The sequence below is a fragment of the Lichenostomus cassidix genome, chromosome 7, assembly GCF_008360975.1.
Source record: "Lichenostomus cassidix isolate B80296 chromosome 7, HeHo_3.0, whole genome shotgun sequence".
Taxonomy (NCBI): domain Eukaryota; kingdom Metazoa; phylum Chordata; class Aves; order Passeriformes; family Meliphagidae; genus Lichenostomus; species Lichenostomus cassidix.
In genome coordinates, this window is record NC_139488.1 from 16,506,591 (window position 1) to 16,557,134 (window position 50,544).

Sequence of the window (50,544 nt, forward strand, 5' to 3'; positions counted from 1 at the left end):
TCAAAAAATACTTGTTTCCAATACAACTCCTAATTGCTCTCTGAAGAAGGAAGTAAGATCTCTGTTCCTCTCTGCTGCACTTACACTTGTCCTTGCAGCATGCTACGGTAAAGAATAATCCCAGCTTTAAATAACCAGTGTAGTTTTATGCAGTGCTTTTTATCCTACCTTATCTTGAAGAACTTTGCAAAAGTGCTGTACAGTGCCCACCAAAACAATACACAAGAAATGAAACATACCATATTATTTTATGCAAGTTCAGAGAAACTCAGACAAAATGTATTTTACTGGAACTAATACTACTTTTGTAGAAGTACTTTATTGTTATGGCCTGATACTCTCAGATTAGTCTCAGAACAAGACTAGTTGATACACATACACAGAATTAAAGCTTCATGTGTGATTCAGAGCACATAGGAGCTAAACCCTTTTGCCATATAGGGTTATGCTACCTTTTTTATGAATCCAAAATGCTTTTAGCTCCTCCTGTGTAAAACAGGCATTTGCCATTACCCTACAGTGCCGCAGCATTTTTCATACATTAACTAAGGTGAATGTTTAGCACAACGGTGGCTTCAGGCACACGCCTCGCTCCTGCCCTAAGTGGGGGTGTGTTGAGAGATGCGGAATCTCGCCAGTACAGGACTTTGGAGCGCTGACGATTCCAAAAGTTAGCTGTTACAAGCGCATTAGGACTTGCCGCTGAGCGAAGCCTTGCAGTGGTTTAGCCTCTCCGTCTGCCTGCTGTCCTCGCCCGGCAGCACTGCCGGCCCTCCGGCAGATCCCACCGCAGAGGACGGGCCCCTCATCCCGAGCTCCCACCCGCCACAGCCGCACAGATCCCGCTCCGCCGTGCCGAGTGCCGCAGCGGCGCGGCGCTGCCCTGCCCTGCCCAGCCCTGCCCTGCCGTGTCCGGCCCAGCCCAGCCCAGCCCAGCCCTGCCCAGCCCTGCCCTGCCCTGCCCAGCCCAGCCCAGCCCAGCCCAGCCCTGCCCAGCGCGGTGCGCGGTGCTCCCGCGTTCCCGTCGGCGCGGGGAATGGCAGGGAATGGCCGCGCCTGGCCCCGCCCCGCGCCGCGTGCCGCCCCGCCCCGCCCCGCGGAGGTGTCAGCGCAGCTCTCGCGAGAGGTGACGGAAGCCCGCGGGGGACCCGGCCTTTAATGTGCGGTCCGGCCGCGTTCCGGGTGAGTTTGTAAACACGGCCCGGCCCGGCCCGGCGCGGCTCGGCGGCTCCTCCTCCCTCCGCGCTGCGGCAGCGCCGGGCGGGCGGGGACGCCGGGGGCGGCGGGGCGGGAGCGGCGCGGCGCGGCGGTAGGCGGGGGATGCCCGGGAGGCAGTAACATGGCGCCGCCGCTCGTCTCCGCGGCAGCCCCCTCCCCCAGCGCGGCCTGCGGCTCCCGCCGCCCCTAGAGCGGGGCGGGGCGGCCCGGCCGGCGCCGCGGACACCGGTGCCCGCCCGGAGGTAGGACTGGCGGGCGGCCCGGGGCGCGGGGCGGCCAGGCGAGGCGAGGGGGCGGGTGAAGGGGGCTGCAGCGCATCCGGCGGCAGGGTGCCCCGCGGGGCATCGCCGGGAGCTGCCCTGGGCCCGGCCCTCGGCGCGGAGGGCGGGAGGAGGGGGCAGCCAGGCCTCGCCTTTCCGCCTCCTGTCTGCTCCAAGGAGGCCTCCGTCTGCATCCATCTTCGTCTCGGGAAGGAGCACTGGGTCCGTGCCGGTGCCGGTGCCGGTGCGGAGGGTGCCGAGAAGGGTACGGGTGTGGGGCTGTTGGGCGGCGGGTGAGAACAGCTTTTCTGCACCAGAGGCAGGTGTTGGCCTGCCTAGGGTCTGGCCGTGGAGCTGAACCTCCTGGACCAGTTGCCTCATTGACTTTGCCTGTCACTGGGCATTATGCCTCTCGAGTTGTCTAATAAAAGGTCTCTGAAGCTTTCACGTGGGCAGACATGTCACAGGCCCTCAGTCAGTGATAGCTGCACGGTGCTTTAGGCACAAATGTTTTGTGCCACGATGCAACCTCGTGTTTGGAGTTGGGGGATCTGTGTGCTGCCATGTTGCTTCTGCAGTCTTATTCATTCTGCAGTCTTTCTGCATCCCTGTTCTTGGAGGGAGATCCATTCGTGTGGTTTTATCCCCTGTTTATGCACTCTATGTCTCTTATTTGCTTTTCGTTTAGTTGCTTTCTCCTAGAGATGTTTATCTTCCAGAAGTGATGCTGTCACCCGTTTCCTTGCACTGAAATAAGAAATTTGAATAAGATGAACATTCTGAATCATCCCCTTCTTACCAAATAGTGACCACAAACATAGCTAAGGTGTATTTTATTTACCACCTTTTAAAACAGTGGTTTTGGTTTTTTTTTGACATATTCTACTCATGGCAGTGAATGTCACATCCCCACCTCTTGCTGAGTGTTAAGCCAGATAAGAGTTCATGAAAACAAATGTTCTGAAGTTTGGGTCACAGACTGCTAGGTCTGTGTTAGATGCTGAATTCAGCACCAGCTGATAGGATGAGGACCAGTCCTGGTGGCTCTGGTCTTCCACAGGTGTTCTAGATGGCATTTCTTCAGCCTTCCACTGAAACAGGTTGTTGTCTATTAATGGACATCCAGTTGCAGACATAATTTCAGAGAATAAACTGTAGTCCAGATTGGCATTCACATGAATTAACTCTGATGTGTTTATAATTCTGCACTCCAGAATCAAAATCATCAAGTTGTCTTGTTAAAAAACAAAACAGTAATTTTGTCAGGGATTGGTATAATGCTTCAAAAGAATTGCACATAGTAAGAAACCCTAATGTTTTCGTAGAATGAAGCAGCTCTTTAAAAAATCCATTGGGATTTTATGTTTCAATACTGACATTGCATGCTAATGCTTAATCAAATAGTTGAGCTTTTGATCTTCTTCACAATATAGTTGATATTTCAATCCTGACTTGAATTCTAGAAATATGATTAAGTTTGGTATGTCTTTTTCCAGAAACTTCTAGACTATGCAGTATCTCATATAAGGTGCTTTCAGATCTTAAATTTCATCATACATACTTTTATTAATAATTTTGGTTTTCATGCTGCTTTTCTTTTGTGACCACATTGAACAACATGATCAATGATATTAGTTTGATTCTTGTTTCATTAAATTTTGAATGTGCCTAGTGCTAGAAATTCCTTTCAATATTGAATAGCTTTCAAGTTGTTCTGTATAACTGAGCTATATTTCTTTCACATATAATATGCAGTTTAAGGAGGCATTGGATATAGGCAGTGACAGAAATATTAGTATTTAATAATTACGCAATTTATTTTTTTTTTACATTTATGCTGTACTGTTTTCAGCTTTGTCCAGTGTCAGTTTTGGTTCAGCCTGTGAACTTTTCCACTAGTGTCCCTTCAGATAAGAGCTTCTCCTCAGCAATGCGTTCCAAGCAATACAGTATGTTTACTTTTCTAGGTAAATCAAATGGTCATTTAAATAAGTGCTTACAGGAAAGAAGAAGATTATTCTGTTTTAATGAGCAAGAGGAATCCTGTTGTGGGACAGTTGATATATTTAAAGATTTCTAAAATTAAATTCTTAATTAATGAATTTAATTTTAGACTTCAGGGATGCAAACTAAGAAAATGTAAAAAGGGAGTAACTTTTTGTTAAGCTTTTTTTTTCTAATTTGTTGAACTAGTGTAGAAAAATGAGATTGGATTTCTATGTTTGTTAGGTTCAACATGTTCAAACCTACATAAATGAGCTGGGGAAAGTAAGCCCTGATATTTCTGTAAGCAAACTGTGAAAAGATGGGAGGAATATTAAACTCTCTGCATTTATTTTCTGAGGTTCATTGACTTTTTACTTATCTACAAGAGCTGTATTCACACAGCCTGAATTTTTAGTAAGTTAAAGAAAGATCAGAGTGTCTTTGAAAAATACTTAAGCCAGAGGGTTGAATTAGAAGCCACCGTGTTCAGTCAACAGGAAGTGTTAGGCATGAGGACCTTTCTTTATGCCGTTAGTGCTCTCTGTTTACCAGAAATGTATCTTCTTGTGGAAGAAACCTCTCCCGCAGCTGAAGGAACTTAATTGCTTTGTTCCTGTGTATATCACTATCTGTCCAACTGGCTTAAAGTTCTTATCAGAATTTTAGTCAATCATCCTTACTTGTATCTTTTCTTCTTGTCCAGATGTGCTGCCCTTTATAGAATTTAGACAGATCATTGAAGGTATGGAATTTAGACATCAGATATAAGCAGTTAAATAACAGTATCAGCAAAAAGGGCCTAACATTTGACTTTTTAAAAGAAATAATTTGAACATTATTGAGCTAGCAGCACAGTGTGAAGAAGAAGCTCCTGTCTTCCTGTTAGTCAGCTGTTGCTATTTACAAACTTTAGATATTCTAGACTATGGCTTAAAGTTTTCTTGCAGAATCCACTAGGCTACTCCCTGGCAATCCCACTGTCATTATGAGGAGGAATGTTCTAATTTTTCAAGTTTTATTTCCTCCATTTCCGTCCTAGTTCAGTTTTATGTTTTAGGAATGCTATATTCAACAGTGTTACACAAATACTGTCAGATCACTTCTGAAAGTGCCCTGTAATGGTCAAGTACTAATTACACTGCTTTTGTTTCACCTTTCTTCTTTTGCTTTATAGGAAACAGAAAATAGAGCTGTTCCAGTCCCTCCAGGTAAGTAGACCAATGGGGTTTTTTTCCCTTTAAAAAACAAATTACTTTTCTTCACATTTATGTCACTTCTCGTTAAGTGGTGTATTCTACCCACTAACTTCTGATTTTTACTGAAATCACAACTTGCAAATCTACATGTATAGAAAATTGTGGAAATAAAGATAGATTCAAATGTGGGAAGTGATTAAAATTTATGATGTGAATGCTGTATGCAAGTATTGGAAGTATAAAGGTGCCATGTTCATTTTGATTTTTGTTGATATTTGTTTGGTTGCATGAGAAAGACATCTCCTAATTGTGAGGTGCTTAAATTTAGAAAACAAAAATAGCTACCTCCACCCCATCTAAAGAAGCAAGTAGTTAGAAGTCTTGTAAGGAGCTAAGCAAAACACTAAATTCAGCTCTTCAGGTAACCATTAAGAGAATGTTACTCTTTGCTGTGGCAAATATGTTCAGTTCACCTTACTTTGAATAGGTATGTACTTTAAGTAGAACTCTTAAAAGATGCTTAAACTAAAAAATTTGACTTGTTTCTTTTAAGCTTCCATTTCCTATTATAAAATGAAGCTTTGAAGTAAAGTGTTTTATTACCTACAGTAATTACATACTGTGATGAGATGAACAGAAAAGTTTAGTGGGAATTAATTCTCTATACAGTTTGGCTTTGTATCTTGCAGTAAAAGGGGGTACAATCCCAGATCCAATGTAATGAATAAAAGGAAATGTTGACTAGACATGATCGGTCTTGAGGAAATGCAAACATCCGTAGGAAAATACATTACTGGTACTGTAACTCTGTGATGTTTGGACTCAGAGGAGATTGGATACTGATGGACTGCTATAATTCTGAGTTGTCTCAATGGCCTGGTGCAGTTTTTGTCCAACTTTCATCTTTTTCAAACCAGAAAGTACAGATATTTCTTGAGCTGGAGCCACATGCAAGTGGTCAGTGTATCTGCAAGGCTTGGGTGTGCTCCTCATGCAAGCAGGAGGAGATAAATCAGCTGCTACTGTAGCTGCAGACTGACAGATTGTCCTCTGTGGACTGTCCAGTTTAAGAGGGTGACACACTTGTGAGAATATGCATCTCTTGTTGCATGTTGGCTAGAAGAATGGTCTTCTTCAAAAGTTATAAGGTTTTTATTGTTTGTGGGATTATGTGTGTTCGTAGTTGTCTTTGTGTTCAGTTCTGGCAATTTTCTTCCGTGCTGTTTGTGTCCGCCCTGATGTTGCAGGAGGGCAGTCTCTGTATTGCTACAATGCTTAAAATAAGTAATCACAGCATAAGAATGCACAGCCTGTGAGCAGCTCTGTGCATGGAGATCTTTTTGCACACCCTTTGTTTTCTACAGCTAAAGCAGAGGCTTTAGCTGCAAGTCTGGCGAGTCTTTACTAGGTATGTGTGAAGAATTATTTTTCTCAGCAAATTTGAAAAAGTTTTTGCAAGGACTATTGATCTGGATACATTTTAAACAGCTTCTTAGATGTTCAATAGAAAAATTTGGAAACAAGGTGTCAGTTCTGTTTTCCATGCTCTAGTATGTAGGTAATTAAAGAAAAAACAAGCATCTTTACCAGTAAAATAAACCAACAAGACATGGTTTAAGTCAGTGTATGAGTCTATTCTTTATAAAATTGTCTGCAGAGGCATTTTGGAAGCAAGCCTCAGACTATGTAGTAATAGTTTCCACAGAGTGTACCCAAGGTGTTTAATTAAAATCTTGTGGAAATATGCAGATAATTGTTGAAGCTATTTTTGTAGCACATTTAGATAAATATTAATGTGACAGTTTATAGACATTTTATTTTTTAAATAAGCACACTGCCCTAAATATAACTTACTTGCAAACTCATTTTTATTTCTCCATATTATATATTTTTTAAAGAGGGATAGATACTTACTTATTTATATAGGTTACTGTACTGTTTACATTCCAAACATTATAGAAGAGGCTTGCTGCATTTTAAATAGTGAATGTATTTTACTTTTGTGTTGAAAGTACAGAGCAAACACCAAAAAAGTGAGATTATTTTCTGATTTTAGTACTGAAGTTGATTATACTGCCAAGATTATTTCAAGTTTTTCCTGTGTTCAGCTCTGATCCTATTACTGAGTGACTGGAATTCTACCTACAGATTTCTTTATGCTACTGAAAGGAATATAGGCTTGGAAGCTCACAGAAGAAAGTTGCACTTCAGTGGACTGTAGTAAGAATCATTTCACTGAATGTTCCTGTTATCTGAAGAGATGAGTTAAGGCTGGAGTTTCAGATTCACATTGGATTCCTTCAGGAACCATCTTTTTTTCTATGGGACAAGGTGTTAGCTGTTGCCTAGGTAACAGTCCAGGGTGTCTATAATTCCCCTCTAGTGACAGGGTTATCAGTTTGTGTATTATATTTCTCATTTGGCTGGCTGAGTAACATTTTTGTCAAGATGGCATCTAAGTTGCTATTTTGGTTTTCAGGGGAAAGGTATTTTCTAAATTTTTCTTTCTTACTGTGATATTCTCACTTTGAGCAATCAGTCTCCAGCAGAGACTCTTTTGAAATTAGAGTGGCAATTACAAATGTTTTTTTCTGAAAATTTGCCTTCTCTGTGTTAGTTTTGTGATGCCTGTCAGACAACATGCAATCCAGAAGGAAAAGTGGAGGCAAAGGATGGGATTTGTGTGTATTTTGTAGGAGCAGCAGGTTTTTGACCATGGAGAATCTTCTAAAGGGTCAGAACATTCCCCAGGTTTGGATTGTCTGTTGTGGTTGTTCACCTCTGTTCCTAGCTATGATATCTTTATGGTATGCTTTGAATTTCAGAGTTATCTTGGATTGCTCAGAATTTCATGCAGTCAAATTTGGAATTTCAGCAAGGGTAGAGATTCTACAGTCCCACTTGGCAACCTGTTCCAGTGTTCAGCAACCCTCACTGAGGGTTTTGGGTTTTTTTGTTTTAATTTTGTGTTTTCCTCTTCCCCGACACTTGCTCTCAACTTTCTTGGTGTGTCTTGTGAGTGTTGCATTTCATCCTTTTATTATACTCCACCTAAAGTCTGGATCTGACTTCTCTACCAGTAAGTAGATCCTTCCTTGGCACTCCTTCTCCATTCTGAACAAACTTTGCATCCTGATGTTCTTCTTGTTACATAATAGTCCAGCCTCCTGACTGTCTTGATGTCAGATGTTTCCTCTCCAGTTCCTCAGCTGTCTTGAGGGGCTCCACTGGATATGGCACTTCAGCTGTAGTCTTACAGTGCCAGATAAAGGAGAATAATCAATTCCTTTCATCTCTTTGCTGTGCTTTTGCTAGTTCTTCCAAGTAGCCTCTTTGTCTTTCAGTGCTGCAAGTGCCATGATGCTGAATCATATTGGGTTTGTTGTCCACCAGGAGTTACAGGTTCTGCCCCAAAGCTCCTTGGCAGCCACTTGCCCCTCAGCCTCTACTGTTGCATGGAGTTATTTTGTTCTAGGTGCAAGCCTTGAATTTGTCTTTGTGATAGGTAAATACAATTCTTATCAATTTGGTTGCACTAATGAATGTGAGCCCTTTGTTTTCCTATCCTGTCAGATCCAGTTTCTGTTTAGATTTATAATATCCAAGGTCTTGCTTGGAATGGGAGTGAATTACTTTTTTTCTTTTAGGTGCAAAAATTTCAGTGCTTCAACATAATTTTTTTTCCTCAGATGTTATCCGGAATCTCTTTACAAGGGATTACCTCACAAAATTCCATGTGGCCTGCAGTCAAATAATGTTACAAAGATCAGGAAATGAATTTATCTCCAACTTTTTTCCAGTAAGTTTGCCAGAAGGACAGTGCTGCTTTTCTTTTTTACCAGGATTGATTTTTAACTTGTATATCAGGCATTCAAAATTCACAGGCTTCACAAACCAAGACATGGAACAGACAATAACTTCATATGCAAATATGAGCTTTGGTAATATTCCTTTAAAACAGGAAATGAGCAGACTTAAACAATTGCTCTTTACATCTTCTCACCTACGAAAAATACTAACAGCACGGATGGAGTAGATTTTATGGCTGAAACTCTATTTCTCAGAGACTGACAACAAGATACAGTAACAGAGTGGAAAAAATGTCCTACATGCACTTTGGTTAAACAAAGCCTTCATCTTCGGATAAAAGAAAACAACGAATCAGAATTGTTTCTTACACCATCAGACATTTTTGCTCATAATACATAACCATGTATATTGGCATATAGTGACATATGTAGCCATAATATAACTATATGATGCTCTATGATTACAGGTTTAAAAAAACTAATGCTCTTGAGATCTAAACAAGACTAACTCTGTCAGGTTGAGCCTGCATTTAAAAAAGTAAGATTGTTGCATAGCTGTAGAAGCATAATAAGCTTGTGGTATAGGTGTCTGTTGGAGTTCTGCATGTTGTAAGGATGTAATCCTAAAGCTTCATTGGTAAAGCTTATTTCTTACCCTGAAGCCTTAATCGTGAGTATTCAGGTTTGCCCATAACCTTGTTAATATTCCTTTTTAGTGAAAGTACCAAGTTCACAGTTTGAACAGTACAAAAATTCTTCATTCATTCCTTCAGAAACTTGAGACAGGTTGTGAACTCTTTGCAAAGAACAGCAGAACAGTCTTCATTCCTGATTTGTTTTGGCATCCTTCCTTTGGGATCTAAATGTTTCCCTGAGCTGTCAGTGCAAAAGACTCTAAAGTTTCTGGCAGCCACTCATCTGTTCTTGACTTCTGATCTCAGCTCAGTATCCTCATTCTTTTAAACATATGTATTTAGAAGTGACAGTTTAGAAACTTCTCCACGCCATGTTTTTCTTTTTTTGCTGTTTGATGTACGTTACTAAGGACATTGGGATCTCCTCCTCCTTGAACAAATAACCAAAAAGTCTATACAGTAGTTTTTTACATCCAGAAGATTCAGGTACTGTGTTCTCTACAGATCTCTGAGGTGATAAGTCTGAAATTATTTGTGAATGCTTGCCTGACGTGTCTTGTGTCTAGTGGCCAGGTGAGTACCAGAAGTGTACATTCCTAGGAAAGTTAGACAATTTGAGAATCCTTGCAACTCTACATGACCGGCATGCTTGGGGAGAGATGGATTTATTCTGCCTATGATCTTTAATCATAAAGACATCTTTATTCATCTTTATTTGCTTCATCAAGCTAAATAGTGTTCAGAACTAACATTGTTCTTCATACAAATACTCATTTAAAGATGAATGTATTTCCTCCTGGGTAAAGCCACAGATGCCACAACTAATTAGAGGATGTATTGAAGTAAACTATTTCTTTGAAAAACTGTTGTTTCATGGGTGAATAGTGGACATTTTATCATTTATCTTTACAAAATCATGCATTAATGCATTTTTAGCATGCATAGTAATTAATATCTTCTTTTAGTTACAGTTCATTGCCATGAAAAGGAGGATATGATAGTTTGCCCTATGAAACAGATTTATATGTGAAATCTGGCAGGTATGTGTATTAGTATATGGGGTGAGTATGCAAAACAGCACCAAATGTAATTGATATCTTACTTCTTTCTTAAGTATTTTTAGCCTGTCAATAATTTAGTGGCTAAAATATCACTAAAGCACATGTTTTTGTAATTAAATTTGTAACAGTTTACACAAAGGGCTGTGTGCCAACTTATCTCTAAAGATGAGTTTTAAATAAAGATTGTGAAAAGACTAAGAAATCAACACTTCTTTCTCATTTGTCAGCACCATAACCTTGTCTGCTTGGTATTGTTTGCTGCTTTGATCTTTTTTTAATTGTGAGAATTGGATCATTATTGCAATGTATTTGATTTTAGTGACAAGTTGCTCTTACTGTGTTTTCAGATACTTTCTGCAATTAGTCATGTTACATATGAACGCTTGGATTTATGATTGAGGTGTATGTTCAGAAACTGCTTTGTTGGACTGTGCACCTTCCTGACACAGCTTGAAACCCAAACTCTGTTTGAGCCATGGGTATTTAGAATATTAGTATAGTCAGAAGGCCAGAAGTTCTTGCCCATAGAATATTAAAATATCCTGTGGATGTTGATATATTAATAATGTGTTGCAATATTTGTAAAATTTGTTCCATTCTAATTTTAATACAGGTAGCACAACGACCTGTGGAATATGAGTGATGACAAACCCTTTTTATGTACTGCCCCTGGATGTGGCCAGGTAATGGTCTGAACCGAAGTTATTAGCATTGACTAAATAAAAGTAAATCAGTGAAATGTTTTTTTAGGGATTGAAGAAAAGGGGTTTATAATTGCTAGAAAGTATGTTCTGCTGAAAAGCAAGAACTTGTAGCATGTTATGTGTTTATCCAAAATGCTGTCCATAGAAGAAAAAATTGATTTAATTATCCTCTCTGAGCTGAAAGTAATTTAATTTATTAGCCCTGCTTTAGTTGCTTTCATTAGAAAAATCATCAAGAAACAAACTAATTTATATCAGGTAACCTTTATTTTCTAGAATATTTCAATGTTGGTGTGGAGCTCATTGTGAAGCTTGCTTGTCACTAATCTTCCTAACTATGGTGACTGCAAATATTTAATGGCATTTAATTTTTAATAAGTTTGTTTTATGTATGTTTTTGTGTATGGGAAGATTCTAACTATGCATGCCGCAAAATATATTTCAATTCCTATTGTAGTTTAATGTATTCTGGTAAATAGCATTAGTATATATAGAGGTGAATGTGAGCAGAAAAGTAAAAATATTTTGGAGTGTTTTAGCAGATGGTTGCTTAAAAGGAAGCTGTCTTAACCCTTTTATTTAGTAACCTGAAAATAAGTGAATCTGCATTATCTGCTGCGTGAGATGGACATCGCTGCATCCTTTGTACAGAATTAATTTCATAAGCTGATTTTTTTCAGTATATATGGCTTCTGCCTCTATATAGAATTGATTTCTTAAACAAGATGTTTTTTATTATGTTAGTGCACTTTGATTTATTTGGATTTCGAATTCAAAATACTTCCATTTTTATTCTGAAAACTTAGTTTTTCTGATAAATGACAGCATTAATGTTATATTTATGTAGTCTTCTGTATTTAAATCAGAAGACTAAGATTTCTTGTTATGTCTGGTGTGTTCAGAGGCATCAAAAGTAACAGAAGAGAACTGCTTTCTCATAAGCAACGTTTGTCCCCATGCTATTTGAATCTCATTGCAGTATAAACTGTCAAAAGTGTTTTGGTAACTAAATCTCGTAGAAGACACATCCTGGGTCTTCAGCAGTCCATGATTCCAGGGAAGGTGAAGAGAGAAGTTCATGTCCAAGAAAATGAGCAAGGCTTCTCCAGATGCCAGCTTCACACTGTAGAATACAGAGAGGCAGGGACGATCTGGACATCCTCTTCCGTCTGGAAGAGCTTGTCCACCACTTAGTGAGGACAGAAAGATACACTTAAATCTTTTAGCTTCATAGAACACAGAAGTTTCTGGCTTATCCCATAACAGTGCACAGGAGTTACAGAGAGCTGGGTGTTTGGAACCCTGGGCAATAGAGTTCTAAGGAAAGAAAAGTCACTTGCCTGTTTCAGCCTGTCTTACAGTGATCCTGCATTTTAAATTTCCATCACAGCTCCACATGTACATGTTATTTCTCATGGAAACATTCTGAATTACTGTACTTTGAGGTCAATTCAGCTTATGTGTTAGTTCCTGAGAGGTGATTCTTGGTGTGTTACCTGTTACAAGATACATGTGGAGTGACTTAAATTACTGAGGCATAACCAGAAACATAATTTGAGGTTCAAATGCTCACAAAGAAAAGTAAGAATTTCAATGTTTTGTGTAAAATGTATTCTTTCTAGGAAGGCTGTGTCTTGGGAAACATTTTCCTCGATTATGTCAGTTGAAACTCTAACTTCACCCACAGTTACAGATGCAGAGCAAATTAGTGAAAATAAGCAAATAGTGAAAGTATTAATATCTCTTTTACAGCACCTAGTTTGTCTGCTTATTGCTTTTTTATAGCATATCCCCTCAATTTTGGGGAAAATATGTGCAAAACAAGCATACTTTTGAAAACCTGAGAGATTTTTAAAAAGCTGGTAAGTTTAGTTCATTTGCAGCATTTCAGTTGTCTGACATTGCTCTAGTATTTCCCATTCTATCTGCCCCTTGTTTTATGTGGTAAATGGTCAGGGGCAGGAGCTGTAGTATATTTTATGTTCACACTGTTAAATGCAGTGAAATTTGTGATTACAGATCAGTTCTCATTATTGTGGTAAAACACAAAATGCAGTGATCAAGTAGTGGTAATCAATTACTAGACATTGTCAAAATCCATTCATACAGCACATGGTGGTTTGCTGATGGTTGATGGAGGCTGCAGCACTCTGAAATGTTATCTTGGACTTTGGATGAACACAGGTACTTATACTACAACTTCCCTGGTATTTAGTTACTGTGAACATCATTTGAATTTTGCAATATTTCTGCTTGGTACTGTTGACCAAGGAGCAAGATATATCTGCCTAAGAGGGTTGTCTTTCAATGTAGTAATGATAGTTTTCTGTGTTGTAAAAATTGCTTTCTGTGGAATGGCATTTGCTGTGTTCACACTCCAAATTAAAACTGTTTCTTAAAACTTTCTACTGCAGCGTTTTACCAATGAGGATCATTTGGCTGTCCATAAACATAAACATGAGATGACACTGAAATTTGGCCCGGCTCGTAATGATAGTGTCATTGTGGCTGGTTAGTATGTACTTCTATTACATTTGTTCACTTTTCTGCTGGCATAGGCATGTGTTTTATGCATTTGCTGTACATAATGCATAGATTTATGCTAATATTTATCACTATATTTGTCTGCAGTGTGTGCTTAGGCAGTGTTTTCTTACATAATTTGTGTCATAATTTGTAGCCAGTAGTATTCTCCATAAGTTACTTTTATTTGGATCTGATATATAATCTAAATAATTTTAAATTATCAATACTTAAATAGTTAATTAAATTATGTAAGCATTCAGTAAGAACATGCTAATTAAGGCTATACCTTTAGAGGATCTGTAACTAAACTATTTCAGTTTTAAGATATTACTTGTTCCCTAAATTTTAAAATATGTAATATCTTTTACATATCATGGTGATACTAGAAGAATGAATTAGTAATTATTCTTCAGATGGGATAGTAGGAGAAAGATTAAAACTTTTACTTTCATTTTAGCTTAATTTCAAAATACTGTATTTCCACCTCTGAATTAGTGTTATACCCTTGGTAATTATAACTTCAGTCCAGGATCACAAGTAATCACCAATGGATGATTGATTGCGTTATAAATTTGAGAGTTTTTGAATGAAGATAGCATGTGCTAAGTATGCTGAAGTTGCAGTCAGTCTGGGTTTTTTCCAGTGGTGGAGCAGCCTAAATGAACTTCACAGAGACTTTCAGACATTTTCTGTTTGGTTTCTTTTCCTTGCAAGTGGTTAATTTGTTAGAATGAGCAGACCAAAAAAAATATTGCTCTTAAACTAGCAGTTACAAATTTTAAAATTGCAGATTTGGTGCTTGTCAATTATACCATAAGAAAAGGGACCTTTCAAATAATCAGATATCTGAAAATGAAACCATGGCACTGTCTGTCTCTGTGCAGCCACATTCCAGTATAGGAACTGTTGTAAACACCAAGTTACATTAATAAGTCCACACAATCATACCACTTTACAGTATTTTAAATACTGTAGGTAACTAAATAATTTTATTTTAAATACTGTAGGTAACTGTGGCGAATGTGGTTAATTTTGACCTCATAATAAAAGTGAAATAAGGCAAATTTATATACTAACAGAAATTTTATATAAAGACGTTTTTGAAACTACTTCATGGAGTAGTCACCCAGATGCCAGAAGTCTTGTCATTCCAGTTTGATCTAAAGGCATCACAGGAGTCACTATGACCTTATGTGCAGAGTCACATTTTCTGTAGGAGTTCCATGTTCTTGGAAGTACTGTTGTCAAATTACAAAAAGACAGAAGCAAGCTGGCTTTGAACTGTGCACTTTTCTCATTTGTTTTTTAATTAAAAGCCTTCATAGTCCTTACTTTTATTTGAAAATAGAGCCTGCTTGCTCATTGAAGTGTTCTGCTGTGCACTTGAGAGTAGCTCCCTGTGGTTTGTGGATGCAGAAGAAATGCTTTGATTCCCTCCCAAAATTGTCAGGGCCTTGGTGGTTTGCAGGCTGCAGTTGCTTGTCTCCAGCAGGTGGAGTTTGCCTGCCGACTGCCTCCCAGCAGGGCACAACCCGAGGGTTCCCCACCACCTCCTCTCTTTCTGTTTGTATATTGAAAAGTATTTATGACCAGGAGCTTCATAAATGGTATTGTAAAAATAAAATTGTGGGGGTTTTATACACTTCGTTTCAGATCAGACACCAACACCAACTCGATTCTTGAAGAACTGTGAAGAAGTGGGCTTATTCAATGAATTAGCAAGTCCTTTTGAAAATGAGTTTAAAAAGGCTTCTGAAGATGACATTAAGAAAGTATGTTCAAAACCTTTTTTTTTTTTTCTCAGAGCTTCTGCTTTCTTATATCAGAAATACCATTGAAAAAGCAAACTTTGGATTTATATATTGCCTTCCAAACAATACCCATAATCATGTTAGCTGCTTATATGTGTTGTGTGTAGAGAATACAAGTCTATGATTTCTCTTCTTAAGGTCAACTTATTTTGACTGAAATTTCAATTAGGTCCTGACCTTCTTAAGGTCAACTTATTTTGACTGAAATTTCAATTAGGTCCTGAATCAGCAGAAAAGAAGTCTGAATGGTAAAGAGCTTTTAGCAGAAAGAAAAACCCATGTGAAAACAATAGTATGTGAACACTGATAATTCTGATTAGTTTTAAAATACTGTTACTGTTGTTAAAATACTGTTATATTATGTTACTCTAAGAATCAATCATCATGATAATGAGGATTAAGTACTCACTAAATTTAAAGAAGTGTCAGTAATTTGGTTATGGTTATATTCACTATGTGTTGAAATCACTTGCCTAGAAAATATTGATAACAACATAAAGATCTACTTGTTTTTTAATGTACAGATTGAAATACAAGAAAAATTTGAACTGTATCTGTTTAGCAAGTTGATGTTTTTGTAAGGAGCTAGCCATACATCTAAGTGTTTTTCTTGTTATTTATTTCAGTGCTTCCCTCTCATAACTAGTTAGGGACCCAAACACTTAAATACTTCTGCAAATAAAAAATTTCTTTCAATGTGCCCTTTAAATAAATTTTTCTTTAGTTGATTACATGGTTGACTTCCATAGGTAGTTAAAAATATGGTTTTATACTCATTTATATAGGTTTTGCAGAATCAGTAGCTTCATTTTCTTTGTGTCAGTAAAGATTTTGAGAGGTACTTGTGAATAGGATGGATTATCATCCATTCCTGAGCAAGCCTCGCCCTTGCTTTGTAACCACAACTGTATCAAATAAAGGATTTTTAAGTTTACTTTTCTTTTCGTTGCTGTATGCTGACTGTTTTTATAACAAGACACATGGTAAAACCGAGTTTTGATTTACCAAGATTGTAGTTTCTGTATAGTTCACTGCTGCCTTGGAGGTTATTTGTATTGCAAAGTATTTTAAACATTTGGCCTTTTTCTTTAATTGTTACTGATTTTCCAAGCTGGCCTCTGTGTTACAAGAAGAAGCAGAGTACCTGCTGTTTCTTTGTTTGATTTATATACATAGACAATCATGGCATGGAAAAATGTACCATAATAGCACACTTTTTAGGGGATTAATTGTTGAGTTTTTTCTGTAGCATTTCATAGTCACTTGTGGTATGAGAAGACATTCCACTTCTTACAGTCTTCCTTGTCTATTAGTAATATATTGCATAGGAAAACTAGGAATTTAATTGAAAAAGAGCATCTGGAAAAACTTCGTTGGGGAAATTTCTTCCAAAAGTATTTGGAGAGCATACCAGATAGGAATATAGGCTTTCAAATCTATACTATTGCTTTAAGTAGTTTTGCAGCTCAATTTCTTTGTGGCATTTCAGATGTCCTGGTGGATTTTACGTGTGTAGTAATAGAAAATTTGCTTTTTCAATACTTATTTGCTGAAATAAGCTTGAAATTATTTGTCTGTACTAACTTTCTTAATGTGGAAATGTAGTTAGGGTTGTGTGCTTTGTGACATGAGATGTACAGAAGGATAATACCTTATTATAGCTGTAATTTTTTAACTGTAACACAGTCTTTCCTTAACTGTAATTTTCTTGTGACCCTTGGAAATATAAAACTTTAGAATATTTTTAATTCTTAAGAAAAAAGTACTTAGTCTGACATTGGTGTTGAAAGACACTGGTGTTTGTGTAGGTGCTGATAAAATAGCCTTAACTGGTAATGCATCTACATCAAGATCTTCCAAACATCAGCACCTCTGTGTTGTAATGGGTTGATATTTCTCTTCAGTTATTTACATTTTCTTGCTCAGTTTAATTTTTTAAACATTGAGTGATTTTGTTTTACATTGCTGCTTATAGATGCCTCTAGATTTGTCTCCCCTTGCAACACCAATTATAAGAAATAAAATTGAAGAACCATCAGTTGTAGAGACAACTCATCAAGATAGTCCTTTACCTCATCCAGAGTCTACTACCAATGATGAAAAGGTCAGAACCATTATTTTTGTCTTTTTGGAATTTGTTTTTCAAATCTTCTGATGATCTGTAAATTTGTTGTCTCTGGTGACAGTCACATTGCTTAGCTGGTTGAAAGGAAAAGAGTTTCCATTGCCGCATGCAGGTGGCTATGCAGGTAACTTGTTCAATTCTTCAGTTAGCTTTGTTCACTAGAATTATTTCTTTGCTTCCAGTGAAGCTGGCTACCCAGTAAAGCCAGAAAGGAAATCAAATTTAAGGTTCATGCTGTATTAGAAAAGACAAAAAGGGCTCTTTATTCTTGTTTATGTATCATCGTTCATAGCAGGAAAAACCTATGTTCAGTTTCTTTGATTTTATTTTTTTTCTTTTAAATAATGTCAGCAGATTGCAACTCTTCATGTGTATGTGTTTGTTAGGCCTGTGTTTTACCAAAAATTGTTTTGTAGAACAGCGGCAGATGTTCTACAAAAACCTACAGGGGTGAATGAGTTGTCTTTCAAAACTAAGCACCAGATAATTTTGTTTCAAATGTTACAATCTTTAAGGTGTGTTTAAAAGTGATACCGGGCATTTTCTTCTTCAGAGTTTACCTGAGTACTCACAGAAAAGTGAAGTATTGTCTGTCACTAGAGGATGTTGCAGTCAAATCAATTTTAAAATTATAGCATTAAAGGATAGATAAGTGTTTTAATAGTAATGATCATTTCAATATGTGACTTGCAGTGTTTTCATCTTGTGGAGTTCTCTTGAAGTACAGAAAATGAAGCAAAATTAGTGAATTAATTACTTCTAGTCTTCCTTCAATAAATAGAAATTTCAGGAGCAGACCATAATAAAGCATTGAGATTGCTCTAGTCAGTCTTTACCTGCATCTTCAGTGGGCAGTCTGTGTAGGAGGAACTTAGCTGTCTTACTCCCAGAAATCAGCAGGATGTCTTAGGATCACAGGTAATTCAGGTTAGAAGGGACCACAGGATTTCCTGGTCCAACTTTCTCCTCAAAGCCAGGGTTACTTCTGAGATCAGACCAAGTTACTCAGCACTTTGCACGTTCTGGTCTTGAAACCTCTGTGGGAGAGAGGCTGCACAGCCTCTCAGTGCCACCTGCTCCAGCACAGGCTGTTCCTGTGGGCAGAATGTTTTTCATTGGGTCCAGCCTGAACCTCACTGGTTTCAACTCTCTCTTGTAGTACCAACAGGAGCTAATGTGAGAACAACCTTAAGTATGTGCCAGAATTGAAAAGAGTTTGTTTAGATTTGTCCTTACTAAGCTTTTCTGAGTTTCATTAGTTAGCAAGGATGAGCAATCATGGGTAATCAAGGCAGTCATGCAGTCTCAAAAATAGTGAAAGTATTTTAAAGGAATATCTGTAAAGAGCTGCTTGGATTTGGTGAATCATAGTCCAAATCTGAAGTCTTCTTTATATCAGAGGTTGGTTTATCTTTTTGCTGCAAATACTTACTCCAAGTAATCTAATTCTGGCAGAAGATCATATTACTATCTTCATACAGTAGTGCTTCAGCATCTCATTAGCATCATTACAAGTGACAATTATATCTCAATGATTGGCAGCATTTATTAACTTGTCTCTAGTGATGATGTAATTCCGGTTGTGTCACTGTAACAGTCTTGCTGCTCAATGCCATCCTGATGTCTGATTGTAGAGGCAAGCTGAGAGTGCTGCTTGGAGTGTGCAGCTGAATGTGGCCTGCAAAAGTTGAGAAATGTGAGCAGAATGTTGCTGTTTTCTCAGTTAGATTATTGTATTCTCCTTCTAGATATATCGAAGGAGAGAAGAGTTTTTCTTCAGGGCATAGCTGTTTTTAAAATGTATGTGCCACTGTAACCATTTCGTTGGCTGCATATGTGTTAGTAGCCTTAAATGATTACAGCCTGTCAATGTATGTGCAAGGCAGTTCTAATTTTCCTTGTAGTTGTCAAAAGAATTCATTGGAGACTCTTAAAAAAAGTATGCTTAATTCTTTTCCTAGTTTTCTGAGAGTTCCACAAGTTCTATTAGGCTTCAATAAGAGTCAATATTCTGCTTTGAATAGACCAAGATATCATTAGAAGTATGTAAAGTCTTTAAGCCTTAAAATAATAAGAGCTTGCAAACACTATAGTTGTTTATTAACAGTACCTTAAAAGGGGTACCCTTAACAGAGTTTTAAAAGTTGGTTAATTGTTGTCAAGTAGTGAATTGCCTAATTTAATTACTTAAAAACCAGTTTTTTTCTTTCAGTAAGAATCAAATACAGTATTATGTGGCCCTCCACATTTCTGTATAAAGAATTCTGTATATTTTTATGGCATTAGAAAGTTACTGCATGATATTTGCTTTTACATAGAAAATACTTAGCAAATATGCTCATCTGAGAGCACTTCAATAAAGTCACTATCCTGTTTGGTGAAGTAATTTCCAATTGAGTGGGTTTTAGTTTCAAGAATATAGGAGGTGGAGAAGTCCTTTTAGTAAGTCTAATGCTTTTGAATAGGCTTAAACTTCTGTCCTGTATGGGAAGGTAGGTATAGGTAATTCCACTTAATCTTACTATTGCAAATTCAACTCTATTTTTCTTGGTCTTTAACAGAATATATTTACAAAGTATTTTATTCTACACAAAATTTATACTTCATTAGTGCAATGCATTGGTGACCAATTAGAATCATCCATCAGACTTGTGGGCCTATGGTTTTGTTTTTATATGCTCCTAAAATGTCAGTTTCCTTTAAAGCCATGCTTCTTACATCTGCAGCTTATGTTTTTGCCACGTTGTTGCAGTAACAAGCACTTGCATGCATTTTTCAGTGTAACACAGAGCAAGTTAGTGTAAAGAGGAAGTTGAAAATCATTTTTCAGCTGTATAAACACACTCGTGAGTAAACATGTTTTTTTTTTAATGGCTGAAAATCATTTCTGATCTTGTAAACAAAACATAGGTGCTGTCTTTAATAACGCAGAAATAGTTGTATGTGAAGTTTCCATTTTCACAGAATTGTACAGATTTATTTCAGAATTTTTTACATTAATCTTGTGACTATTGCTGAAATCTGGTTTCTGTAGAACACTGTGTCTAAAAGTTTCAGATTGCCCTTTTCCTTATAGGAGTTCAAGCCAGGAAGAAACCTAGTTTTACAGTCAGTATTTATTAGAGCACTCATTAATTAAACTCCTGTTATGAACAGCAAAGAAGTATTGACAGAATGCCATAATTTACTTGCCCACTTGTATGTAGTTACCTGGTTGCAGCAACAGTTGGGAGACCAATCCCAACTGCTTGCTGAGAGGTGGAAGTGGTACTGACATGCCAGTGACTTCTAGGCAGGATGCAGAAAATGCTCAGAGTCGGGTTGGTCGGGGCTCTGAGCAACCTGATCTAGTGAAAAATGTTCCTAGCCATGGTTGAAGGGATGGACTGGAGTAGTCTCTGCTGGTCACTTCCAGCTCCAAGCAATCTGGGATTTTGTGGAAGTTCTTCCAAGGGTCTTTTCTTTATCAAGTGTACATATAATCTTGTAGACTTTATTCACATGTAAGAATCACCATGATTTTGAATGTTGCCTGAATTGTGCAGCTTATTCATGCTAGTGTTCAGGTTCAGCTGGTGTTCTGAATTCTGAATTCCCAGACAAGCAGTTCAGTCTCATTTATGATTTCCCTGTGACTCTTGAATAAGATCTGTAAGCTTTTATACCAAATTCCTTATATGCAAAGAAGTGGTTAATCCTATCCTAAGAATACACATTGGGCTTCTTTTTTCTTTCTGTTTCTACAATTCTGTACTGATTGTCTTCTCTTTACTGAATGCTCATCTGTACTGCTAAGTGCTGTGTTCAAATATTATACCCCAGATTGATAAAACAATTACACTTTCCTCAACACGGCTCACTGTTATTCTCCAAAAACTCTCACTCACTGTAAATAGTCTTTTAGGTCCCTTGGGAGAAAGCTTGAATGAACTAGTGAGCCCTGATGACAAATCTGGCCTCTGAGCTTATGGAGGGAGGAAATTCCATCATCTCAAGTATTTTCTTTTGTAAAGTGCAGTTTGCCAGCAAACTTACACTTCTGTAAATTGCTCAGAGGAATCAAACACATTTGTGCATTACTTATAAAAAGAGAAACAATCTGCTAAGACAGCTAAGACTTTACTACTTAAAGCTTTGTGGATGAATTTTCAAAACTTAAGCTTCGTTCAAAGGAAATAATAATCAGTGTAGTCTGTATGACACAGGTATAGAGATGTTCTCTTTGAGTTATGGTTAACCAGCAGTGCAACTGAAGTTTGCTGGTCTTAAGAATGTGTTTTTATGTGTCATTGATTGCAGTAGCCATTGTCAAAAGAATAACTTGGAAAAAGCCTGTCTGAAGGTAAATTTGAAGTCTGACAATTATCAAGGGTTTCCTCAGAAGGAAGGCATTGGTTATAGCAAGGCCTTTCTAGATTTTCAGAAACAGCAAATACAGGTACGGCATTCAATTGATAAAGTACTTTACCTGATTGCTAAGCTAAGAACTGTAGTGATTTGTGTCTACTCTTTATTTGCAACTAAAAAAGTTTAATTTCTTTGGTCAAATAAATTTTTTTTTGCATCAGGATATGCTTACATTTTGCAGAGCTCTGAACGTAATACTCCAATACTTTTATCACTCTAGTTACAGAGCTACAGATAAATGCTAAAAAAAAAATAGATTTTTTGGTGTTGTTTTTACTGAACCATAAAACTCTTGTTTCTCTTGTTTAAATCCAGAACAATGGACTGAAACTGATATGTACATAAGGACACCATTAAACATTTTCCTTATTCGGAGTGTGGGTAAACATGATGTTGCTGATAGCACCATGGATTTCTTGGGAAAAAAAATTAAAATCTGATCAAAACTGAATTAGAAGTAATAAGAAGAATAGTAGCCTTAGCATAAATTGAGAGAGGTTGAAACAGTTCTACTTTGGTGGTTTAAATGATTGATCCAGAGGGGGTTTTTTTCAGTGTTTTTAATTGTATAACTGAGTCTGTTTGCATAATGTTACAGAAATTCTGATTTCTTCCATCAAACTGTGTTCATTTAACAGCCAGAATTAGTTGTCTGTAACTGTATTTTCCAAACTGATGAAGATTTATTTTTCCTCAGGAAGTGTCACTGCAGCAGACTGCACAGCCTACATCAACAATAGTTCGTCCAGCATCGCTACAGGTTCCTAATGTACTACTTACGAGTTCTGACTCAAGTGTTATTATTCAGCAGGCAATACCATCACCAACTTCTAGTACTGTTATCACCCAAGCTCCATCATCTAACAGACCAATAGTGTAAGTTACATAAATCTTACTAAAACATTTTCTTGCAGAATTTGAAAATCTTGTTTATTTTCAGTTACTGTTTCTGCAGTTAATATACCAATTTGAGATGCTTTGGTGTAATGTGGTGCTTTACTACACATGAAACATTGGACTTTCACTACATGTGAGATATAATGCCATGTTCTCCACATCACTAAGTTCATATTTTTGATCTCCAAATAAATATTACATTACACCTGTAAAGAAACAAACAAATTTGAAATAATTTGTAAACTTGTTCTCTTCTCTGGATAAGTTTTCTTTTATATAGTTCATTCCTTTTTCAGTCCAGTTCCAGGTCCTTTTCCTCTGCTGTTACATCTTCCTAATGGACAAACCATGCCTGTTGCTATTCCTGCATCTATCACAAATTCTAATGTGCATGTCCCTGCTGCAGTTCCAGTAAGTAAGCATGATGCTATATTAATTTGAAAGTGGAGCAGATTTGCATAAGTGCAGCATAGAACTTAGTTTTAAGCACCTTGATAGCTATTTTGGCTTCAGAGGGTAGTGCTGTCAAATGCTCTCTGTTATGATAACATACTCAGGTTTTCTTCATTTTTATACTTTATCTGGTCAGCTTGTTAGACCTGTCACCATGGTGCCTAGTATCCCAGGAATCCCAGGGCCTTCCTCCCCACAGCCAGTGCAGTCTGAGGCTAAATTGGTAAGTGAAAAACTCCATTATTCCTCAAGAAGAATAACTTGAGAAATTAATTAAATTCTATTGCTTTTTAAAACAGCATTAGTTTTCTTTTGTTAGTCTAAATTCTGCAAGTACAAATTTAATAAAAACAGAAAAGTAACAGCTGCATTTATTTTACAGTTCTTTCCAATTCCAGCCTATGTTAGTTCTGTTCTTAATGGCCATTTTGATCTTATTTTTAGTCATTTTTAAAAATAAATTAGATTTCTAACTAAACTCCTTCTTGCTTCTTATATCAGAAGATCAGAAATGCTAGCTGGGAGAAAGACAGACAAGATTAGTAGCATGTTAACAGTGAACATTTTCTTGAGAGAAGCAGAATGTTTCCTCACAAAGGAATGATATTTCTTTAAAAAATAGGAAAGAAAAATGTGGTTTCTAAAAATGTTTTCAGAATCATAACTGAGTATTTGGGAAGAGTTCTGCAATTAGATATGTAGTACTGATACAGTTAACAAATTGTTCTGTGTGGAGGTTGTTTCTGTTGTGTTGGGCATTTTTGGGGGGGGTTGAGGATTATTTGCAAAATTACTAAAACAAGCAAAAAATTGGTTTGTTTTTTGTTTTATTGTTTTGGGGGGGCTGTTCTTTTTACTTAATATTAGTGATCATTTATGGTGGTAGTTTTAATTTATCAATTAATTGAAAAATGTTATCAACATTAGGCAGTTTCTTCTCTTTTTTGCTGTCTTGTTTGTTCCAACTGTTCTAAAGCTATAGAAAATTTATTATTAAACCATAGTTAACCCATTTATATATTTACAAGATGCCTCCATAAACAGTATCTAGCCTGTGAAATAGTGTTCCTCTTCCTTCAGCTCTTACTTTGTGCTAAAAGAGAATCAGGAACACCTGCTAGATAAGATACATTTTTCTGCATTGGTATTGGTAAGTGGGAGGATGCCCTTAACATTCTTAGGTACCTCATTTCTCTTGATCTAAACCTGTGGGCTTTCTTTCCTTACCTGTTTTCTCAAGCCACAGTATGAAAAACGGTGAGTCTGCTTTTTCTGCTGTCTGGAGTAATGGAATTCCAGAGTGAGCACACCTAGACCACATTCACCCAGCACTGGAGCTGCTGTGGAGAGGTGGTTACCAGTGCACTGACTCTGCCTAGTGCTGTCAGGTCTTCCTTCATTTTCCTGCTCTGTTCAACACGATGACTTTGGAAATAGTATAGAGAAGGACAGAAAGGAGGAAGGGCTGTTGGTGTGCATGCTTGCTCTCCTGGGAATGGGAAAAGGAATCTTTTAATACCTCAGAAAATATTTAAATGTAACCAGCTCTTATGAAATTGATTTCCCTTAAATCCAGGAGAGAAGAATGTAAAAAAGTGAAAACAAGAACTGTTTTCTCAGAAACTGAACATGTTTTAGAGTCAGGAGACTCATGCTCTGAATTCTGCTTGAAATTCAGGAGGAATTGGTTCCAAATAACTTTTTTAATGGGCAAGAGATTAGGTTTTTAAGCATATTACTGAGTCATTTGCTCTTAGAATGATTTAAAGGCAGAAAGGAAGTACATGTATTTGGTTAAGACTTTGATCTCACGTTGGAAGAAGCAATCACTCAAATGCAAAGGAAAACAAAGATCACTAGACTTAAAATTTAACAGTCTCATTCGCCTTCTTGTTACAACTTAGCTAATATATGCACTTCAGTGATTGCATATTTTTTTAAGTGAAACTGTAAAAAGGGTATTTGCAGTATTTCCTCTTTCCTTGTTGCTTGATATGAAGCATGAGCAGAATTCAAGAATATCAGAATCATGTATATTTCTTACGCTCATTTACTTTTATATAGTGTGTATTCACAAAAATAAAAAACTTAATTTCTTACCCCTCTGAAAATAAAAGCAATTTAATGAGAAACTTAATGTTTATGTAGGAAAGCCTCCAACAGTAAGACTAACTCACTGTGCCATGGGATGCATTGTTGGCAGATATGGGACAGTTTATTAACTGCAAAGTTCCATTTAATTTTTTAAATTTAAATCTTTGTGATACCAAACCCTTTCTTTTCATGTCTCTCTTTAAAATAATTTTTTTTGCTGCGTACTAAATTCTGTGACGGTCTGCTAACCAGGTTTATTTTTCATTTGTGTTCCTGGTTAAGCCAACAGAAGACAATATTTACTTTTATAGCTTGCTTTTCATTTCATTATTAGTACACATTTAATGTTGAAATATAAGCTATTACACTGAAATTTAATACATGAACAGTGTATGCTTCATGTATTAATGGTATACTGCAATTTGTGGATTTATTAGTATGGTTAAGTTAGCAGAACACTGGGAACATGTCCTATGTCCTTTTGCCCACTATAACCACATTTCTTCTTCTTTTTGGGAGGCAGTTCTGAAGGGCAAAGGATTCCAGGACATGCTTTAAGTAAATCTTAAAGGTGCAGGAGCTGATTGTCCCTGTGTGCTGAATTATAAGCCAGCAGCAAAGATTGACCTGTCTGAAGAGAGAGCTTTGGGTGAAACACAGGAGTAAAAAGAAAGTGTATGACCTGTGGAAGGAGGAGCAGACAACTCAGGACTGCATGAATGTTGGGAAGTTATGCAGGGTCACAGCCCAGCTAAAACTTCATCTGGTTACTGCTGTAAAAGACAAGTAAATGTATTCCTGTAAGTACATCAGCTACAAAAGGAGGTCCAAGGGGAATCTCCATCCTTTGTTGGATGTGGGTGGAAACATAGTGACGAAGGATGAGGAAAAGGCAGAAGTACTTGCCTTGTTTGCTTCAGTCTTTAAGAGTAGGACTAGTTCCTCTCTGGGTACCCAGCCCTTGAGCTGGAAGACAAGCGTGGGGAGGAGAACAAAGCCTCTAATCCAAGGGGAAAAGGGCTGCAACCTGCTACAGCACTTAGACACACACAAGGTTATGGGGCTGGCTGGGATGCCAAGGGTACTGAGGAATGTAGGGAAGAAGCTCAGCAATCCCACTTTCAATCATTTCCCAGCAGTCCTGGCTAACTGGGGAGATCCCAGGTGACTGGTGGTTAGTAAATGTGATGCTTATCTTCAAGAAGGGCTGGAAGGAGGATCCAGGGAACTGCAGGCCTGTCAGCTTGACCTCTGTGCTTAGGAAGGTCATAGAGCAGATGATCTTGAGTGCCATCACAGTGCACACAGAACAACCAGGATCAGACCCAGCCAGCATGGATCTGTGACAGGCAGACTGCTTGACTGACCTGCATGGCTTCTGTGACAAGGTGACCTTAGTGGAGAGGAAAAGGCTGTCAGTGTTGTCTACATGGACTTTACTAAAGCCTTTGACACTGTTTGCCAGAGCATTCTCCTGGGGAAACTGCTCATGGCTTAGACAGATATACTCTGCTGGATAAAAAAACTGTATGGATGACTGAGCTCAAAAAGTGGTGATGAATGGTATTCAGTCTGGTTGGTGGCCAGTTACAAGTGGTATTCCCCAGGACTCAGTGTTGGGTCCAGTTCTACTTAATATCTTTATCAGTGGTTGGGACAAGGGGATGGGCTGCTCCCTCAGTCAGTTTGCAGGTGGCACCAAGCTGGGCAAAATTGTTGGTCTGCAGGATGGTAGGAAAGTTCTGCAGAGGGATCTGGACAGGTTGGATCAATGGGCTGAGGCCATTTGTATGAGGTTCTACAAGGCCTAGTGCTGGGTCCTGCACCTGGGTCACAACAACCCCAGGCAGCCCCACAGGTTGGGGCAGAGTGGCTGGAAGGCTTCTTGTCAGAAAAGGACCTGGGAGTGCTGGTCAGCAGCTGGCTTAACACGAGCCAGCAGTGCCCAGGTGGCCAGTGGCATCCTGGCTTGTACTGATGCCTTAAAAGGCATCAGGCATCAGTATCAGAAATAGTGTGGCCAGCAGGACCAGGGCAGTGATTGTTCCCCTGTACTCAGTACTGCTGAGGACACGTCTTGAGTCCCGTGTTTAGTTTTGGGCACCTCACTGCAAGACAGACATTGAGGTGCTGGAGCTTGTCCAGAGAAGGGCAGTGGAGCATGTGAAGGGTCTGGAGAGAGTCATATGAGGAGCTTCTGAGGGACTTGGGGCTGTTTAGCCTCTAGAAAAGGAGGCTCAGGGGAGACCTTACTGCCCTCTGCAGCTTCCTGAAAGGAGCATGTAGCCTGTGGGACTCAGCCTCTTCTAAATAACACCTGATAGGATGAGAGAAAGGAGCCTCAAGTTGCACTAGGGGAGGTTTAGATTGGATATCAGGAAAAATCTCTTCTCTGGTTGTCAATATTGGAACAGGCTGCCCAGGGAAGTGGTGAAGTCACTATCCCTGGAGGTGTCTAAACGACATGGAGATGTGACATTTAGGGCCATGGCCATGGTTTGGTAGTGGTCTTGGCAGTTCTGGTTTAACAGCTGGACTCGATCTTAAAGGTCTTTTTATAGCCTAAACAATTTTATGAACCTATGAAGCCTGTCAGCATAGTATTCTTACTGTCTTCTGGACAAAAAGCCAGATGAAGGGGTGAAGCTGTGATGTTCCCTTCACAACATTCTCAGGAGCATAGATATTTGGAATTTTCTCAGCTGTTGCTTTATTTGTTATTTATTATTTGAGGAAATTTTTTGTGTTCTTTATAGACAGACCTAGCAATCTCATGGATTTTTTTTCATATTGCATTATCAAATATAGGAATAGAGTATGTGGCAAATACAAAAGACATGCTGGCATAGATTCCTAACTAGCTTTCTTAAATTCCTTGAGTATTTAAGTAAGTGTGGTACTCTATAGGACGCAGAGTTTGGAAAGTTAACATGGTTTGTTTGTATCTCTAAAGAGTTTTATCATACCTGCTTTTGGCTGTTGTTGTTTGAACCTTTCCTTTATTGAAAGACCATACTTCTTGCTATTACAGTGTTCTGCGTTTTGTGCTATCATACCACAATAGTATTTCAAGGTATTCTAAGTTGACACAGATCTAATAACTTCAGAGGTTGAGTAAAATTCCTGAAGAACTGATTGCAGTAACTTTAATGTGAAATAACACCAAGTTGTTGAATTGTTATCAGATCTAGAGCTGTCCTGTGTAGAAGGTACAACTCTTTATTTTGGATTAAATACCTGGACACACCAAGGCAGGAACCAGTCACTTCCTTCTGTGCTTTGTGCCTTTCTTTGCAGAGGCTATTTCTGCATGATATTTCCAGGAGATAACATGTTTTAGAGTTTTACAGAAAGAAAATAACTTTGCGCTCTGATTTCATTCCTCATTGCAATCATTCATTTCACTCTTATTTGCTTACAAAAAGCTACTGTTGTGTAGACTTTGTTTTAATGAATATGAGAAGTAATTAGCTAAAAGTAAAATTAGTACCATTATTTCTTAATGCTCTGAAATATAGTTACTTAAATTCAAATTTGGATAACCTAATTTCTGTACTTTTAACATAAAGACAACACATTTTTATTTAGATGAATACCTATTGTTTCCTTATGAGTTGCCAAATTGTACAAAGACGGAATATATTTCTTTATAAATTAATGAATTTTAATAAAACAAATTGATATTTTCATTTCTAAAATCTAAAACTTAACTGGCAGAAGACGTCTTTGGTAATGGACATAGGATGCCTTCTTATAGCATAGTTAAAATTTTTCCTCAGCTGTCCTACAAGTCATAAAACCCTTTAAAGATAAAGGAAGTAAGATACTTGCTGAGAATTTTTTCCCACAATGGACAGCTTTTGGAGACTTTTTCCCTTTGTAAATGGTCTCTCTTACAGCATTTGAAAAGTTTTTATATTAGAATGTCCAGGTTTAATGCAGAATAATCAAAACTGTGTATTTATTTCTATGTTTGATAAAGTTTTCGGTCTGAACTGTCAAACTCCTTCAGCATAGCAGTTTTGGTTATTGAGGCGAAGCGAGTTACTGAGATGTCACCTCTAGAACTCTCTTCTTTCTTTGCTGAAATGGTCTTTTCTCTGGTTACTGCTAAAGTTGCCTGACATTAAATGATTGCATGAATTCCATAGAGGAACAGTTGTACGTGGGAACAGGCTCACTGAGTGAAATGGCAGATAGAAAAATGTATACCAACTGCAAGGACTAATAAGTGGGAGGAAAAAATAAATAGTCAGGAAAAAAAAATGCATAAAAGCAATGGCAGACAAAAATTTTAAAATTGGCTGTGCAGTGAGCCAGATCCTTATGACTGGTGACATTATTGCAAGAGGCTCTTGACTGAAACAGTTGACATTAAGTGAAAGAGTGCATTAAGCACAATCTTAGTGTTTCTTTCACCACAGAAGCATGTACAGTGCTTTATGTGTTTCAGTGCTGTGGAAGAATTACATGAAATCAGATTGCATTTTAATTTTATTGCCCCAATATTGAATTTATTGTAGTGAACAGAGGTGGTCCATTCATACCTGTGAAAGGCACTGTTAGTATAGTTTTGAACATTCTTGTATCCTTTTTCTCCTACTGCTTGTAGAACTAAAGTCAAAAATTATTAGAGATTTTATTCAAGACACAACTTGTCTTTTACTGATATTATTTTGAAAATATCCTTACATCTTATACTGAGAATGAGATTCAGTAGGAGTGAAAATAAGTTTCGGATTTCTGTGGCACACTTAATATGAATTGTCAGTTTTTCTGACATGATTCCATGTTTGTGGGTATGCTAAAGAAACTAGCTTTCACATACTGAAGTAAAATCACATGTATGTCAGTTTTGTGGTATTTTAGAGAAGCTTAGAAGTAAATGCAATAGCTGTCTGGAAAAAAAACCAAAACATTTAAAACCAAAAAAAGTCTTCCTCACTAAGATAAGGATGCATGATTCTAAATACTGTAGAATTGCTTCTGATCTTCTTGTGAGAAGATCTGTAACTGTATGCTTTCTCTGTATGAGACATGAGCCTTGAGTTGCAGCTGCAAAACATCCTTTTTTGAGTGTACAGCTTGTGGGTGCAAACTTAGTTTTCAGACTCTTCAGCATGGATTGCAGAAGTTTGAGGAATTTAAAAATTGCCTTAATATGGAATGTTTCCCTCAGTCTCCTCCTTCCCGTACAAAACTTTTTGTCACAATCTGAGAAATACCTTGCACTCAGTAGGCAGCCAGTAGACTTTCTGCAGGAGGTGTCTACTGAGAAGTGACAGAGGGCAGCTTGGCAAATGTTCAGAAACCGACATTAACTTGCTGGAGCCCGGCATGGGACCTTGTGTTCAGCAGAATTCTTCTGACCTGTCTCTCCGCATGCCGAGCTCATCAGCAAACACCTAATGAGCCTACTCTAAAGAAACAGACCCTCTCACAACCTACTTCATTTTCATATGTTCTCTGGGGGTGGAGAGACAAGACTTCATAAGGACTGATGATGCTGCAAAGACCACAATAATGATAATTAACTTGCTGAATTTAGAAGATTATGCTGTTAATTAGTTGCAAAATAAAGATAAGTAATAGAGGAGCAGATGGTAGGATAACACCCAGGAGAAGGAGGGTTATTACTCTGATGAGCTTTTGTGGCAGATATGAAATATGGATCTGAGTTTTTCACAAATTGTTTCTGGAGTATATTATCTTATTTCTGTGAGCTCTTGATAGAATGATCTAGTCCTACCAAATTTTGACAGATGTGGTGAGGATTTGTTTTCAAGGATACACATGAATGATAAAACCTTGCTAATGAAGATTTTAAAAGCTATTCACCTATCTGAAAATAACAGTTTTAGTTTGCTTATAATCAAATAATATCTAAAAACTCGGTTGTCATCAGGTTTCTCCACATAATAATACTTATATACATTTATTCTAATAGTTGTTTCTGTATTCTTGATTGTTAAAAATTAGATTCTTACTGAATTTGGGGTAACTATCTTCCTACTCACAAGAAGCACAACATCCATACAATAATTTACTCCAGCATTTCCTTTTAAAATATGAAACCTATTAAACACATGAGCTAGAAGTCTCCTTGTGAAAATCTCTAAATATTCTTTAGATTTTCACAATATTCCTGCTTTTGTGGATAATTTAATCCTAGCTACTTTAATTTCAACTTTTAAACTTTGTAATATGAAATTTAATCTAATTTTCTATTCCTGTTTTCACAGTACATTACATTAAACAATCTAATTCTCAAAAGGAATTTGTTTACTTCCGAATTTACAGGATATAATGTTTAAATGTTAGCATTACAGTAAGTAAAGTTATGTCCAACTTTGTTTGCACATCCACGTGCAAACTCAGTAGTTACCATCATGGGCAAAACAGTCTCAACTTGGGGAAGTCAGTTTCATTTATTACCAATCACATCTGAGTAGGGGAATTAGAAATACACCCAGAACTTAGAAACACCTCCCCCCCTTTCTTCCTGGGCTTAACTTTTCTCTACCTCCTGCCCCTCAGCAGTGCAGGGGAAAGGGGAATGGTAGCTGTGGTCAGTTCCTCAGCCATCTCTGCCAGTCCTCCCTCTGCTGGGGGACGATTCCTCTCACTCTTCACAGAATTACAGGATGAGTCAAGGTGGAAAGGACCGCAGTGGTTACCTGGTCTAACCCACCTGTCCCTGCAGGGCCATCCCAGAGCACATGACACAGGATTGTGTCCAGGCTGTTCTTGCCTGTGTCCCATGAGGGGAGCTTCACACCCTCTCTGGCCAATCTGTCCCAGTGCTCAGTCACCTACACAGGACAGAAGTTCTCCCTCATGTTCAGATGGAACTTCCCATGCATGAGTTTCTGCCCATTGCCTCTTGTCCTATTGCTTGGCGCCACTGAGCAGAGCCTGGATCCAGTCTTTTGACAGCCCACCTTCAGATACTCCTAGACTCTATTGAGGTCCCCTCTCAGTCATCTCTTCACAAGGCTGAGCAGGCCCAGCTCCCTCAAGCTCTCCTCGTAGGTCCATCCTGGAGCCAGCTGGCATTGGTTCTTCCAGACAAGGATGGAGCTCCTGACAGCTTCTCACAGGAGCCACCCCTGCTGTCCCAGCCCCACACAAACCCTTGCCATGAAAACCCAATATACATCATTTTTGAGATGGTAACTTTAAAAAATCTCCTAGTACAACAGCTTGAAATAAAAGAGATTGTACCCTTAAAACTGATTTGTACTGTCACCACTCTCTTGAGTAGGACTGATGAAAATTTGTCGTGTCCTGCCTAACAGCAAGTTATGATACAAGAAATACTTCTAAAGTAATTCAAGCCATGAATGAAAATATGAAAAATCTTATGTTAATCACATATAGAAAGAATATTGTCATGTTGGTGTTAAATACTTGGTACTTTCTTTAAAAAACAGTTTTTAAAAACTGACTTGGAGGTGATGTGTTTCCCTGATAGTCCTGGTGGTTGTGTAGAAAATTGTACATTTTAGAGACAAGGATTAGTTAGAGAGAGGAATCCTCTCTCTAAACTTTGCAGTTTTTGTGGTAGCTCCATATTTTGGTTCTAGTAATTTTAGTTAGACAATTAGAAAACACTTAGGCCTGCTGGAGACAGGGACTGCAATTTTTTTGTTAGCTTGTTTTTCCAAGGAGAATTAGCAAGGCACAAGTCAATTCTTGAGTTTGATTAAAGTATTAACTTCCTAAGGGCTTTCAGAGTGCTGTACATCTACTAAAAACTATGGACATATTATCTTAACAGATTTTGTCATCCTGCCCAAAGGTTGCAGCTATCCTAAATTTTTGTTGTTAAAAGTTGAGTGCTGGGGAAACGGCAGTAAATTTGATTTGTGTACTTTTTTGAAGTGCTGTCTTCATTGTGGGAAACTTACGAAATTGCTACAATAAATGAGGTGAGGAACAGAACTTAACACCCAGTTTTCACGTGCACTTGAATGGTTCCTATCTCGTGTAACCTGTGCTGTTAATTCAGTCCAGAGCAATCGCTATAGAAGTCACTGGTTAAAGATTCCTTCTAGCAAGCCAGTAGAAGAATGTTGGAGTTTCTCCGTTCTCTTTGTAGTCCTCAATTAGGGTATCTGCTGGTGGTGGTTACGTGCTATCAAATCCAAGTAGTTGACTGTAACTTGCCATAGTTCAGACCTGAAGATTTTTTGCAGTTCTGACAGAGGTAATCTGCAATCTGTTGCTTTAATTGTAGCACAGGATCTAGGGAAGCCTGTCGTCATGCAAGGTAGGAGAGAGCTGTTACCAGATTCCAGTGACTTAATTATTCAGAGACATTGGATACTACAATTCACAGAGAATATCTACATAAATACATGCAAAGTTTTCTGTTTATTCTGAGCTGGCCTAGTGCTGCCTATCTCTAGCATTCTTAAGATGTGCTATTAATTTTAGCACATGGGTGACAGTTTGTTCATATTCCAAAATATGATGATACAAGGTATCAGAATTTCCACAAACTGTCATGCTTAAGTCATTAATCTTTTCTTAAACTTGATTCTTTAAAAATTTGGTGCTCAGGAGAAAAATGTTTTCTAACACTGTTTATCTAGTAAGGTAAATTCTTCAGTAAAACTAAAAAACTCATGATAAATTACACAGTATTCACAAAATTTTAAGAAATAATCTGGAGTTAGAAGCAGTTGTATCTACTGAAATTGGACCCTTTATTACTTAAGATTAAGAAATTGTTTTAAATAGAACTATTATGTTACACTTTTAATAGGTTTCACCAAAAGTTGAAAAATATTTTTCAAGAGGCAGTGAATAAAATGCTTTAAAATCATCCATCAGGTTGTCAGTAAGTCTTGGGTGTATTATATACAGCTGAACTTGCACATTGCTGTTCTTCATAGTGGCTGTGTGCAATAAGGGAGGAACATCAAGTCTTTTAGCAGTTTTTTACTGCAAAGTAGCATGCTGTAGTAGTTACCTTGCATATTTCTACATAAATAATCTTTACATATAACCTGAAGTTTTTTAGTATTTTGTGCATTATAAAGATGTTTCAGCAAAGATCTTGGCTTTTATCTAATTACCCATAGGAAGGATTGCAGAGGTGAGTATTTGCAGAGACCATGAATTAGTGGAGGCATAACAAACTATGTAAAAATGGATAGAGAACACCAGAATTTTTAAAATGGAAAGATGCTTGTGTTCTGTTTTTTACCTATTTTCCTTCATGTGTTGTCATTACTCTTCTGGTACCCTTGTGCACTGCCAGTTTCAGCAACTGTTCATGGCCTTCTGCTTATCTCTTTGTGGGCACAGTTCACCGCAAATGAGGCTTTCTGTTTACTTCTCCATACAATTTACCACTCTTCCCTTTCTGGGATCTTATGTAAGCCTCATTGCTATTGTCATGTTTGCAAAAACTTACCACCTATTTGTCGGTAAATGCCTAGGTCACTGTTGAAAGCCTGTAAAAAGAAACAACTAATTAAGAGTTGGAGTTCCTGTTTTCAAAATGGAAGTAGCTGCTAATATAAATGATTAATCATTCAAGCTAGCATGATAGAATATTTCTTTTCTTTTTCTTCTTTATTTTCTGCTTTCAGAGATTGAAAGCAGCCTTGACCCAGCAGCACCCTCAGGTAACAAATGGAGATACTGCCAAGGGACATGCAAGTGGGTTGGTTAGGACTCAATCAGAGGAACCACGACCACAGTCACTACAACAGCCTGCAACTTCAACAACTGAAACACCGGTATGGCAACAGGGTGGACATGTACCTCCTACCCATCCTTTCATTTTGCAAATAAACATATTTTTCTATACTCTTGATTTGTAAAATAGAGGTTAACAGCCTCCTCTTCTAGTCAAAAGTTCTGTAGCAGTAAAATGTTTATAGGTCTTACATGTTCTTAAATGCTTCCAAAATCTATTAGGCAAGATTATTTCAAAACAAGAGTTATTTTCAGGATTCATAGCATAATGTTAATTTTATGAAAGCTACACGGCAGGCCCAGAACCGGAAGGACCTGCATCTGCAGTGAAAGCCCCATATTCTTAGACTGGCCAGTGAAATCAAATAATGTATTGAAACAAATACATTTGGAACAGAAAAGGGGGAAAAAGTGACCCATCATAAAAGGATCTTCTTAAGGTTGCTGTTCCCCCATACTGCCTTGATGTTTTTTTAAAGAATATTTTCATAATACCACTTAGCAGAGTTTTCAAGATGAAAAACTTGCTGTTTGATTATTTTGGAGTTACTTTACAATTTGTATTAATCAAAAATAGCAAGTGTTTCATTCTTGAAACATTGCTTTGAGTTTCCCGGGTTTTTTATTATTAGCTATCTAGAGTTTATGCAAACTTGATATGCCAACTGATACATGTTTTGGATTTTTAATGGAAGACTAAAACTTTCTTGCCGTGCTAGACTGAATGTGGACCATGAATATGTCATGTGGATATATATAGTTACATTCTGTCTGTCTTTCTCTTTAAAGGATTTTAAGATCCATTATATTGTTGTCATATTCCTTTAAATCCTTGTCTAGGATCTGTATACAACTGTGAAATGAATATAATTTATAAAGTATTGAAGTATTTTCATACAGTCATATAATGTGGGTGGATTAAGGGAAATTGTTATGCAGTGGTGGGGAACACATCAACAAGTAGGTAATTGCTATCTGGAGATCCAGGGATCTGGGAGTCTCAGCATTGCCAACATTTGTCAAACAGCTTCTGCCTAGTGGGCATCAGCAATTGTGTCATCTTTCAGTTGTGACTGGGGGTGTGGGAAGAGTCAAAAATAGAAAATTCATTTCCTGCTAAATGTAGCTTGAAAGCTATTTTGGGTGTAATATGTTAATGTAAGATGATCAGGAGTGTAAGTAGGGGTAAAAGGTTTATAAGCGTTGCTGTAGAGTTCAATGGACACAGCTTTCCGGGAAAAAAATATGTATAACCTGAATGTATTGAGAAATGCCCTGAATGCTTTTCTCAAGATGTGATGACTATTTATACCAGTGTTGTAGATTAAGTCATGACTATTTTCAGGCATCACCAGCTCAGCCTACGCCGCCAACACCAAATACAGGTGGTCGGCGAAGAAGAGCTGCCAACGAAGATCCTGATGAGAAAAGAAGAAAGTTCCTGGAGAGAAACCGGGCTGCTGCTTCCAGGTGCCGACAGAAACGGAAAGTGTGGGTGCAGTCATTGGAGAAAAAAGCTGAGGACCTGAGCTCACTAAATGGCCAGCTACAGGTATGGTTGTTTATTTCAAGTAAAAATGAACAAGTGTTTCTTTTCTTCCTGATGAAATCTGAAATATAAATAGTTTTGTAGCTGGTGACTCAGCTCAGGCTTGAAATTTCAGAACTAATTGCATATAGCAGTAGAATTAGAGGATAAGAGCATGCTCATATTTCAAGATGTGTAAACTTTAGGATCATACCCTTCTGCCCTTTATTCCATTTGAAATAACTTTCAGACTATGATACTAACAGAGATGGCAAGATGTGTTGGAATAAACACGAGCAAAGTAATAGTCTTACATTAAACACATCTTTCTTTTAATTTGTATCACAGCCTGAGTTATTTGAGTAACTTTTGGGTTTATTTCCTTTGGTTCTTTTTAACTTCACTTTTTCTCTAAAGTGAATGTAGTGCTCATGAAATGTGCCAGATTGGCATCAGTGAAAATGGAAGGCCTCTTTTCTGTCCAAGCTGGGTATGGCAGTGGCAGTGCAAACTTTCACCACCACCTAAGTCCTATAGAGATGAAGTGTGCTGCAAGAGGGTAGGCCAGTGGATGTTGTGGGTACTTTTCCACCTCATCTGAGGTTGTCAATCTTGGAAAGTTGTCATGTGAATGCACTTTTTCCCCATAGAACAATCCATCACCCATTTGTTTAAACTGCTATTAAATGTTAAAGCATACTTTCCTAATGTTTTCCAGCAGCATGTAAGAATTGGCAGAAATTATTGTTTTGAAAATAAAAGTCTGAAAGCTTCATTTTGGAAATTGCTGAAAGAAAAAATTATGTAATTCCCTAAATGAAGAATTCATTTAGAAAATGCAGTGAAATGTATTTTGGTATGTTAAAGTGTCACTTGTTTGTCTTCATCAGAGGTGTTCACTGAGTCAAATTCACAGATCATCATCTTCCTATGAACACTCCCCTTTCATGCTGTTTGGTATAGAAAACATCACAGTTTGACCAACAGGAAAGTAGGGCATGTTGGGGTTATTTTTTATCACATAATCAAAATTACAGTGTATCAGTCATTTTCATGTTCATGCCTTTAAAAATACTCAGCATCGCAGACCCTGAAATCTAAAAATCCCTACCGAAGCACACAACATGAAATGGTTTCTTGTGTTCCAAGAATCATGACACTGTGCACCAGCATTAGTGAAATTTCTAGCAAATACGTGTTCTTCTTATACCTGTACACAGTCTAAAGACATATTCCTTTAATGCTGTCATAATCCTCAATTAAGTCAATTTGTTACATAATTATATGTAGCACTGTAGCTTAAGTAATCAAAGACAGGAGTGAAGGACAATGAAAAAAATCAGCCATAATTCAGTTTTTGAGTGAAAGTAATGTTTGCTATCATGTGAACTGCCTTTCACATATATACACTGAGTTTTACCCAAATAATGTCAATTCTGTGCAGCTGCCTGCTTGGCATCAAGATTTGTGGCTCCTCAGTAAATTACATGATGAACTAAGGGCAGATAGAGCTGGAAGCAGTAGTACTGTGCTTTCTTAACAGCCTAAGGTTTCAGAATGTCTAATGCCACCTGGCAGAGAATTTGTGGAGCTTTTGGTTCTTTCATTTCAAACCCTTTTTGTTTGCAGTCACATTTTTCTTTCATTATAAAGAGAAGCCAGATTTTTGGCATCTTTCGGCTTTTGCTTTTAATGAAGGGTTTCTAAAGCATATTTTGCACAATAAAAGGACTGAACAGAAAAGGGGACCTTAATGGTTTAAGAGGATTTTGCAAGTATAAAGGCTTGAAATTTGTTGTCTTTTAAATGGAGAGAGAGAAAACACAAAAGAAGATCTTTTAACAATCTGATATTGTAGTTACTTTATGTAATTAAACCTAATAACTTCTGTTCTGGAAGAATTGTTTTCTTTTGGAATCCTTTAACTTGTAATTCATCTCATCTCTGGCTGCATTGCCTTATTTCTTGCTTACAAGTAAATAGGCTGACTTTCTTGTGGTTTATTTTTGCAGGTAGTTTTAGATGCAGCCCAGTTTTCCTATGTTGCTTTTTTCTTTAACTTTCTCCTAAATGCATAGGCATAAGCATTTACCAAATAATTGTCACATGTATGGTATATTACACTAATATGCAAAGATTCTTATACTTGATGTAACTTCAAGTGTCATTAGAAAAGATTTATATTCAAAATAACATAACCCGTGAAAAACACATATTGTGTCCAGATATGGGGATCACAAAGCATTACAGATAATTTGATTCATAAATATTTTTCTACTATATAAAGTAAAAATGGGTCCATCAAAATATCATACCATTCTTAATTTGGACTGTCACACGTAATGCAGTTACATAGCACTTCTCATCTATGGGCACCAGACTGCTTTCCAGGGAAGGTAAGTGTTGCTGTCCTCCAGTTTACAAATGGGCAAGGTGAAGCACAAAGCAGTAAAATGACCTTGCTGTAGGTCACCCGAAAGGCACAGTCTGGAAATGAACCCAGTCGCTGGATTGTGCAGGTGCTGTCTCTTGGATTGCACTCCACTTTAGTGACACAAGCTGACATCTCCAGATTTTGTCATTATTATCAATGACTCCTTCATAAAACATGTTTATGTATGGCTGCCAAAATAAAAATCAGTCTGGAGATCAACCAGTATTTCCTAAATTGTCTTCCAGCATGTGAGATTTTCTTTTTTGAAGTCCAAGTATAAATAGAATCACTAAAAAATTATTCTGCATTGGCTTCTTGGATTTTATTTTATTTTATATTTTTCCCTTTTTTATGTTGGCTGTGACATCTGTTAAAATGTGTGTAGCTAAATGTAGGTTTACTCTGATTAGAATTCATCACAAAACCTTCCAGAAGAGTCTCACAGTAGCTGGATCATGTGAATGAGACTGTATGTAGACTCTGCATCTGCAAACCGGAAAACATATGTTGTATTTAAAAAAAACCACCACATTTCCTTGTTAATGTAACCAAGCTAGCCAAGTTTCAGCTAATATTTATATTTTCTAAGATAAAAGAAATTTGTACATTTTTGTAACGTATACCAAATGGAAACTTCTTGTATTTCAGCTACCCCTGAATGAGCAACTGAAAATCCTATAAAATTTAATGCTTACCTTCAAAACGTGTGTAGTTTGAGCCTGGTAAAGTACATAACTTTCTTCTCCTTTAGAATGAAGTCACCCTGCTGAGAAATGAAGTGGCACAGCTGAAACAGCTTCTTCTGGCTCATAAAGATTGCCCTGTAACTGCCATGCAGAAGAAATCTGGCTATCATAGTGAGTAATGTTCCATTACCTATAGCCTGAGGCTGCATCAGTGAAATACTGCCAAAGTGAACTGAATGAGCATTAAAATTGAGAAGTGCAGTTCTAATATTACATATATTACATTAAAGATCTTTTTTCTTAATCTCAAAGTTATTGGAAAACAGGAATTAATATGTGATACTTAATATATTTTTAAGTCAAAATTTAATTGTTGCATAACATTGAAAGGTTTATGTTGGTTTAATGCATGCATATGATAATTAGCATTTAAGGACTACCAGTTACTACACCTGCTTTGGAAAATGTAATTAAAGTATTAAGAGCACATGATAAACCATTTTTTATACTTTATCATAGCCAAATACAGTGAAAGGTCCTTGTGGGTGTTTTTGCTTCATTGTAATGAGATTTCAGTAGAGGTACTATAACAGCTGTCCTCATTTACCATAACATCCAGGATCAGTCGAGCCATTAAAATAATCAGATGCAGGTTCATGGCTCCTACTGTACAATGTCTTCTAGGTTGTTTTGATATCCACATTAAGTGGCTGCCTTTCTACAGACAGGGTGTTTTTAAAAACAGTTCTAGTATTGAGGGGAATACTGAGACTGTTAATACCAATATTTTCTAATCCATATTTTTACTTTAAGTTGTTCATTTGGTTTTTCCATCGCTCCAGCATTTTAAAGGTTAATTATGCTTTCCTGACTTGTAGCTTCCTTTTTGGCTGTGATACACAGTGCCAGAACCAGCTGCTACTGCTGTAGAATAAATGGCCAATTTTGTCCATTGTACACAAATTTGTTACAAATAACTGAGCTGGGAATGCATTAGGCAACATTCATAATATATAACCCACAGCTTTCGTTTTTATGATTTAGTGATATTTCAAGATATTTGTAAATGTGAAGATTGTTTCTGCCATATGTAGCCACTTCATTTTAATTTGCCAGTGTCAGTAATTCAGGAGAATAAAGGAACATTTTGTATTGCATGCAAACAGATCCTCAGGTGCTTGCGATAAAACTTAATGGCCACCATCTTTACTTGTAGTCATTGTAAGCAATTTCATCAGAATGGGCAATATTTTTTAATTTAAAAGATTCAGGAGATTTAGCAACTCTGTATTGCCATATATATTTAGAATACTGATTTTGTCAGTTTTGAGCTTATAAATCTTGGTCCTTTGATCTCCAGTCATTTTGACAAGACAGAAAATAGCATCTTGGAGTAAATTGGAACAGTATAGAAATACGTTTGGGATTTATATTAACAATGATTGCTGCAGGGATGAGGCCATTATGGCTCCCATCTGACAGAACAACATAATTTCATACAGAAGCTACTAGGGGATAGCATTATGCATGCAAGGTTTTTTAACAAAAAAACCCCAAAAAAACAAAATCCCCCCAAAAAAAAAACCCCAAACCATAGGTTTCCTGAATTGTGATGTTTTGAGGATGCATGTTACTAAATTGGGATAAAAAAATATTTCACTGTAAGTCATAAACTGTGAAAGTGATTACATGCCAAGGATTTCTTTGTTGAAGAATTAGTGAATGGCCTGTCTAGTAGTGCTTGTTTTCAGCCTTCAGAAAAGGACTGTAATGTTTCTGATTTAGTAAAGAATACAGAATGAATCAGACCTAAAATACTAATCAATGGCAAAAGCAGCCGACATTTTAGAAAAAAATAGTATTATGCAAGGAGATTGGAAGCATAGCTCAGTTTCATGAAAAGTCTGTTGAAAGTAAAAGCTTAACATGAATGATAGTTTTAATGCCATCCCTCTGAAAGGATTTTGTCACATTATCTCTGCATGAATATTGTTTGGAGAGCATGTTGGCTCAGTGACATACCCACAGTACAATTTATGGGAGGAAAAAATGGTTTCAGTCAATATGTTTGTGAAAATGGTGTTCCTATAAAGTATATTTAAATAAACATATTATATTCATCAAATAATCAAAGTTGAATTGCTTCCAAAATGTAGTGAGTGGTTTAATGGTCTAGTCTCTGGGGAAGAAATTGAAGAGCCCAGCTTATAGAGCTCCTGCAGTGCTGAATATTGTGCATTGCTTAGAAAGTGCTGCTTTAGACCATGTAGACCACATTTTAACAGCCAAGTCCACAGTTCTATGGGTTTTCATGTATTATGCACTTAAATTGGAACAAATAATCTATCACTTTTCAGGGTATTTTTGGTGCTTACTTTTACAAATCTTTTAAGATCTTTTGTATTTTCCAGACACATTTTTTCTCAGATCAAGTGAAAAGTATGACAGCACAGGTAGCCCTTTCCTCTCAAATTGTTTTTGGGATCACATTTTCCTTATTTTAGTCATGTGCCTGCTGCAAAATAGAGTGTCATTGAGACAGAGAAAGCAGAAAAATTATTCTTGCACTTTGAGTCAGTATGGATGAATTTCTGTTGCAATTTGAGTTTTCAGCCAGCTTAAACTTTTTTGTTTCCCAAAGAAGGATGCTATTGGTTCTGACTGCATCTTCAGCTACAGTGGGGAAGTGCTCTGTATGCAAGAAATCTAGATGCTGTTCATTTATTTTTCATGTTGTCTTCTGTACTAGATAATTTCTAAAATTCTTCTGCAATATTCCCTGCATTTTGTCAGGATTTTTCTGGACTTGTAGGAGAAAGGTGAAAACTTGTGGCAGAAAATGTATTGTATTTAGAGGGTTTTTTTTAAAAAAGGGTTAAATGGCTTTTTAGGTATTTTTCATATTTTTGACAAGGACATCATAATATTCAAGAGCATTTGTTCAAAGCTGAATATAAAAGAAGATAAATAGTGGCTGCGGTGTCAGTGGTGTTAAATGGGGAGGTTGTGTTCTTTCTTAGCTAATTTTAAAGAAAGATAGACGGTGACTAACCAGTTTCAGACCTTGAATGATTGAAACCTCTCAAACCACTATGTTCCTGCAGCATGTTCTGGACAGGCAATGGTTCTTCAGTGACTGCAGGGGATATTCACAAAGGCCAACTTCCTGGAAAAAAAGCATTTCTAGGCTTAAGTCCCTCTATAGTCCCTGAATAGCCTGATGAGAATTATCATGAGGCTTCCTCCTTGTTAGTGATTATCAGGGGAGAGAAAGGAGTTCAGGATCTTGTCACTGTTTGTGTACTCACTCCCATTTTGGTGTAGGTGGGTTTTTTCTTCTGAACAGTAAAATGCCTCTTTGTTTGCTTGCCTTACTGAAAGCTATTGGTAAGCAATGCTAAGAAACAAATAGCAGCAATGTTTGACTACTCCAAAAAGGTGTTTTTCAGTATATTCTCAAAAGTCTGTGTTTGTTTTGGTGCTCTTGAAGTCTTTTCTGTACCCAGTCTAGCCCGTGTTGTGTTCCATTTCCAAAGTGGCGTGCTCCTCATGACAGAGCCTGTCTAGAAACTATGTAGCCTTCAGAAAAGTTCATGTGATGTAGCTCTGTAAATTTTCAGCCTTCTAATACATAGCAAATGTTATTTCTGTAAATTAATTTCTAATTTGGACTGTGTGTTTTCCTTGATTTGAGGCATAGCTGTGGGAGCCATTAAAAAGCTAAAATGCCTCAGATTTTTTTTTTTTTTTTTTACTTTGTTAGCTACATTATGATTCTGTTATGTATCAGTTGCACTTTTGAAACTACAGTCCTGTGCCTGGCAATTCTCTGGTCAACTAAGGAAAAAAAAATTCTGAGGATTAAAGTATGACTTTTCTGTGTTCTTCTAAAAGCATTTGTTCTTTACTCTGCGTCTTCAGGCTTAAGAAAACAAGCCACCTCTGTAATAAGATGACTTTTAAATACCTTCTATATTCATTGAGTAGATTTTCTTGTTTGGTTTTAATTCTTCAAGTAGAGATTTTTTTTATTCAGTTTTTGGCCACTGCTCCTGTAAAGTTAGGGCTACCTAAGGAAGGACATTGAAGAAAATCCAAATAGCTGTTCTTTAGGGTGTCACCTCATTTCTAAGTATTGGTTTGTAGTAATTGCAAGGACTTATGCTTCTAGTCCAGTTTATTGCCATAAATTGGTGTTAGGTCTGTGTCTTATATAATATATACCTGTCTGCTGTACGCTCCCCCTCTATCCCCTGGCATCTGAAAATACCTGAATCATGTACTTCTGTGTCTTCAGCACAGTATGTTTGTGTATCTGCTCAATGATGTGAACACTGCTCTTGTACATTGGTGGTCGCCTGTGTGCTCATAACTGTTTCTTACATTACTTATAGGATCTTCCTGAGACCATCAAAGTCAGAAAACCAAGTCTTTCTCATGTTCTTTATCACTATGATATTATTACAGACATTTCTTTTAAGAAATACATGTTAAGGAAGACAGAACGGTGGAAGACCTTCCTTCTCTGGCTGAAAGATAGTGAACTGCTTTAACTTCCTCTCTATCTCTGGCTTGTAGCATTTTCAAGTAACCATTTTTATTGTGTATAAGGAGGGTTTGGACAACACGGACATTGGGAATCAGCAAAAGAAGCCTGATAGGAAGATTGAGATTCATAGGAGAATAACAGCAGCTCTGAAGAGGAGGAGCAGGTGTTACAGCGGAGACTGTATTTGATACATGTCCCACTTGCTGCCATTTCATTCTGTCTGAGGAAAGAATATGCTACTCTCATAATTAGTAATGGAGTATTTTTCAGGAAGTGGCACTAGAGTTTCTATTTTTAACGAGGTTTGCATGTGTTTCCTCTTACTTGTTTTTACATGAGATCTTGTAGGTCTTGATAGAGATATGGTAAAAATGACATCCTGATGAATACTTTTAAGTGAATTGACACTTGTTCATGTTCTTTCTGTTCTTGAATGGGCAAACTCTCCTAAGGGTCATAAATGCCTTTTGGAACTATCTTAATTTTCTTTCACTTGTTGTACACAGTTACCATGAAACCTTTGGATATGTGGTAATTGTCAGCAGATCTAGCTCACTGTCATCAGTCTCTCTCTCCTTTAATGTTTGAAAGATCTGTTTTTGAAAAAGTGCAGGGTCTGTAAAACAATTGGCCCTGTGGATAAGAGCATTCTAATTTGCAAACTGTTATGTCCATGCTCTTTTAGTGGAGTTGTAGGAGAGATTGCCTCCTTGCTCATGTAGGCAGTATTTCCTAGAAAGAAATACAGCAGTTTTCTTGCTTACCCATCCTTTTTGACCTTGCCATTCTTTTCTGGAAGCAGTCAGTAATAAAACGGTTTTTTTTAAGCTTTGAAGAGGAGTGTGCTCTTAGTATGCATAGGGCTGCTCAGAGATCCTTACACTGGGGTCTTAACTTGCTAAGTTAGTAAATTTTCTTACCCATAGCTAGCAGGTCATATAAACCTCAGTAAGACACAAACATAGTTTCATTATTGCTTTTTGACACTTAACATTCCTTTTAGTTGCTGCTGTTCTCCTGGTTTTCTGTGGAAATGAGGATATGATACCACAGCATTGCTTGTCTCCTCATGTTAGTGTCATCCTTTTGCGTCATTTCTGTTCCCCTGAGACACTTCTGAATTTGTAGGCCAGTCTCAAGCAGATCTGACAGGGATTGCAAAAACAAGACTAGAGAAAATCAAGCTTTGTTCCATTGCTTTGTCCCAAGCAATAGTTCATGCCTGCTTCTGGCTATGTTGGTGTGTATCACAATAGTCAGAAGTGGTTTAAAAGGGACTTCAGTATTCCACTCAGGTACTGGTTTTGGTCAGTGTATAAAACTGTTTTGAAAAGTACTTGAAAACATTAAGTAGCACAAAGTGATACAAAAAAAGTTGCAATGAAATTCAGCATTCATATTTCTATTTTTGAGTGAAAAACAGTAGGATAATTTTCTTCTCTTGGTTTTTTAGTTTCGAATTCAGCTTTTAGTTCAGCAATGTTTGCATAATACCTTGGCTAACTTCTGCAGCTCTGGAAATAAGGATGATTTTAGCATGACTAGGATGTCTATGCAAGAAGGACATTTTAAGACATGATCATTTTGGAAATTCGATTTTTACACAGTGATAATTTTTTTTAACCTGCTTACCCTCTGTCATGGGAAAAAATAATGTAACTCTGTGTGTACTTCACTTTGGTTTTGTGGAGAACACCTGAAATATTCCAAAAATATTTTTAAAACCAGTTTTAACAATTTTAAACCCTATTGAGAGGCATTTGTAAAGTTATGGAACTTCATTCTAAAACAAAGAATGGGGGCTGAAAACTTATGTAAGTATTGTCCAGTAAACATAGCAGTGTAAGTAATATTTTTTCAGCTATCTTACTCATGATCTTAAATACTCATTACTGAATGTAGAATTATTCTTGTTTGATTACTAAGCGGACACCATAAATAGCAATTTTTAGTCTGTGACTATTGCTTATTGATGTGAACATGCATCATTAGAATTAGGCACGGTACCCACTGGCTGATTTACTAGGCAGGAAATTTTAATCATGGCTTTAAAGATGTGAAAATGTTCTGGTTTCCTGAATAGTCCATACTGCAGCCCAGTTTTTCTGCTTACAAAGTAGTTATTTTGTTTAAAAAAATGGAAATAAGCTTGTTTTGCAATCAGTGCTGCATTACAATATGAATTTTAGTTATTTAGGGGATGATTGCCTTTACTGGGACGAGGCAGTGTGCATTCCCAGGGACAGAATAAATGTCTTTTTCTTGTTCAGCTGCAGATAAAGATGACAGCTCAGAAGACATCTCGGTGCCCAGCAGTCCACACACAGAGGCAATCCAGCACAGCTCCGTCAGCACTTCCAACGGCGTGAGCTCCACGTCCAAGGCGGAGGCAGTGGCCACCTCGGTGCTCACGCAGATGGCGGACCAGAGCACGGAGCCTGTGCTGTCCCAGATCGTCCTGGCGCCTCCCTCCCAGGCCCAGCCGTCGGGGAGTTGATTAAAAACTTGCGTTACATCAGTTCCTTAGATACGCATCTGTGACTTTAAAGGGAAACCAACAAAAGACCAGTCTCCATCTAGGAGAAATTGTAGCTTAAAATCATGAATTTTTAAAAATCCAGCTTAAATTTGGCTTTAATGATTGGCAGGTGGAGATGAGACAGAATACCAGTTCTAGTCTCTTTGCAAAAGACTTTTTTTTTTAAGTATTAGTTTTACTAGTTATTTTTTGTGCTTAATGTGTAAAGTGTGTGTACAGTACAATGTGGTTTTATTTCATTTTTAATTTGGTATTATTTTAACAAACATTGGGGTGAATTACTGAAGGTCATCCCCAAGACTGTGATAGTAATATTATGTGACATTTTTATACCAAAGTTCTGCATAGTCCCTATTGACTTTGTAACGTTAGCAAGGTCATAAAGCACTAGGCAAGAGAAAGACAGTAACGGTAAATTTGCTTTTAGTCTTTTTGCCTTTTTGTTGTTTTGCACATTATGAGAGGAAGAACATAGGAAGAAAAACATTTGGGTTTTTTTATGTATAGCATTTTGGTTGGCTTTTAACTGTTGGGGTTTTTAATTTGTTTAATAGGGCCAGTACAGTATATAAGATACAGTACTTATGCACATACCAATCCTAGATAAGGATCATTACTAAATAGATTTGATTTTTTTTTTTTATTTTAAATTGATGTCAGGTGGGTTTTTCCCGCTCCAACACTTGATTCTGGTGGGAGGAGAGCTTTAATTCTCCAGTCAGAATAGATATCTATAACCACCCCTTGTTGCTAGGCTGAAACCAGTAAGCATATTGTAAAATACAGGGTTATCAAATATGGAATACTTAGTATTCCAAAGTAGGTTGATATTTTGTGGATTTTTGAGTCACAGACTAAGGAGTTTACTTATGGTTTTGGATGCCAGAAAAGCCTAAAATCCTTCTTCAGACAACTCGACTTTTTTTTGTCATTGTCTTGTATCTGCAAGCTAACTTGTACTTAATTCTTGTGTAAGCACTGTCATCTTTTAGTAGCAAAAATTTTGATACCTTTCTTGTGGAAAAAAAAAATCAGTATCTACCGTATCTTGGAAACAATGTAATTATAATGTGGTGTGTGTGGTGTGTGTGTGAGAATGGTTCAGTAGTTAATGCCAGCAGTCTTTTGCTTGAATGTTTAAAGATGCCTTCAATGTGATGCTGGCTGATAGGTGATTGCAGTTTTAAAATGTTATTTACTGTGCGAACTTGGATAACTAACATTCCATGATGTAGTTTGTTTCTGATGAGATGATTGTAGGTACACTTTTTCTCATTATCCAATCATCTGTAGGATATTGAGTTTTTTAATGTGCCATTATCTATTTTGATTCTGTACTCATGTTCAAAATACAGTACAATATTTTACAATAGATTAAGTTGTTTTAAAAAAAGTAGATGTGTGCTTTCAGGTCGGAAAACTTTGTATAATAGCAAAAACAGATGCATAGTAGCAACTGGCAGTAAAGCAGGATTCCATTATGTATATAACAAAGATTTAATGCATTTATAATGGGTTGTGTAGTTCATTTGCTCTTCCTTCTCCACACTATACCATGTGTTTTTAAGTGTCAGTGCCATCAAATTTCTATTTGGTTCAGTTTTAAATCTAAAAATGTAATTGATCCACAGGAAAATATAATTTCTGCAATATATATACAACCATACTATAATGAAAACTGGACAAAGAAATATCTAAGTCATATATGTATCATTGCAGGGCTTTAAGCATGAAAATATTAGGGATTCTAAATATTTTGTATTTTAAAACTAAGAAAGTTGTGTTGATAACCTCATGTGTTTAAAAGTCTTACTTTCCCAATTTCAAGATAAAAAGCTGTAACAGTTACTGAACATTTCCAGGATGGTTAAATACAATGGACCTCTTGTGAGAAAGAAATTAATTGCAAAGGCACAAAATGTGAATTCTGCAAGAAAGCTCTTCAGTCACTTTTCATTGTAGTTTTGGTGGATTAGATGAGGCCTCATCGATTATACTATAATTTGCTCTCCTAAACACAAAAGCTTTTAAATCATATAAGTGGAGTTTTTTTATAACAAAACTGTTGCGCTTGTAAAATAAGTCTACATAAGTGTATAGGAGATGTGTAAACAGTTAATGAATTTAACAGTGGGGCTGGAAAAAGAACCATTAAAATCTGTGTTCAGCAAATAAAGAGAAGGTATTAGCCCCGTACTACCATGGATTCCGTTTTGAGACGTTGTCACACTACTTCTGTACTTAGCATTTTGGGTCTTTACATTTGACATGTTTCACAAACTGTACTGTTTTCTTTTATGTGCAGTTTGCATGAGTAAATCATCAAAGAGAATAAAATCTATCTTTAAGTTATGTTCCTATTTTAATGAAATTATAATTGTTCTAAAAGGCAGCACTGTCTTCAGACTTCTTTCTTCACCCTTGCAATTACCAGCGTTTTCCTGGAAGTCATTACTGCAATGTCAAAGTAATGTTATGTAAACGAGAATGTGTATATTTCTTTAGAAAATAAGGCAAATACCATTGCTCAGCAGTTGAACTCCAGCATCTTCTGAGGAACAAGCTCTGGATCATTAGTTCCAGGAGCCCAAGGTAATCCACGGATAAATGAGTTCATAAACATAGCTTGGTGATCCCAGCTGTTGCTCAGCCATTTCTGGTTGCCCTGAGTTCCACAGCAAAAGTGCCGTGTGTAATCAGAATTTCCAGCTAACTTCAGTAATTTTGATCTTATTTCAGTATACATGAAGCCAGAAATAACAGCTGTAGTCAAATGAATGGCTCGCAGTTGTGTGTTGTCAAAAGTGAAGAAAAATCATGCCCTCATGCCTGATATTTAGAATAGTAAAAATGCTTTGGGCTTATTTATGGATGTTGGAAACCTTCAGGCAATGGCACATTCTGTTATCATTTGAAAAGCTCGTGACAGAACCCCAATATGGAGGCTTGGGAGGAAAAACAAAAAGTAAAGTTGCTGTGTGCTTGGATTTGTTTCATGTATGGACCAAATGAAGTGAAGCTGCACACAACTTTGAGCCCAATATAAGAACAATCCCTGAGGCCTCCATTGCTTTGTTACATTCTTTTTCTGAGTATATGAGTTATGCTTGTGACTCCAAGGGAACAAAAACAAGGCTGTGTGATGGGTACTCAGGCCAAGGGATGTGAGGGGTGGAGAACCAACCTCCTTCTTAATGTCTGTACTGTAAAAAGACTCAGGTTTATATCTTAACTATTCAATCTGAGTTTTTCCTCTTCAAAATGCTAAGAGGCTAAGCAAAGAAAGCTATTGCACTGAGAGAAGATGACAAGTGTGGGATGAGCAGTGATTTCAGCTACCTGAATTACAAGAGTAATTTGCTTAGAGACAGACACAAACATTTTAATTGGTCATCATAAATGATAATGAGGAGAAAGCATAGTGAAATTAAGTGCATCCTAATAAAGTATGGTATGTTAAATTGCACTGAAGGAAGCTTGAGCAATGCTTCTTGACATGATTAATATACTCATGACAATGTGTCTAATGAAGGTTGTTTGCATTTAGATGCTGCGTGTTGCTTCCCTCAGTAGAGACAATTTGAACTGTGCTCATTTACAGTGCAGAACAGTGAGTGGAAGATTGGCTTGCAGTAGTCTTTACATTAGTTTTTAACCATTGTATCGACAGTAACACAGATATTTAATCTGTGTTGTATAATGCTGTGTAGGGTTGGTTTGGACAATTCTGTCATGAAATTTTCAGTGTTTCATATTCTTTAATGGTAACTCTCCTTTTAATTTTAGGTTTTAATGTGACTTTTTACTTTTTCCCTTATGGAATGTAGGATCATGGCCTTTAGTTTTATTTACTTTCTTCTTCAAAATATTTTTCTTTGTGTGATGAGCCCCAGAAAGTACTTACATATTTAGAGT

General features: G+C 37.3%; 1 protein-coding gene and 1 long non-coding RNA gene across 7 annotated transcripts; one reads left to right on the forward strand and one right to left on the reverse strand.

The window, feature by feature from the left end:
• Positions 1-1,104: 1,104 nt before the first annotated feature.
• ATF2 (activating transcription factor 2) lies at positions 1,105-49,021 on the forward strand. Of its 6 annotated transcripts, none has more exons than XM_085066400.1 (15): positions 1,153-1,182; positions 4,639-4,672; positions 8,350-8,459; positions 10,070-10,144; positions 10,779-10,848; positions 13,284-13,380; positions 15,049-15,167; positions 17,182-17,310; positions 22,436-22,614; positions 22,932-23,046; positions 23,225-23,311; positions 34,785-34,934; positions 36,239-36,445; positions 39,607-39,712; positions 46,361-49,021. In XM_085066400.1, exons 5-15 carry the CDS (start codon positions 10,801-10,803, stop codon positions 46,585-46,587), a joined length of 1,464 nt encoding a protein of 487 aa, XP_084922526.1. In that variant the 5' UTR covers positions 1,153-1,182; positions 4,639-4,672; positions 8,350-8,459; positions 10,070-10,144; positions 10,779-10,800; the 3' UTR covers positions 46,588-49,021. The 6 variants fall into 6 exon arrangements, with proteins under 6 accessions (XP_084922522.1, XP_084922527.1, XP_084922526.1 ...); XM_085066399.1 differs by lacking the exon at positions 1,153-1,182 and adding an exon at positions 1,323-1,460; XM_085066396.1 differs by lacking the exon at positions 8,350-8,459 and having other exon boundaries at positions 1,105-1,182.
• LOC146434632 (uncharacterized) lies at positions 18,870-26,831 on the reverse strand. The gene is made up of 4 exons (XR_014853463.1): positions 26,302-26,831; positions 25,865-25,955; positions 24,316-24,577; positions 18,870-19,009 (listed from the first exon to the last, which is right to left on the reverse strand). It is a non-coding gene; the product is annotated as an uncharacterized LOC146434632 (long non-coding RNA).
• Positions 49,022-50,544: the final 1,523 nt, after the last annotated feature.

Coding starts and splice junctions, on each gene's coding strand:
- ATF2 (XM_085066396.1), top strand. CDS start 10,801: ATGAGTGATGACAAACCCTTTTTATGTACTGCCCCTGGATGTGGCCAG. Junction 15,168..17,181: donor CTGAAGATGACATTAAGAAA/GTATGTTCAAAA, acceptor TGCTGCTTATAG/ATGCCTCTAGATTTGTCTCC. Junction 39,713..46,360: donor GAAGAAATCTGGCTATCATA/GTGAGTAATGTT, acceptor TTTCTTGTTCAG/CTGCAGATAAAGATGACAGC.